The sequence below is a fragment of the Leptodactylus fuscus genome, chromosome 6, assembly GCF_031893055.1.
Source record: "Leptodactylus fuscus isolate aLepFus1 chromosome 6, aLepFus1.hap2, whole genome shotgun sequence".
NCBI classification, from domain to species: Eukaryota; Metazoa; Chordata; class Amphibia; order Anura; family Leptodactylidae; genus Leptodactylus; species Leptodactylus fuscus.
The window spans coordinates 134,785,476-134,857,564 of NC_134270.1; the positions used below are offsets into that span (position 1 = coordinate 134,785,476).

Below are 72,089 nucleotides of genomic sequence, written 5' to 3' on the forward strand. Positions count from 1 at the left end.
ACACAAACAACGCTACTTTTGTCCATACTGTACACGGTCCATGGGCGAAAGTGGCACTATTTCTAGAAAAAAAGCTGCCATGTTTTTTTTAAAGGGAGTCTAATAGAGATGAGCGAACACTGTTCGGATCAGCCGATCTGAACAGCACGCTCCCATAGAAATGAATGGAAGCACCTGTGATGCTGACATTGCCGGCGGCCGGCCGGTGTCACAGGTGCTTCCATTAATTTCTATGGGGGCGTGCTGTTCAGATCGGCTGATCCGAACAGTGTTCGCTCATCTCTAGAGTCTATCATTTGAAAATCACTATTTTAGGTAGTGCCATGTTAGATTAGCCTTAATAAAGACTATTCTACTGATAGCTTTCTTTCTCTTGTGCTCCCAGACGTTTCTGTGAATAAACATTTATTTTCATATGCAAATTATGCTCAGGGAGAACAGGGGGCATTCCTCCTCTGCTCCGAGCACAGCAGCGTCATTACCCTGATCGCCGCCCCTTGTTGCATCCTGTTCACTTCCTCCTGTATCTTCTCATCTTCTCAGTCTTGCGTAGCATCTGATACTGTTCTGTTCAGGATTGAAATCCTGCGTATGCTAAGTCAGCTTTGCCATTTCGAGTTTGAGTAGATCCGACTGTGCATGCTCCATCGGCTTATTCTGTGGTGGTCTCTTACACAAGCAAACTATGCATGCTTCGTCGGCTATTTTGTAGTGGTCTCTTACACGAGTTACTACGCATGCTCCGTCGACTATTTTTCGGTGCTCTCTTATAGAAACAAACTGCGCATGCGCAGTACGCTTAAGTAAGAGACCACAGCAAAATAGCGTTTTGGATGCTACGCAAGACTGAGAAGAGAAGATACAGGGGGAAGTGAACAGGATGCAACAAGGGACAGCGAACAGGGGGATGACACTGATGTGCTCAGAGCACAGGAGGAACACCGCCCTGTTCTACTTGAGCATAATTTGCATATGAAAATAAATGTTTTTTTCACAGAAATGGCGGGGAGTACAAGAGAAAGAAAGGTAGGAGTAGAATAGCCTTTGTAAAAGGTATTCCAATGTGACATTATTTAAAAACGTATTTTTCAAATGGTAGACTCTCTTTAATCTCATCCAATGCCTTAAGGACAAACATATTTTGACTGTAAGATCTCTTTTGTATATGATATTAGAATGCAGGAGGTGCGTATGCTTTTCATCAAGTGAACCTGAAATGTACAATATCTAAACACTGGGATAAAGAGATGAAGATCTAGGAGGAGACAGCCTACACCACATCCATAACACGCATTCCATATGGCGACTGCTGCATACAAAGAATCACCAAATCTAACAAACACTTCCCAAAGATACTGAAACATTTACACAACATTACAGGAAGTATTCTTGTAAATGTCTTTTCAAGTAAGCACATAAAACTGTTGTTTAAAAGACCTTCTTATCTTGTCCCCGTAATACATGCGATACACAATAAGGAACAATTCCTACAGCTGTTACAGGAACAACAATGCTCTTGCAGAACGAGAGGATATAGAAGACCATCTCCACATCAGATGGAAGCTCAATGGAGTCAAAGAGGTGAAGAACAACTAGAGAAGTTATGATACAGCCAAGACGGAATATGAATTCAGTTCCTTGCTTGTCCTTGCAACAGTTCTTATACATCTGGGTGTCTAAGGCTATTCCCAAGCCAAGGAACATGCCTAAGTTCCGGATCAGGCCAGCAAATGGTGTAGAGTCAATATGGATCCACTCTGGCTTGGCACACCAATGTGCTGCCTTGTCAAGGGTCCACAAAAGGTCCACGTGAACTGTTTTGAGTAGTAAGTAGAAACCCAAAGCAAATAAGAAGAAGAACAGCGTGGTATAGATGTATTTCTTCAGGCTGAGGTTGTATATAACTTGTAGATGGTTAAATGCTTTGGCCACAATGATTCCTGGAGGGAAAACAAAGATGTAATGTTACCAGGCAAACCTGATAACTGAAATGTCATACAAATGTCCCAGGAAAAGCAATCTCTAGGACTATAATCATATTAGTTGAATCTACAACATTAAGACATACTGCTATCTCGTGTAGGGTCTAACACCCAACTATGTACTTTTTTTTATTCCAATATAAAAGTATTTACTTACCAGAAATGACACCTGCAATGACCTGATGGGGAAAATGTGCTGCCACAAAGACTCTGGATAGGCAAACATTGACCTGTACTGCCCAGAAGAAAGCCCACAAGGCCCAACGTTGGCATCTGGTGTTGGGATGAAGCAAAAGGTCATCACATTCGCATTAGACCACACTCACTCTCATGTCTTCTGCTACTGGTCATATGTTGGACCCACCACAAAATCATACAGAAATTACATATACATTTATTGTCAAGTTGAACTTTGTTACCTCTGTACATGGTCACATAGACTTTTTAATGCAGGTATCTGACTTACAAGACCTGTCTCAAATACTATACAGTAGGAGAGGAGTGGACATCTACATTCAGGACTTCCATCTACTACTGTACTAGAGTGGACAAGAAATGTTTCTTGCTATGGAGACTCAGAATGTTCATGCGGTACATGCACAGCCAGGGCCATTTTAACACATTGGTGGGCCCTGTGCAAAGATTTCATTAATGGCTCCCCTCCCTCCCAATCACCACCACCTAGAAATACCGGACCTGCACAAATTATAATGCTCCTTCAATGGCCTCCACATTGTATAACGCCCCTTAGTGGCTCTCACACAGTATAACGGCCCCATACAATATTCCCCTTCAAATGTCCACCTCCAGGTTGCCCCCCAACAGATTCATTTCCCCATCCAGTTTGCCCCCACAAATTCACATCTTCCCAACTCCCTGGCTGCCGCTAACGTGTCATGCCCCCTCAGGTTGCCCCCACAGTATCATGTCCTCCACACTGACATACCCCCATCAGGTTGCCCCCATAGTATCATGTCCTCACCCCAGGTTGCACCCACAGTATCATGTGTCCCCACCCTCCAGGTTGCCCCATAGTGTCATGCTCAAACCCACCCCGTATCATGTCTTCACCCAAGGTTGCACTCACAGTATCATGTCCTCGTACACTGGCATGTCTCCCTCAGGTTGCTCCCACAATATGATGTCCTCACTCCAGGTTGCTCCCATAGTATCATGTAACTCCATCCCCCAGGTTGCCCCCATGGTGTCATGCCCAGACCCCCCTCCCATATCATGTTCTCACCCCAAGTTGCCCCCACAGTATCTTGCCCCCCACACACTGACATGCCTCTCTCAGGTTGCCCCCACAGTATCATGTCCTCACCCCAGTTTGCCCCCACAGTATCATGTTCGCCCACCTCCCATTGCTACTCACAATTTCATGTCCCATCCCCATCCCCCAGCTTGACCCCACAGTTTCATGTCCCCCACTGTATATATCAATGAAAAAAACAAACCTTATACTCACCTTTTCCTCTTCCCCTGCTCACTCCTCTCTCTGGTCCCGGAGTCTTTAAGGAGTAACAGGCAGTCTGAGTAACATCACTACATCGCGCCTCCTGCTCCCAGGACACTGGCAGCAAAGAAAGCGGCTAGATGGTGAAGCAGGGAGCTGACCCTACTTCATCACTGACTATAACTCTTCAGTGTCCAGAGGACAACGATGAGTTCGGGTATCTTGGACCCACTGTGCTAGACAGCGGTACAGAAAATGTAGGATTGTCCCGCTGTCTAAAGGGGGTTCCTGCTACCAAAGGGCCTGGTGCAAATGCCCCATTGACCATATGGTTAAAGTGACCCTGTGCACAGCCATTGATTTAATCCTATCCCACCGATGGCATTTTTTGATTTTCGTTTTTCGTTTTTGACTCCTCTCCTTCTAAACCCCATAACATTTTTATTTCTCCGCTCCCAGAGCCATATGAGGTCTTAATTTTTGCGGGACAATTTTTTCTTCATGATGCCACCATTAATTATTCTATATAATGTACTGGGAAGCAGGAAAAAAATTCAGAATGGGGTGGATTTGAAGAAAAAATGCATTTCTGTGACTTTCTTACGGGCTTTGGTTTTACGGCATTCACTGTGCAGCCAAAATGACATGTCCCCTGTATTCTGTGTTTCAGTACGATTCCAGGGATACCAAATTTATATGGTTTTATTTACATTTTGACCCCTTAAAAAAAAATCCAAAACTGTGTTAAAAAATTTTGTTTTCTAAAAGTCGCCATATTCTGACAGCCGTAACTTTTTTATACGTTGGTGTACGGGGATGCATAGAGCATCTTTTTTTGCAGGGCCGGGTGTACTTAGTTTTCGGGAAAATGTTATTGCTTTGATCACTTTTTATTCAAATTTTTATCAGAATCAAAACAGTGAAAAAACGGTGGTTTTGCACTTTTGACTATTTTTCCCGCTACGGCGTTTACCGAACAGGAAAAATATTTTTATAGATTTGTAGAGCGGGCGATTTCAGACACGGGGATACCTAACATGTATGTGTTTCACAGTTTTTAACTACTTTTATATGTGTTCTAGGGAAAGGGGGGGTGATTTGAATTTTTAATACTTTTTATATTTTTTTTTACTTTTTAAAAAAAAAAAAAAAAAATTCTATTTATTAGACCCCCTAGGGGTGTTGAACCCCTGCATAGCAGCCTGCAAAAGAAAGAATTTGCAGACAAGCCTGGGAGCCTTGTAAAGGCTCCCGGCTATCATGCCGTGACATCTGCCCTGGAGCATGCTCCAGGAGCCGGCGATCACTGGCAAAATGGCAGCGCCCATGCGTCGCTGGGAAAATGGCGCCTCCGGCGCCTTTGACCGTGGCACCAGAGGGGTTAATGCCTCCGATTGGTCCGGGGACCGATCGGAGGCATTAGAGCCGGTTGTCTACTGCTTAAAGCAGTAGACACCCGGCGGCTATGGCAGCCGCCCGGCTCCCGGGCGGTCGCCATAGTTACACACCCGACATGCTCTGTATTATTATGGCGCATGTTGGGAAGGGGTTAAAGTGGTATTCTTATATATGCCATAAATTTCCACTAGATGAAGGGACCCACATCTGTTTTTAGAACGGCATCCCCCAATCGCTATCTCACACCAGCTGAGAGTGGAAAAGCAGCCTGTGGATACCTGTCCATGATGAGAATACCTCTTTACATAAGAGACCCTATGTGATAACACAATACAACATTTAGCGATTGGTTTTGAACAACTACCCATCAGTTATAGTTGAAGGTATAGGGTCCACGATGCAGGATCTCTCATGATCTCAATTAATTGTGCTTATTTCTATGTGAGCGTGCTATTCGAAACGGCTGTTTCAGACAGGCCCGGGGAGCCTTCACAAGGCTCCCAGCTGTTGTACCAACGTGACGTCGGCCCCGAAGCTTGTTCCGGGTGCCCATAATCAATGGAAAAATGGCGGCACCCATGTGCTGCCAGGAAAATAGTGCTTCGGTTAGCTTTGACTGAGGCGCCAGAGGGGTTAATGCCCACGATTGGATGTCTGAAGGGGTTAAAAACACACCGGGGGCAGTGTGGTGCCCATGTGTCTCCAACATTAATAATGCATTATGTAAATATCATAAATGATTAATATTATTATATTATTTAATATAGATTGACTCAACTTATATTGGATCATTGATTATTGTGTGGGGCAATATTTGCTTACGGATTTTATTTATATGGTTTATAGCTTGAGGAATACTTTAAAAACAGCCTTTCTACGGCCATTCTTCACTATCATGTGAATAAGGTCTTCCACTTCCACTCTTTTTAGTGATGACACAGTCCAGGAGGGTTTACATGATCATCTCTGACACCTAATGATCATTCCTAGAAGTTCTCTCCCGCCAGGGGTTTAACTTATATTGTAAACTTGTAACGCACAGTAAATAAGACATTTATTAGGTGAGCGGAGGAACTGTTCATATCTCACATAGCAATAAGTTCAGCCAAAGTTTCCTCATCACTCACCGGCTCTTGAAGGAGGTGTGATTTTGCAGAAGAGAGAGCGCAGCACATGTCATCACATAATATACCGATGAGGAGCCCATAGCGTGCCCCGATGGACTTCCTGTGATTGGAAAGAAAGCAGGAAATCCTTACAAGAAATACTCCATGCAGGATGGGAGGGTTGATGCCAATCTAACTTAAAGAAAGGGCTTTTATCTCAGGATGTTTATGGGTTCTGATACAAACATACTTGTGAGAAAGTTTTGGATACGGGTCCTTATTGTTTTTCGAGTGGTCAGCGATATAGAAAAATTATTATGGACAAAGGCGAGGAGGGCAGACAGGAAGCAAAAATTTCAACAACAGAGTAAGAGGACTTGGACTCTGGTACCAAGTCAACTAAGGCCTAGTTTACATCTGTGTTCGGTATTCCATTTGGGGAGTCCGCTTTGGGAGCCCCCAAATGGAATACCGAACGCATTAAAAAGCAGTGAGCAATGAAAGCACACAGAGCCCATAGACGGTGTCCACATGAGTTATGTGGAGAGGAAAGTAGTTCTGGAAGTACTTTTCTCTCCGCATGATTAATGTGGACACCGCGTGTACAACACACGAACCCCGTTATAGTCTATGAGGTCTGTGTGCTTTCATTGCTCACCGCTTTTTAATGCGTTCAGTATTCCATTCGGGAGGTCCCCTAGTGGGCTCCCAGACCAGAATACTGAACGCAGATGTGAACCAGGCCTAAGCTGCAGTACTCAATGTCAAGCAGTTGCTGCCAAAGCAATAAAGATTTTAGGGAATGTAAAAAGAGAGATCCCAATGTATTATTGCCTTTCCTTTGTAAAACCACATCTAGTGCCCCACATTCTAAAAATATGATAGGAGAGCTAGAAAGAGCTCAAGGCGGGCAACTTGATTACTAAATGTCATGGATGCCAGGCTACAAAAAAATGGGTTGTTTAACTAGGAGAAAAGACGCCTTAGAGGTTATCCTGATTTACATGTACAAATATATGCACGGGCTGTACTAAAAACTGCCCCATAATTTATTCTGTCCTTGTGTACCAGATTACATTATAGGCGATTTAGACATCAATATAGGATAGGGTTCTTTACAGTTAGAGTAGTAAAACTATTGCATGCCAATCCAAGGGGGTAGTAATGGAAGATACCATATCAGCGTTTAAAAAGGACTATATGCTTATTTGTTAAGAAATAACCTGAGGTTTATAATTACCATATTCCCCAACTGTCCCAGATTTAACAGTACTGTCCAGGATTCCGGGTTCTGTCCCACTGTCCTGGTCATTGACAGATATGTCCTGGACTTAACTTATCTGTGTCTGGCAGATGGGGTTATTTATAGAGATGAGCAAACACTATTCGAAACAGCCATTTCAAATAGCACACTCCGATTGAAATGAATGGCCACTTCCATTCATTTCTATGGGAGCGTGCTATTCGAAACGGCTGTTTCGAATAGTGTTTGCTCATCTCTAATTATTTACAGTTACATACATTGGTGAAGCAGGTATCGTTCACTCCCTGCTTCACCACTGTGGCCCCTGTGTGCTCTGGAAGCTGTAGGCGCGATGTGATGATGTCACACATATCACGTCTACAGCTCCATGAACTAAACTTTGGGGGCAGATAGAGGGGAGACATTAAAATGGAGGCAGGTGGAGGGGGACATTAAACTGGTGGTAGATGGAGGAGGGGACATTAAACTGGGGTGGGGGCAGATGAATAGGGACATTAAACTGAAAGGGCAGATGGAGGGGGACATTAAAGTGGGGGCAGCTGGAGGGGGATATTAAACTGTGGGGGTCACTGGACAGGGACATTAAACTAGTGGCAAATGGAAAGGGACATTAAACTGAGGCAACTGGAGGAGGACATTAAACCTTGGGGGTAGCTGGAGGGGGACATTAAACTGATGGCAGCTGGAGGGGGACATTAAAATGGAGGGCCGCTGAAGGGGGACATTAATGTCCACCTTTAGTTTCCCCCAGTTTAATGTCCCCCTCCAGCAGTTAAAGGTAGTTTATTATCTCCTCCAAGCATATTCACCTGTCAATGCCATGTTAAAGAACACATTACATTGATAAACATCATACTACTTTAATGTAAGTCACTTTTGAAAACTTTGGTGCCCTGGGGGCGCGCCTTAAGGTTCCTGGAACACTGCTCTGACTACTCAAGCAGGAAGGGAGATGGGGAGGATCAGTCTTTACTGTACAGAGTGGTGCAACCAAGGATTATAGAGGTCTAGGTAGCAGCAGCGCCGACTTGCGCATGCGTTGAATTTTGACCCCCTGCGCGCCGGAAGAAGACGCGTGAAAAGGCTGTTGCTGAAGAAGATGGAGGCAGCGCTGGAGAGAGTTCTCTCGTAGCATTGGGGAAGCCCCCAGTGCTGTTTGAGCGCTGGGGCCCGCCCCCAGTGCTGCAAGAGAACTCATTTGCATACCAACAAAAAACGGGATTTCAAGCGAATGGCGGTGTGGAGAAGACATCGAAAGGTAGGAGAAGTATAGTGTTTCTTAAGGCTATTCCGATGTGTTAGTGAGAAAAAAATGAGTTTGAATGATAGCATCCCTTTAATAAAACTTCAAAGTAGTTTTTCTGTAAATCTGCAAAAGTGATATACCTGACAAAGGTGAATATGCTTAGTGGAGGTGGTAGCCTCCCTTTAAGACCCTCTGTGATATAAGCAGTCTCTAGTCTTAGGGTATTCTAGGCAGACCTGGCACACGCTGTGATCATGCCAATGCAGACTCTTCTTACCTGGTCCAGTCTCACAGGTTACAGGGAACTGCATTATTTCTGGAGATAAGGCATTGCCATAATAGGAGGTCTCGTGTACCCACCAGTAGGGCCTTTGTCCAAAAAGTATCCTGTAGTGAAAAACAGCAATTCAATTTTATCTTTCACTTTTATTTTATCAGAGACTTGTATAACTATATACAGCACTTGCTCTTTGTTGTTCTCTGCTGTCAGCCATTATCACAGGATTGCACTTGTTTGCTGTTGTTCTCTGCTGTCAGCCATTCCTAGAGGATTTTGATTGTATTTTATTTCCTACACTTTCGTGATGTGGGATTAATAAGTGTATTGCACCTTATATTTTTGGGGTGGGGGCCAGCTGTGACCTCCTCCTGTCTTTTAGTTTCTAGCTTTGTGATCATGCATTAATTAAGTTGTGTTATTAGTTATTCATTTTGTGACTTTGGTGTATTTTATTGTGTAAAATTTGTTGGATCATTTCTTCTAGCAGGAGCTTCATTGAAGTGAATGTTCCATGCTGTAGTACCATGCCTGGCCTGTGGACAAGAGTGGCGCTGTTTTCATGTTTTCTAATCCTGTAAACCCCCTTATGGTTGACACCACATGTTACAAAATGGCTACTTTTTTGTTGCAGATTTTGCTGCGTTTTTTGAGCCAAACCTAGTAGTGGCCACAGACGGAAAGTGAAATATATAGGAAGTTCTTATACTTCTCCCTCTGCTCAATCCATTTCTGAACCTGAGCCTAAATCAGGAACATTTTAATTTCTAAAGTTACATATTAGATCTCATATTTTGGCCTTTGAGTTACTTAAATCTCCTAGACCCCAGTACATGATCTGTCACCGAGCACCCACTTACCATGGAGTATTTATAGGTTTCTTATGTGACAGATTTTTAGGGCAACTTCAACTTTCGGATGGAAAAGTACACAAGCATGAAGAGATAACCAACACGGTAAGCAGAGGTTTATTGTTCCGATTCTGCAAGGCTACTGACATAGAGCACAGCCTTTAGCTATAGATAAATAGAACAGATGATAACAATGCCATAGATTCATGACCGAGTATCTTTTTATTCTGCTGTTTTTGCCTTGCACCAAGATTTTGATGATGATGTGGAAAATAAGGGCCATCCTGCAGAATCTTCATTTCTATTCTTGGAACTGAATAACAATATTGTGTTTGGCCCATTAATTCTGCTCAGCTGCTATTTATGGATCCACTTTATCAGCAGTCTCTGAGAGCGTGCTAAGTGTATGCCCTAAGTACATGAAGGTGGTATGTCACACATGTGCGCTGCCTGGGTCACCTGGACAGGCCAGATAGTAAGTCATGCATATTGTCACTGGCAAATGTTATATAAACTAAGCACACAATGATAACACACAGCAGATCAGTCCCATTCTAGTCAACAATAGGGTAATGTTGCGTGACAACTCCTTCATTGTGTTAATCCGTAAGAGCCCCAGCGTTCAGTCAGCTGCCAGTGTTAGCCATATTCCTACAGTAGCTACGTGTTTAGCCATCAGATGTTCCTCGGCTCCTATACATACATGCACACTTGGTTTGGTCAAGGGAAATATATCAATGCCTGACACTTTTGGCTGCAGTTAGCCTTCCTTGGAAAAAAGGATTGGGCATCCCTACTTTCCCTAAACATCAGTTGGCACCCCCCTTGCTTATATACAAAGTTGGCTGGTTGTGCCAAAATCAGTTGACTCCACACTTATGTGTATGGCACCTTAAGAACATGCTATCGCCTAGTACCAACCTCTCATTCCTTAGTCTTTTGGTAGGCACAACCCATATCATAGATGCACCCATTGGTCTAACCCATGGGCATCTGGAGTGGTTCATGATTTTTGACATTTTTTGATATATACTATCAGGTTAGTGACTTTTATCCTACAATGATGTGACAAAACATATTTTGAGTACATTGCACTAAAGGTTTTAAAAGTGTGCCAAATGTATAGTTGACCATCAACGTTAATTTTTTTGATGTTTCCCATGTTGGATTTTTCATTACATTGCAACCTCAACTGGACTCTACTCACTACTATACAGCACCAGAGAATATATTCTCCCATAACATATATGGTTCAATATATTGGGATACCCTATAATGGAAGTGTCACTGCAATAGAGTACTTACCATTTGAGGACAAGGTTGAGCCAGTCGCCAACCACAGCCACCCATATCAGTTTGATACCCACAGACTCACTCAGATGGAACCATATAGGAAAGAAGATGTGGAAGGTATTCCTAAGGTCAGCTGCATGTGACACAAATACAAACCAATCTTGGAAACTTATAAAGTTCTCCTGAAGATATCGAACTATAGAAATCCCTGTAGAATGAAGCAAGTCCATGCTCCCCTCCATCCTACAAACCTCTCTTGTGTTCTGTGGCAAACCAAAGTTCATGTATGCCCCCAGGCTTATATAGCCTGTCGTCCATGCCCCCCTCCATCTCTTCAAACAAGAGATATCAGACAAACATTTCACCACTCCATTTTCCAACATATCTTCCCATTTTGGCCGAAGGTTGTCCTCTTCCTAATCAATGATTACCATGCTGTTCCCCTCCACTTAGATACGGACTTGTTTTTGTAATCCTGCTTATGCGCTATGGTCTTTATCTGTTGAACCATTCAAAGGATGGGACTTTGAGATTATACATCAAATAATCCCAATGGAAACCACTTCCTGTAATCTTCCTACTTGTCTGCTGACATAGCAGAAGAGCCAAAGTAGGCATTATAAGGAGTGTGCTTAGGCTTCGAGGCATCCTCATTTTCGCTAACTCTGAATAATAAAGGGTATGTGTGTCTCTAATTAGAAAATCTCCTAAATCCTAAGATTAGAGAAACACAATAACTTGGAATTCATTCATTCTTTCTAATGGTTTGGTCCAACAAAAGTTACCACCCAGTAGAGGTGGTGGGTGACAGAAAGATACTGTCTGTGGTGAGCTCCATGCTGGAGAACAAATCCCACCCCATGTATGAGACCGTGATAGCACTGGGCAGTACTGTCAGTGACCGACTGCTTCACCCCAAGTGTAAGAGGGAGCGCTATCGGAGATCCTTCCTCCCAACCGCGGTCAGGCTGTATAACCAACATCAAGCTAAGCCAAGATCACTCCGCACAGAGAACTAAATGACACACACCGGACGGACCCCGTGATAGTCAATGGGGTCTGCCATGCTTCGTGTGTAACCGCTATTACAGCGCTCCAATCTACATGTTTTTCTAGTCCTTTGTCAGCTGGAACCTAGCGCCAGCTGTAATGTGTCAATGCGACTTACAGTATCATGCATAGGCAGAGATTACATGCTGCAATAATAGTGAATAACAGTATCATACCATACCACAAAGTTGGACATGCACGACTTTGAGTCTGTTCAAAAAAAGCGGATTCACAGCAGAGAGGCTGCAAATAGACACCTGCGGATTGCTCTAAAAACCCATTGAAGTGAATGAGTTTTTACATGCACCATTTGCAAACCGTTCCCAATCTGTTTTACTGCAATTCTGGTTGGATTCATGAAGGACAGCAGGAGCAAATGTGAACGCCCACTAAATTATATTATATTTTAATGATATTATAATAGATTTATATTGAGTGTTATCGCTATGTGTAAGTTATATAAATGACTTTAGAGGGTTGTTGTTTGCAGTGCATTGTGGTCCTGTAGAACACAGTGTCCCTTGTACTTCATGTCCTGGAATATGTTGTCTTTGTGTTTCTATAAATAAGAGGTTGTGTCCTTATTACAGATCATGATTTTTGGACAGGTGATATGAGTGGAAATATACTAGGTTATAGCTACTAACATGACACTGTCTTTGGTTTGTCCTGTGCTATAATGCTCTTGTCCTTCATGCCATGAGTGGCTTCCACCCTTCTAACCAATGGTAAAACCAAAGGGGGCAGACCATGCAGTGGCTATGGGTTTCAGGGGCAAATGACCCTGCCCTCTGTCCAGGTAGTACGCCAGTGCCAGGAGCCAAAAAACTTAAATTCTGCACTGAATGATAGGTTGGTGTCTGGGATTGGTGAGGAGAGTCCAGCTCTGACCCCATAAGGTCTATAATCTATTTTTCACTTCGCAGGCATGCAGACCTGCCCTGGCGCTTAGACAGATATATAAAACATGACGTTGATATTGACCTTATCAATATTAGAATCCCAGGCCATAGAAATTCCTAGGAAGAAGTAATTAATATGCAGAGAAATTATGCGTAAACAAATAGAAAGGTCATTAGGGAGGCAAAAAGTGGTGAAAATAAGTACAAGGTATCAATGAGATCTCCGCTTACGTGTAGCATTTGAGAAAGTGATAACATTGATCTATAAGTGATAGAAGGTAAGTTATTAATAGTGTTGCACCAACCTCGGCACATATGACTTAAACATTCACCTTGGCATCTCTTACACTGTGGAGCACCTTCCTCCTTTTTTTTCTATTCTTGTAGCCTATCATATACTAATATCATATGTCCATACATATTAGATTGAAGGGGTTTACCAGGACCTTCAGTTGCTGACCTATCGTAAGGCTAGGTCATCAATAATTCCTGGAAAACCCCTTTAATGTTGGCTGAACCCACTGATCTTGGTGGGAATGGCTGTTCATGTAAGGGGACGTTCACACTTTCACCCCGTGTCCACTCTCCGGGTCTCAGTCCTAATCCCTGGAGAAACTGGATAGGGAACGGCTTGCCGGCATTGATTTGAATTAGTTTTAATTGCAACCTGCCAGTGTCCGTATGCAGCCTCTCCATGTTCAAACCTTTTTTTTGCACAGACACATAGTCAGACATGAAGAACTTTGCATCGGGTCCAAAAAAAACTTTTCCAGGTGGAGAAGCTGCATACAGACCCTGGCGTTTTGCAATTAAAACCCATTCAAATGAGTGGGTTTTAAAACTGACCGCTGGCAAGCCATGCCCTATGCAGTTTCTCCGGGTATTAGGACAGAAACACGGCAGACGTTCAGGGGCGCAAGTGTGAATGCCCCCTAATGTGTATGAGGCCTCTAGTATCTTCTTGATGGCAAATGTCAGGGCAGATAGGAATAGGATTGCTATACTTTATCATGGCTGATCCTGTTTATTGTGCTGCAGCCAAATGTGTCCGTGGTTTCATCTCCTTTCCCTACTGAGAAGACATGCATGCTCGGTCACACTAAGCCAACATGTATGATATAAGAGTGCAGAGGGTTGGCAGAGATAGCCAGCTTTTGGCCAACATCTTCTTATCTGTATGACCAGCCTTAGAGATAATAGAGATCATTTGCTCAAAATCTCCTTGGTAGGAAGGGTTAATCTAAAAGATAAGGGGCTTAGCTGGTCCGGAAGGCTGTGGGACAAAGTTTGTGAAATGTGAGTGAGACAATACAAAATGTCTTGCTTCTTCTCTGCTGTATGCTTAGTGGAAATCTAGGTCTTGAGTTGGGGACATAATACATTGTCATGCAGAGCTACAGAGGCTCCATTTCTTCTAGGCCTAGCAAGTTGTCTAAAGCCTTTCCATGTGTTATTAACCTGAGCAACTGATCTATGTCATATGATTCAGCTGTCAATCTCATAAATGGATTAACATTAGGCCTACAACAGTAAAGGAACGATGACGTCACTCACTTACACCACCGCTTCCTTACCATTGACTGTTGAGGCCACTTATTGGTCTCATCAGCCATGTGAACCTTGCGGTTTTTGGCAATGCCAGTCCTAATATGCAAAGGAAAGTGGACCAAGAGCGCACGGAGCACCGAAGATAGATGATAGGTGCCTTTTTTTTGTTTTCCCCATTTATCCCCATGTATTTCCCATGAATTGAGCAAATAACCGAACAAAACCATTTGTGTATTTTCTTTTTTTTAATTCAAAAATATCTAATTTTTTCCAAAAAAATGTTCAGTGAAACTTTACACAATTAACAATTTCTGTCGTGGTCTCAATAACCAAATAACATCAGGTGCTAATGTGTGAATAAATATATATATTAATAAAGATGCTAAATATAAAAAATGCAATGCTAACATGCTACGACCTGGCAACAAGTTACATTTTAGGCTCTTTTCACACCGTGTCGCTATATTCTCCCGGAAAGCTTCGGGGCACATATGTTAGACGGATTCCCCACCAGACAGAAAGAGTGTCCTCAGTCTGGCCTGTATACATTTGGGTTTGGTACCATTAATATATGGAATAGTGCAATGGACTATGATATTCAGTATACAGTGGCTTCCAATAAAAAATGTATCCTGTGCAATATGGGAGCCTATAGAGTCTAAGTCTGACAGTAGTAACCATGAAGTACATATGATTGAGGTTACTAATCTGGAAATATTCCTGATGGAAACCTCAGAATGAAAGACCAACGCAATGTAAAAAGAGTCTTACCCATTCATACCATTACATCTCAGTATAGGGCTATACTATTAGATTGCTTACTAAAAGTCCCATTGATCCAGCTCCGTCTACTAGTTAGAAGCCCAAGATGGGAATTGTAGTTTCAGAACAGCTTGATGGTTACAGATAACAAACTCGCTCAATACCAAACTTCAAAACTTCTAGTCTTGTTATGTGTAGAGATGGGACGACAGTGCCATAGAATACGGTTTTCTTGAAAGGGATTGTGGGTTTATATGAAATGTCTTTGTTCGTAAGGAAAAAAGTAACCGAAGGGGATCACGCCTCTTCTGAAAATTGAAAAAAATCTATAACATGGTAGTCACTGAAAGCTTCAATGACTTCTATAGTCTCTACTATTAGAATTTGATGCTCCAAAGGTTCCTCAACAAGTCCATGCCACTTTTGGGCCACTTGAAACTCCACTGATGACACCAATGACACGGAGACGGTCACAGAACTTTCTATTAACAGTGACATTGCCAAGCAATAGATCTCTTCATAGAGTCATATTTGTTCCAAACAGTTGATGGAAGAGTCTTCTATGGGTACCAATGGCTCATACTTTGGTTATTCTTTAAAAAAAACTATGAAAATGCTACAGTCTACAAAAACATAAAAAACTAAAACAGCCTAGAGAATCTTTTTACTTTGTTGGTAAAGAACCTGAGAAACGCAATAAGGGATAATTCCTACAGCAGCCAGGGGCACAGCAGCGCTTTTGCAGAACGAAAGGGCATAAAAGAGCATCTCCACTTTGGTGGGTGGCTTGAAAGAGTCAAAGAGGTGTAGAACAAAAAGGGATGCAATGATACAGCAAATTCGGAAAGCGAACTGGCTTCCTTGCTTGCCACAGCAGCTGTCTTGGTAAAGTTTGGAGTTAAGAGCCAGTCCTAAGCCAAAGAAGATTCCCAGGTTTCTGAGAAGGCCAGCAAAAGGGGTGGTGTCGATATGGATCCATTCAGGTCTTTCACACCATTTCTTAGCTTTCTCCACTGTCCACAGGAGGTCCACACCCATGGCTTTAAGAACGATGTAGAATCCCAAAGCGAAGGAAAACAGGAAAAGGGTGGTAAGGATGTATTTCTTAAGACTGGCCTTGTAGATAGTTTGTGTGTGATGGAATGCCTCAGCCACGACCATGCCTGTTTGGAAGAAAGAACAAGAGTTATGATTAGATCTTGGTAGAAATTCTTACTCAAAAATAACAGGAAACATTTTACTAGAGCGGAATAAAGTTCATATAGGTCTTTCAGGGCCATGTGCTACCTACTCAAAGATTTACACAATGGTATACACCCGGCCTAAAAGATTCACTAGGTCGCATTATAGTAGATAAAAAAATTCAGGAACAAGGCAGACGGCGTTCCTTGAGACTATTTCATCTACTACGTAGGTAAATCCAAGACGTAATGGCCAATATACAAAGTTTGGACCCCCTTATTCAAGTTTAACTCTACAAATGTTAGATGAGGGGCATAGAACAAAATGAGTTTCCATATAGGAACAATATTCGGGTAGTTTTCTTTTTCTGCACCAACTGCGAATTTTCTAAATAAGTACAAGACATTGGATCTTGACCATAACTGGATCAAGTCACTTCCACCCCAAATGACAACAAGTAAGACTTTAAGACTTTAAAAAAACTCAAAGAAAGCTATGCTTACATACCTGAAATAACTCCGGCCACAACTTGATGGGGGAAATGTGCAGCCAAGAAAATTCTAGATAAGCAGACACAGACCTGGACGGCCCAAAACACAGTCCAAAGGGCTCCACGCAGGCACCTGAAATACAAAAAGTATTGAAATTTAGTAATAAGTTCACAACTATATTGGCTTAGTCCTATACTTTTATACAACTTATATTGTAGTATAAGGAAAAGAACAAGGTCACAAGTAGATCTGGACAAAAAATAAAGATATATAGTAGCTACTGACTGTACGACAATCACAGTAACTGTATTGGTGATCTAGCAGAGGGCTGAAGGCATGGGAAAACTTTTTGAAACTTCTTAAAGTTAATAGTTTTTTTTGGGGGGGCAGGTTACTAGTTAATATCGGATCAAAATAATTCTGAGCTGTTGAGCATTGCAGTATCATACATGTGCATACTATTATAAATGTATACAGGTACATCATAGAATGCCTCTGGAAAAGCAAACTGGCATACATTTATATTATGCTGATCACACTGGCACAGGTGGTGTTGGGTGATAGCTGGATATTCAGTGAGGTGTCTATAATTCCAGGCCATTTAACCCCTTAGAGATGTATCCCAAAATAGTTCAATAGTTCAAAAAAAATTGGTATTGGCATAATTTTACCAACCTGTACAATAAAGGCGACATGCTATTATGCCGCAGGTGAATGGCATACATTTAGAATGCAAAAAATAATGGTATAATTTTATTTTCTCCAAAGAGAACTTAATAATATCAGTTACATATGTATCCCTATAGGGTGTCATGTTATGTACCCTTAAAAGGCTGTCTGAATATGGCAAATCCAAAATTAAAAAATTCCTACTGACTTTAATGCAAAAATAACTTTGGCCATTTTGGGGTTGGAGGTCTTGTTAAACTCCAATACAGTTTTTTGGTTTTTTTTTACATTGTACATGGTACTTGAACTTACCAGCTAGTAAACATGGATTCCTTTTTCTTTAACATGATAGTAAGTATAGCTGTAACCATGACGTAATAAATTCCAGCAGAGCCCATAGCATGACCTGAAGGGCTTCCTACAAAGTGAAAAACAAAACACATAAGTAAATTGGGTAAGATGTAATTGTTTTTACTCTTTCTCTATCTATCTATCTATCTATCTATCTATCTATCTATCTATCTATCTATCTATCTATCCTAGATATAATATATGTATATATATATAATTCTAGGCTAAATGAAGAGGTTTTGAGAAGAAGTAGAAGTCTAACCGCCCAGATCTCCCAGTTCTAAGCCTAGTATGTCATGTATGCTCAATAATTACATGTTATCTACAGAGGCAAACAATGGACAATGGAAGAGATGGATCGATGTCTCACTTAAAGTGTCATATATATATATAGTTTGTTACCTGGGCCCGTCTCACATGTCACAGGAAACTGTTCAATGACTGGAGCTGTTGTATTTCCATAGTAATCTGTATCATGAACCCACCAATATGGTCTTTGTCCAAAGAGAATCCTAGAAAATAAAAAGTAATAAGTAAGCTTGAAGTAAACCTAATAAAAATTCTTATAGGTACAGATGTTTTTGTCTTTAGTTACATGTCAGTGCTTTACCAGTAGGAATATCCCAACATGTACTGGTGTCATTGGGTAAATATTCATATCGTGTGTGATAGATTTCCATCACTAGTAGAATATAATATATTATTATATTCTAAATATTATATTTTATATTATATTCTAAATTCTAATATTATACTCTAATTTATTGTATTCTAAATATTTATAGTAATTCATATACTACACATTTGGAGAATGTTCTTGAAAAAGTTTTAATTCAGATATTGGTAAGTTAAATATTTTGTCAAGATAATATTAATTCAATATGGTTGGGGTAAAAAGACACAAAAAGTTCAGGGGTGCTGAGGATATAAATACCCAAGGACCTTTGTATCCCATACTGTCATGTTCTCTTAGTTTGTACTACAAGTATAAGGAACAAGTTGTGGCATAAAAGGATCTTTAAAGTATTAAACCCAATATTCTACATAAAATACTTAAAATGGACTGACCCAGGAGGTCAATAACAATGGTATAGAATAACAGTGGTCAATGGTAGGGTCAACATAACCAAGCAGTGTTATCCACCTGGTCAAGGAATGACGTATACGACACAAACCCATTTGTTACTATTACTATAATATTACTGTATATTGTATGATGTACTCACCACTTGAAGACCAAGTTGAGCCAGTCCCCAATGACTGCCACCCAGATGAGCTTGATGCCCACTGACTCACAAAGATGGAACCAGATGGGAAAGAAAATGAAAAAAGTATTTCTTAGATCAGCAGCGAAGGAGATGAACATGAACCAGTCTTGAGAACTCTTGTAGTTCTCCTGTAAATATTGGACCATTTGGACTCCAGAGTCGTGAAGACCATCCATCCCGTTCTCCATCATTGAGTTCATTGTATCACTAGTCTAGAGCTATTTGAGGTTGTCTGTAGCTCTATGAGTACTGTGTGTCACTGTGTGCCTTCAGCAATATTTATACTGTCCCGGGCCTCCTGTTTACCACTGAAAAACCTGCTTTATGACCTTTGGACCCATAGAGTAAAAAATACTTTGGTCGAAAGAAAAAAAAAAAATCTCCTGTCGATCAAAGGTAATGTCACAAACATGTTTGGTACAATGCAACTGAAAAACAGCTCAATAAGCCAGTGCTGTGTTCCAGGGACGCATTACTCAACCCTGACCCTCTGGCACCTTTTAGGATATTGGGAGGGTTATTACGTTATCGCTCTGTCAATGCAAAATCAATGGTACAAGTGTCTACTGATAAGTATTACTATTCTGAGAATTTACTATTACACTGTAGAACATTTTATTATTTATTACTTTATCATTATATAAATTGTCAATTAGTTCAAGAATTTTATTTATGGAGATATGCCGCCATTTTATTATTTTATACTTTATTTTTTATATTTTTTTATTATTTTATACTTATTTCTTTTGATTTTTTTTCTTTTAGAGATGTTCGCTGTTCCCTTTCCCTTTCGATGGCAAGAAAAGTGTGGTGTTAAGCACAATTTTATGTTAAAATGGGTTCCATGAGGTCCAATGACGTCTATTAAACACCATTTGGACCCATTGTAGAACAAATCTGTCACATGTCTTCTAATGTCCCTTTTAAATGGAAGTCAAAACAACAGTGCGGACATAGCTTTAAGCAGCCGATACATATTAGATGTATGTTGAACAGACCCTCTAACTTGGGTGTGTTTGGCCAACCATGAAATTGTATGAAGTCCTCCAGATGTTTCCCCAAAATCTGCCATCGTTTGAGATTAGGATCGTCCAGTTGGGTTTCACCTGCCCGATCCTTTTGTTCATAGGGAGGTAAGCCACTGCCAGAGTAGTCTACTAGAAGTTTCTCCCTTCTCCTTGTCAGGCACCGCTCGGGTGAGATAGCTGTCAGCCAAATGAGTGTTTGGCCAAAAGCAACCTCATGCGTATGGATGGCTTTAGTTATATCTGTTACTGCCCAGGTTTGTCATCAGTACTGACACGGACTGTAGCACTGCATAGCTAGGCAGATTTTCAATGCAGGAGTATGGTGACACTGCTTGATGATACCAGTTGAAGCCATTATCATGGCCATATAAGTTACTCTTGGTTTTGTGTGTATCTAAAGGGGGAGACCATGGGAAGGAACTCACACAACCATGACTTACATGGGCAGCCTACAAATTGACTCTAGAATTTTTGCTACAAAATTGAGCAGTTTGGTGGTGGTGGTCTTCCAGCAGTGAGATAACCTGTGATATACCTAGTATAGGACCTGGGGGCAGTGCACTACTTAGGAGTTTAAAGAACCCCAAAGAGAGACTCCATGTGTCATGCACTGCACTATCAGTCAATGCACTAGGTATTTTAGTTTTGCACAGACTGTTCCTTTAAGTGAGTAGAGGTTTTATCTCAGTTGGCATGATCTTCTGTTTTTTGCAGCAGTTGCAGGGATTTAACTAGGGCTACATATTGATATTAAGACATCTTTTATGGCCTACAGTAAAACTATATTGTGTGATTAGAACACAATGTAATAGGTCTTTTCTGGCTCATGGTTTTATGTAACATGACAATAAGTCTGATTTACCTTCTGCAGGTGCAATGAAGCTTTCAGGGACCCTACAAGTGTCACTAAGTTTGGAAGCAGGAACGGAATCTATAATACATTAATGCTGCAATGGAACTTGATCTCCATGTACTGACTGCCTAGTTAACTACAATGAGGGACAGTCTGGCCAATGATGATGCATTAGGTATGTTTCAGACTACCTCAGACTCCCTGTAGTCACAGGTCACAGAAGAAGTCGAGGTAAAAAGCATTCAGGGGGCAAAATCTAAGAAAACTACGGAGTAGGTCATCATCCCTGTGACTACTGGCATATATATCAGTTTTGATCTTCTAGGGCACCTAAAATATTGCACAAGTTTTGATTTTCTGGCGGCATTTGAGTTATAGCTCAGTTATATATTCTATAGCACAAAACCATGGTTCTGGAGTCATATGAAAAATGAAATTCACATTTCTACATGTATTATTTCCAGAGATACCACCAATTGAAAATACATCCAGGATTGGAACATTTGTATGCAGCTGATCCCTGTTGTGTACCAGATAGATACCTAGAATATAAAGAGTGGAGGCCTATGGGAGGTTCAACAACATAATAAACAGTTATACAGCATCCAGTGGTCCCTTGGCATCCATATTCTGAATCCTGCATTATGATCTCGGCACATCCCAAGTGTCGACTATGACCCAACCGCTGGGCTCAGCAGTGTCCCCAGGGTCCATTAAATAAGCAGGATGTCAGAAGAAGTTGGCAAGGGACATAATGAAGGATCCTATGAGAGGAGAGGCAAGGTAAGTATTAATGTTTATTATGTTGGTGCACCTCTCCTGGGCCTCTACTTGTTATACTCTGGGAGTTTTAGCTCTTAAATGGTCACTAACTTTTCAGACAGTTAACTCTCAATAAATAAAACATGTGATTCTGGACTAACATGTAATTCACTGTAATTGCAAATGTGTTTGCTTTTTGCCTGAAAACCTCTCTAAAGTTCCTGCCACTATGTGACTCCCTTCTAGGTAATTTACAGTTTACTTTCTGTTGCTAGGTTAGTAGCATCCCATAGATGTGAGACAGATCACAATGAGGGGAAGGGAGGTGGGCTGATCTCTTCACAAAGTGAATTCAGGTGGGAGGGGCTGATTCTCCTCACAGCATGTCTGGAAACTGTTGCTCTACAAAGGATTGAAGATTCTGCCCAACTCACAGCTTACAAGTCTTCTATGTACTTTCTTCTTCTGACAAACTTTTTTCTTGTGTCATGCCTGCACGGTAGATACTAGTAGTGGAGTGTGTACCTTCATGTATCTGTCATATAGTTGCAGTTCAGTGTTCTTGGACCACCTATATGATGATCACTAGGTCTTTTCTCAGCTATTTGTTAGCTCTTGTACAGTTACTTCTGGCAGAATTACATGTAACTTAACCAGAAGTAGTAGTAATGGATAGAGAATGGGGGACTACTCCTTTTTGTACATGTCCCCATAATCTGATTATTAGCTGCAGAAAAACTGATAGGACATTAAATATTTAGGCTTATACAGTCATAGAACAGACTGTCCAGTACACATATTTCAACTTTTCATGAAAACTCTGATATCTTTTACCCGAATCTCAGAAATATCTATTGAAATGTATCTTCTAAGGTTCACCCATAGACAGTAGTTCAATGTCTTAGGAAATTTTTAAAGGGGTTGTCCAATTCTTAACATTTGTATCCAGTCAGAAAACTGATGAATTGGAATGTCTTCACTGGTCGTCTGGCAGGGAACCAGAACTAGATGGGAGCTACATTGTATGTATTGTTCTCATGTATAGTTCTCATGCTTCCCACATTATAAGGTCCAGTAAAGGAAATTTGTCAGTCACTCCTACCCTCTAGAAATACTTCAATCGAACCAAATCTACATCTTGTTGGGGGTAATATTTATTGCTGTCCTGTGTTTTGGTCTGCTTTATATCTGGGCTGGAGTCCAAGTTGTTCTGTTACTATATCGCCTCTTCTGTTGTAGTTACAGCTCTAATATTCTAGTACGTACCACATTAGATAATAGCCAGATGCCCATTTTACCTAGAAGAAAACGCTTCTTCCCACAAAGTCACAAATAACATATTATATCAATTATGTAATAAATCTGTAAAACATTCTGACTAAATCTTAATTGGTCTTGTAGATTAATGAATGATATTTTACTCATTTGTATTCCATTAGGACTTGAAGTGGGTTGAGCACTGGGATCAGCACATTTACACTGCAGGGCAGATATCAAAGCTTTCTATTGTCGATATTCATCAACCAGATTGGCCAAGAGTCTAATGGACGAAAGCCCAAAACCTGACACAGCATGAGTGATACACAACGTAAAACAGACGCTTATCTTCTCGGCACAGCATATTTTAATCTACTAGCTGTTCTGCCAATTGTAGTTATGACATCTGTAATCTGGAAGAAGTTCATTCAGACGACAGCTAGCACCAAATTTTTTTAAAAAGTTTGGAACGTTAAACTTTTATGTAACAACTTTTACTTTTATCTTTTCACAAATGTTGACTTTTTCGGTACCGATAAACTCTGGTGCTGAACTCTACAGAGACAGCAAATGGAACAAGTTATCAGTCACCAGAGACATGAGATCCTGGGGTTAAAAACAAGAGGACAGTGTCCCCCATGTTACCGGCACCAAATTGTTATAATCTTTAGGATACGGGCAAGCTAAATTTAGAAAACCATCTGGAGTACTGGATATTCTACGCAGAAGTTATGGCTGGTATGGATGGACCAAGAAACAAGTCATATTCAAGAAGTAGATGAAAGCTGAAGAATGTTCATGGTGGCACAAGCTCCATCTAAATAACCTAAATAACCAAAAAGAAGATACAGACAAGCATCTATTTATTAAGGGTAACAATTTACAGATCATTAAATCATCTGCAATAACTGCTTACTATGTTCAGGTTTCTGTTCGGGGAGTCTGCACTTTTCTCTCTGCATGATTCGTGCAAAACCGAGCGGAAACCCCATTATAGTCTATGGGGTCCGTGTGGTTTCCTTAGGTAACCGCTTTTTAATGCATATAGGGTTCCCTAAGCGGACTCCTCGAACGGAAACCCAAACACAGATGTGAACCAGGCTTTAATTGAGATTAAATTTCATAAACCATACAAAATAATACAAAAATAAAATAAATTTCTTAAACCACAACCAATTCTAGAATCTTGCTAGGACATATTGCCCTTCTGAAGAAACACTGTGACAGTCCATTAAAACCAAGGCATGAGGGCAGAAAGTAGAATCTTCTTAAAACTCTGCGACCCCGATGATAGTAACTTCTTAAATAGGTCCCATTTTTCCTCCGCAGACACATGGCTGCCAATCGGGACGCCCAAAGAAAGGAACTTCCAATAAGACATGATGCCACGATGAAGGAAATACCATACTGAAAATATAAGAAAGAAAAGATAGGGGGGCAGGTAGAATAACAAATAGTCCAGAGTTTTTCCAGAAAACTGAACTCAAATAAAAGAGGGCGGTGGTACATCCATGTGTCCCCCAAATGTGTGGGGCGATCTCCTAGCTACAAATGTACAAAGTAAGAACAAGAGGAATTTATTATTGTTTTAAGCCAGTTTTTTTGTACATGACATAATTGCACATCGACAATTTGAGACTTTTAAAAAATATAATAGTCACAAGCGGCATTTTTGTGCCAGCCCCATTACTTTTAAGAAAATGGGCAGAGCCATCACCCACGTCACATTCATCATCACTTATGCCAGTTTCGTGGCTCAAATGACGACAGAATCTATTTTCCCCTAGACACAAGGACACCAGGAGGATGTACCTAACTCATGATGAGGCAATGCTTCATGGAAAATTATTATGTAAACTAGCTGACCCAAGCTTCACTGGTAGGTGGCTACCCTGTAGGTCAATGCTTGACCCATGACATAACTAGTGCTATCGGCCACACCAGACCCATCTGTACGCAGCTGTTCCCAGGTACTGTCCCCTTATCAGTACAATACAGGATACTACATGGCTAGACTTTGCCTGTGACGCAGCTATGGGGGGTGCTAGCTTTCATGGAGGAGATCCAGCTGGTGTCTTACAGGCAATGTTACATGGGTCTCTCCCCATAAAAGAACCTTGAGCCTCAGTTCTAGATTAAAATAAATTTGTCATCATCATTGTACCATCCATCCTCCGCCATGTAGTGCTCTATGCACCATCTGCACTATACATAAATATCTATATCAATGACTGTTTCTATTTTCTGAGCTTTGGACCGGATGTGATATTTCCAATGTTACCAAATGGAAATAAATTGTATTATGTTTGTATCTATGTTTTTCAAGGACTAAAGTCACTCCGCCAGTAAACTTGTTTTGTCCACGTGTCATGAGCTGGAGTTCACATAAGTCGCTCGCTTTCCTTATAATTAATGATTACTCTCCCAAATAACGTCATGTCGTCTTCCATCACCCCCGCTTACTAAAATTCACAAGGCAAAGTTCAACCCACTGTTCCTGTTTATATTGTGCTACCATTTGTAACAGTGTTGCTTATCAACAGGACAAGGACCGTATTAGGGCAAATAATCAGAAAAGCCCCTGTGTAAGGGTCCAATAGGACTATTGTGGGTCCAACTATCTATCCTATATACATTGATAGTCATATATTTCTCTATTTATGCTATTATTAGCAGTAGTATTAACATAAGTTATCATATTATTGGTATAATTATACCTATTGCTTATGATACTTCTATATTATGGACAGCACAGTGGTTCAGTGGTTAGCAATGTTGCCCTATAGCAGGAGATCCTGGATTTGAAGAAAACCAAGTGTAATAATTCCACCCAGGGCCCAGAATTTAACAACTCCTAGTATCTTGTGCTGCGGGTTTTTAATACACAGTATGTCAGTTATTGCTGTGTACTGGGACATGGATTTCATCCTGGGCTAGTGCATGCAAAACCTGCATGGGATGCTTGCGGCAATGACTTTTGCGGCTTTTTCCATGATCGGGTCCGCCGTGGGATGTCTGGTACTTCTACACTAAGTTAAGAATTTTTGCTGAGTTGCAAATTTTCCAAAAAAATGAGTCGATTCACCTACATGCCTGTAACACGTGCATGTAATAGCCGCTGCTTACTCATTCCCTGTGAACCATCAATCATGTTGTTTTTTGCACTTGGAATGCTACCAGTTCTGTCTTGAGTTATCTCTGAAGGAAGTTAACCCTTCTTTGTTTTATTTAGAAGAGATACGGACTGTGTTTCCCTCCCCCTATCGTCAAACCTTTTACTAGACTGCTGAAAGAGAGCATAGTTTGACTGACACTTCCCAATGTAGGTGAATGGACAGAAAAACAGCCGGGTGGGTTAATAATTATCCATTACCGAAAACACCTTCATCCAAAGAAAAGTGGCTGGTTGAAGACCTTGAACAAGAGATCAGATGTGACGGAGTGTTTGTGTCCTTCAGAGAATAACAGGTTGTTGTGTAGATTCCTGGGTTTTCCAGGTACTATGTTGAGTGAACTCACGCTAAGGGAATTTTATTTATAAAAGCAGAAGACAAAGTTCTCCATGAATTCTTCAGTACACAGTGGTTATCTGCGTGGATGTCTATGTAATCCCAGTGTTTGCTCTGAGATCTCTCATTTCCTCCCAATACTGCTTAAATATACATAGAATAATTGTCATCCTGTTCCTTTGTCACGAGCGATCCCCATGACCTTCCCATAAACTTGGTCAGTCAGTTTATTCTATAGGGGAGAGAGACTCCATCTTTTCTTCTAGTAAGGAGAATGGCCATTGCTAAGGACACAGATAGAGGTTGACCACTATATTGGAGCACAAAGCTCCTTGCTCCATTATTAAGCCTTCGGCTGATAATGTCCACGTCAAGGAAGCGCAATGAGCTCCGAACAACAGACATTACAGTCGGAGTTTACAGGTCCACAGGAACAGTAAGTATTCGTTTTTTGGTTGAGGGGGGCAGGAGAAATTAAGTTATGGGGGTTATTGGGGACCCACTTTCAAAAAGTTTGCAGAGGGCCCCCAATACATTAAAACGGTTCTGTCTATTGCACCAAACGTGGCCTCGCTATCCAGGCAGAGCTTGCACCCATGATCTAACACTTGGTGGTGACAATACCAAGATCAAGGCCTTGTATGGGATACAGTCTCATTCCCTAGTTTATTGGTTGGTCAATGTTATGCAGGGTTATTTAGGCAAAAAATATTTTTATTCATTCCACTGTATAGTATGGAAATTTTTGGAATTAGTTGATTATTTTAAATATACATTATATAGAATTAGTATGGAGGAATCTTCCTATTTTTGCATAATGTAAGAGAACACCTAGACAGCGGCCATTACCCCATCCGTACACATTCCCAAAGGGCTCAGACTGGATTATAAAGTTACTGGCTGGATGTACAATGGTAAAGAAAATGGAAAAGCTGACTGCTGCTTTTCCAGATCCTACAATGTGTTAATATAACAGAGCACAGTATCTATAGCCATATGACCTAAGGCCTCGTTCACATCTGCGTTGGTAATCTGTTAGGGGGAATCCGCATGGGGACCCCCCAAACGGAGTGCTGAACGCATTTGCAAGCGCTGTGCAGTGAAAGCACACAGACCTCATAGACTATAATGGGGTTTGTGTGCTTGCTGTGAGATCTCCGCAGGGAACATGCAGACAGGAAAGTGCTTCACAATCTACTTTACTGTCCGCCTGACTCGTGCGGAGATCTCATGGCAAGCACATGGACCCCATTATAGTCTATCGGGTCCATATGCTTTCACTGCATACTGCTTGCAAATGCGTTCGGTAGTCCATTGGGGGAGTCCGTATACGGATTTCCCTAACAGATTATTAAATGCATATGTGAACGAGGGGTCAGCATGCTTTTGACCTGGATAGGAAGACAAGCTGACACTTGTTTCTTGTCATTCCAGTAGAGATGGAAGACCAGAACCCTGCAAGGAAATGAGAGCGATTTCCTCCATGGAATACTATTGTGTTACAAATTAAGGCTATGAATACTCTGATCAACCCCCCCCCCCCCCCCAAAGTAAAACCTAAAACTAAATTGTTGGTGTTTCCAGATCTGTATTTGTTTTGCCAGATATTTATCGGATGTTATATAGCTTTCACCTTTTACCACGCTTACATATATTATTGAAAATATTTTACAGCCACTTCTACCAGAACTGAACAAAACAAGTACAGGCGTCAAAGTACAATGTACATGTACAATAAGTTACAATGAAGAACATTACATAGCACTGTAAGATACTTCCAAGAAATGACACATGCTTTCACATAAAGCTTAAGGAACAAGGTAAACATCATAAGTTATAGCTGGGTTTAAGACACTGGCAACAAATTTAAATAAGACCAAAAAGCTGGTCATAGGACTGTACCAAAGTCTGTAGGAGCCCCCAGGAGGCCCTTGTGGGTGGAATTCTTTATAGTACAGTTTAGATAAGAGTGTTATATAGTGCAAAAATAATACCACCATATGGTGTATCATAATATTGCTACATGGTGCCTACATAATACTCCTATCCAGTGAACCTATACATTGGCAAAAATGAGAGTGGTACTGGTAAGATCTCAATGGCAATTGTCCTGTGCCCATGTACAATCCTAAAGGGGAAAAGGGAAAGTTCATGGGGATTTGTGTCAATGAAAGAAAATATTCTTTTGTTTACATGCAGAATCTGAAATTTAGTAATCATGTCCGGGTAAAGCTGACCCTACACATTAGACATTAGTCATCAGACCATTGGGACTTGAGGATGAGGGGATGGTACCAGTGGCATAACTAAAGTCTTGTGGGCCTGGTGCAATCCTTTGTCTGGGGCCCCCTACCTCGTCCATACAGTGAATTCTTGATAGTGATAGTTATGGGTGGTAAGGAGTTTATACAACCTTAGTGTGGTTAGGGTAATCTGTGGGTCTCCTTGGTTTATGGGCCAGATGGAAGCTGCAATCTCAATACTGATGCCAGTGCTTATGGGCCCCTTAAGGTTCCTGGGACTTGGTGCAACTGCACCCTCTGCACCCCCTCAAGTTACACCCCTGGATGGTGCCAATGACCCCACAAAAACATTACCAACTAAACTCTCCAACCAGAGTGCAGTTTAGTTGTTAAAGAAAAACAGCAAAAGTAGTCTGATTCTTGACTGAAAGTGGACAAGCATGCCAAATAACGGTATTTCACCTGACAACTGGCCAAAGATTTCCAAACTGTCTTCCATTGGTGAACCACAAATGGCCGCGCGCGGCATGTACACATCAGATTTCCGGCCATATTGCGGCTTGTGTTTTCAATGGAGAAAGAAAATATGCCAGGTTCAGGCATGACAAAAATTCAACATGCCCAATCTTTTTTCCCACTTACCTTATCTGTAAGAGGAGAGTAGGATGGCCCCCTTACATATAAGACAGTTGGCCTGTGCCACCAAAATCGCCAGGTTTAGCCAACTTTTCTCTTACGTGTATTATAGGCTTCAGTCTACATAATAAACTACAAAGGAATATTCTTTACAGACTTTGTCATAAGACCATAAATCATCCAAAATAAGGGTTAAAATGAATAGTGTAAATATGATATTAAGAAAAACAGATACATTTCTAGGGGCCTTCTTGAAGCTAAGGAATGGATTATGTCCAAGACGTGATAATAAGGTGAAATTACAAAATTCTCCATCTGGCTTAGTGATGTGTGTCTGGAAGGCTACAACCCTTATTTATAACTGTATTCTTTCTGGCCAAGTACAGGACGGGGTGAACATTTTTAACCTCTTCCTTGTCCTTTGGTCCCAGCACCATGACATCCGTCTGTATCATAATATTTTAGACTGGACCTTGGCTGGAATCCCAAGTCTTGTCTAACTGCAACTGCCTGGATCGGAGAAAATACAATCCCAGCGGTTAACCATTTCAATGCTGTCCATCAAACATGATTACATGAGATGGACTGACTAATTGATTGGTCGATATCATCATGAGGACAGCCCAGAAATTGGTTAAGGTCGCCTGGGTTGTCTCTAGCTGTTTTGCAAAAACAAATACCAAATTTTAAAAAGATACAAAACTTTTTTATATATTTTTTTAAAAAAATATGGAAGATAAATCAAATAAAATATATGTAATTATATAAGGTGCAGGGGGTGCGGATGTAGCAATCCTAGAAATAGAAAAGGGGACTAGAAAGCTGAGATTAAAAAATTCTTTTACAAGTAACCAAGCCTTGTTTGTTTGTATCATTACAACAAAAAAAATGACTGTTCTTAAAGGGGTATAAAATAAGAGAAGCTATACTTACCTGCTCTTGGCTTAACTGTTCTCTGTTCTGGAGATCTCCACCAGTCACTCATTTCAGGAACGCAGCAATGATGTTACCAACTACTTCAACAAACAGAGTATTTGGGGATTGTAGCAATGAGATCCCAAATACATGACCACTTGGATGGCTGTAACAGTCACTTAGAGTTGTCGGGGACATCATCGATGCAGAGCGGTAAATAAAGATCAGCAGGGAGCACTGGAATGGTGGGGCAAAGAACAGGTGAGTAGAACTTTTTTTTACCTGTTTTAGGCTAAGTTCCCACATTGTGGAAACTCAGCTTTTTTTTTTTTTGAAGATCTTGTTGCGTTTTTTTTAGCCAAAGCCAGGAAGAGCTACAAATGGAATCAGAAATATATAGGAAGCTCTTATACATCTCCCTTCTGCTCAATCCACTCCTGGCTTTGGTACAAAAAACTGCAGCAAAATCTACAACAAAAACTGTGTTTCTGCGACACAGGGCCCCAGCCTTATACTATTCTCTGGATGTAAGTGATATTCCGGGTATCTTTAAGGGTTAAATACTATAGCAGTAGCATGATACTATAAGACACTGATCTTTATGATTCCATGAGCCATACATAGGTACAGTACACTGTGTGTCATCTATTATCACGCCACCAATCACTGCTGTCCACACATGTCCCTTTAGCACTACACATAGTCCACTGTCAGCCCCGGTTGTGCAGTAACAAATCCCCGGGCTATGACATGAAAGTCCAGCCCATCAGCTGTTGCTTTCTGATAAAGATTCCATTGACCTTGCCTTATACAGCTTCCAGGTATTGCTGCAGAAAAACAGATCTATTATTGCCTTCACACAAACAACACCTGATAAAGGAAAGAAGTAGTAAACTTAGACTTCGCAACTAAATAAAACCATCATGCAAAAACATGTTGTTATAACAAAATCCACAAAACAAACATTTTATTTTTAATTCTGAGTTATAGAAACATATACAATGCAATGCAATGGTCAACATACTCAAGCATGTATACAAGTAAAAAGCATTGAGAAGGCCCCTGCAAGCTGCTATGGGGCCCTTGGATCCATTCCTCAGATGCATGTTATATTTATGCATGCACAGATATTGTGGTTGACTGGCTATATTGTTTTATAAAAGATGGCTGAAACATTGTACAAAACAAGTGTCACCCTGTGTCCTCATAGACTGTAAACCCTCCTGAGGGTTAAAGCCTAGTGCAGACAGTTGATTCCCCGCCATGTGAAGTATCCTTTCACTATGGGTTATGGTTGGGCTATTTATCATGCCATGTTGCCCATGTAATGTAGCACCAGTTTTCCCCTCTATATGCTAGTACATTCTGTGCCCTAACACAGAGCTCAACTGCTGAGGCTGGAGCCCACGTCATGGTTCCCTGTATGTAATGAATGTGCCAATCCAAGCCAGGTGCATGCATGGTACTCTCTCTTTTCTTGGACATGAGGTTAACAGCAGTGCCACACATGCCTTGGACTGATCAGCACATGCCAGCGAGTACAGACAAGATGATAATCTCTGTGTTAGAGGGCATTTGATGTGGTATATAAAGAAGAAAAATGATGTTTCAGCAATTGTGGTCATGCTTTGTCTGCACTGGGGAGATAATTTGCATAGAGTACAGACCAAAAGTTTGGACACACCTTCTCATTCAAAGAGTTTTCTGTATTTTCATGACTGTGCAAATTGTAGATTCACACTGAAGGCATCAAAACTATGAAATAACACATGTGGAATTATATACTTAACAAAAAAGTGTGAAACAACTGAAAATCTGTCTTATATTCTAGGTTCTTCAAAGTAGCCACCTTTTGCTTTGATTACTGCTTTGCACACTCTTGACATTCTCTTGATGAGCTTCAAGAGGTAGTCACCTGAAATGGTTTTCATTTCACATGCGTGCCCTATCAGGTTTAATAAGTGGGATTTCTTGCCTTATAAATGGGGTTGGGGCCATCAGTTGTGTTGTGCAGAAGTCAGGTGAATACACAGCTGATACTCCTACTGAATAGACTGTTAGAATTTGTATTATGGCAAGAAAAAAGCAGCTAAGTAAAGAAAAACGAGTGGCCATCATTACTTTAAGAAATGAAGGTCAGTCAGTCCGAAAAATTGGGAAAACTTTGAAAGTGTCTCCAAGTGCAGTTGCAGAAACCATCAAGCGCTACAAAGAAACTGGCTCACATGAAGACCGCCCCAGGAAAGGAAGACCAAGAGTCACCTCTGCTGCGGAGGATACGTTCATCCGAGTCACCAGCCTCAGAAATCGCAGGATAACAGCAGCTCAGATTAGAGACCAGGTCAATGCCACACAGCGTTCTAGCAGCAGACACATCTCTACAACAACTGGTAAGAGGAGACTTTGTGCAGCCACCGGCCTTCATGGTAAAATAGCTGCTAGAAAACCACTGCTAAAGACAGGCAACAAGCAGAAGAGACTTGTCTGGGCTAAAGAACACAAGGAATGGACATTAGACCAGTGGAAATCTGTGCTTTGGTCTGATGAGTCCAAATTTGGTTCCAACCACCGTGTCTTTGTGCAATGCAGAAAAGGTGAAGGGATGGACACTACATGCCTGGTTCCCACCGTGAAGCATGGTGTGGGGGGGCTTTACTGGTGACACTGTTGGGGATTTATTCAAAATTGAAGGCATACTGAACCAGCAAGGCTACCACAGCATCTTGCAGCGGCATGCTATTCCATCTGGTTTGCGTTTAGTTGGACCAACATTTATTTTTCAACAGGACAATGACCCCAAACACCTCCAGGCTGTGTAAGGGCTATTTGACCAAGAAGGAGAGCTATGGGGTGCTACGCCAGATGACTTGGCCTCCACAGTCACCAGACCTGAACCCAATCGAGATGGTTTGGGGTGAGCTGGACCGCAGATTGAAGGCAAAAGGGCCAACAAGTGCTAAGCATCTCTGGGAACTTCTTCAAGACTGTTGGAAGACCATTTCAGGTGACTACCTCTTGAAGCTCATAAAGAGAATGCCAAGAGTGTGCAAAGCAGGAATCAAAGCAAAAGATGGCTACTTGGAAGAACTGAGAATATAAGACATATTTTCAGTTGTTTCACACTTTTTTGTTAAGTATATAATTCCGCATGTGTTACTTCATAGTTTTGATGCCTTCAGTGTGAATCTACAATTTTCATAGTCATGAAAATACAGAAAACTTTTTGAATGAGAAGGTGTCTCCAAACTTTTGGTCTGTACTGTATGTCTAAAAATTTATTTTTCTAAATTTGAAAACTTGAAGGCCAAGTTTAGAAAGCCTGAAAATTGTTCCATGTAACACTGGTATTACTTGTCTGGTGATTTGTGACTTATGGGCTTCCTTGAAGACCTCCACTTTCTTGTTAATGCTCTTTATACCACTGATTATCAGAGGGTTGTTATCTTAAACAAATTTAAGGCTGAGGGTCCACGTTGTGGAAACATAGCTTTTTTTGTTGCAGATTTTGCTGCGTTTTTTGAGCCAAATCCAGCAGTGGATTGAGCAGAAGGAAGAATTATAAGAGCTTCCTATATATCCCATTCCTTATATAGGTACACTTGGCTTTGGCTCAAAAAACTGTAGCAAAATCTGCAACAAAAAAGCTGCGTTTCTGCAATGTGGGGCCTTAGCCTAAAGGGGTTGTATTGTGTGAAAAATTATATAATTTTCCAATATACCATGTATACCAACATATTCATGATCACTGACAGTCTCTAAAACTTTTTTTCAAGGGGTTACAGTGTAACATACCCATGTGTCTTCCGGGAAGTTGGGAAGAAATTGCACCAAAGTGGTCCAGAAATGCATGCATCAAGATGCTCCTAAGATGGGCACATTTCCCACAATCTATGTGTAGCCACAATAGTAAGTGTGGGTCACTGTGCGCATCAGAGGAAGAGCTTCTTCAATCACAAAGTGTATATTTGATCAGCTTTCAACTTACAGAAACTGAAGCTTTTAGGTCCCAATTCAAATCTGTACCTTTTATGACACTGTTGTCTTATTGTGCATCAAGGAGCCTGGCAAAGAAACTGCTCAAAGAGCAACGCCCAAGTGCAAATACATCCTATAGCCCTGGCCCAAAGGAAACATATCATTATGTTTATTAAAGCAAATAATAATTAATAACATTTGTATCAAAGTCAGCATTTAATCTATGTTATGAGGCTATGTGACTGAACGTCCTGCTTCATACCTGTGATATCAGTGTCAGACAGCGCCACCTTCTGACTACAAGCTATAAAGCAGTCAGGTGGTGAAGCGTCCATATGTTCTGCACCAGGTTCCTATAATAATCTTTGAGTCAGGACCAAAGCTTCCAGAACTGTTACATTTCTTCTTTTGTCCTATTTTTTTTCAATGAGTTCCTTTAAACATGTAACTATTAGTAGATTTTAGGGCAGTTACTTATGTTCAATATGAGGCTGTGTTCAGTGGCGGATCCAGGGTTTGCGGGGCCCTGGGCAATTGACTTTGGCGGGGCCCTACGCGCAGCGCGCCACAGCAAATTAGGCCCCGCCCACTTTTATGTTGACTCCGCCCATTCTCATTCATTTTTCATGTGATTCCACACAGTATAATCCTCCTACAGTCACCCGTAAATTATATGTACCCCCTCCATCTCTCCCCATTTTCATATACACCCTTCATCTACCCCTAGTTTCATGTCCCCCCCTCTATCTCTGTCCCCAGTTTCATGCCATTCTCCCCCTTTATCTGCCCACAGTTTCATGTCCCCCCCCCGTCTCTGCCCCAGTGTCATGCCGTTCTCCCCCCTTCATCTGCCCCAATGTCATGCCATTCTCCCCACCTTCATCTGCCCCAGTGTCATGCCATCCCCCCCTTCATCTGCCCCAGTGTCATGCCATTCTCCCCCCTTCATCTGCCTCAGTGTCATGCCGTTCCCCCCCTTCATTTGCCCCAGTGTCATGCCGTTCTCTCCCCCTTCATTTGCCCCAGTGACATGCCGTTCTCGCCCCTTCATCTGCCCCAGTGTCATGCCGTTCTCCCCCTTCATCTGCCTCAGTGTCATGCCATTCTCCCCCCCTTCATTTGCCTCAGTGTCATGCCGTTCTCCCCCTCCATCTGCCCCAGTGTCATGCCGTTCTCCCCCCTCCATCTGCCCCAGTGTCATGCTGTCCCCCCCTCCATCTGCCCCAGTGTCATGCCGTTCTCCCCCTCCATCTGCCCCAGTGTCATGCCGTTCTCCCGCCTCCATCTGCCCCAGTGTCATGCCGTTCTCCCCCCTCCATCTGCCCCAGTGTCATGCCGTTCTCCCCCCTCCATCTGCCCCAGTGTCATGCTGTCCCCCCCCTCCATCTGCCCCAGTGTCATGCCGTTCTCCCCCCTTCATCTGCCCCAGTGTCATGCCGTTCTCCCCCCTCCATCTGCCCCAGTGTCATGCCGTTCTCCCCCCTCCATCTGCCCCAGTGTCATGCTGTCCCCCCCTCCATCTGCCCCAGTGTCATGCCGTTCTCCCCCCTTCATCTGCCCCAGTGTCATGCTGTTCTCCCCCCCTTCATCTGCCCCAATGTCGTGCTGTTCTCCCCCCCTCCATCTGCCCCAGTGTCATGCCGTTCTCCCCCCCTCCATTTGCCCCATTGTCATGCTGTCCCTCCCCTCCATCTGCCCCAGTGTCATGCCGTTCTCCCCCCTCCATCTGCCCCAGTGTCATGCTGTCCCCCCCTCCATCTGCCCCAGTCTCATGCCGTTCTCCCCCCTCCATCTGCCCCAGTGTCATGCCGTTCTCCCCCCATCCATCTGCCCCAGTGTCATGCCGTTCTCCCCCCCTCCATCTGCCCCAGTGTCATGCCGTTCTCCCCCCCTCCATCTGCCCCAGTGTCATGCCGTTCTCCCCCCTCCATCTGCCCCAGTGTCATGCCGTTCTCCCCCCCTCCATCCGCCCCAGTGTCATGCCGTTCTCCCCCCCTCCATCTGCCCCAGTGTCATGCTGTTCTCCCCCCCTCCATCTGCCCCAGTGTCATGCTGTTCCCCCCTCCATCTGCCCCAGTGTCATGCCGTTCTCCCCCCTCCATCTGCCCCAGTGTCATGCCGTTCTCCCCCCTCCATCTGCCTCAGTGTCATGCCGTTCTCCCCCCTCCATCTGCCCCAGTGTCATGCCGTTCTCCCCCCCTCCATCTGCCCCAGTGTCATGCTGTTCCCCCCTCCATCTGCCCCAGTGTAATGCCGTTCTCCCCCCCTCCATCTGCCCCAGTGTCATGCTGTTCTCCCCCTCTCCATCTGCCCCAGTGTCATGCCGTTCTCCCCCCCTCCATCTGCCCCATTGTCATGCTGTTCTCCCCCCCTCCATCTGCCCCAGTGCCATGCTGTTCTCCCCCCCCCTCCATCTGCCCCAGTGTCATGCTGTTCTCCCCCCAGTTTCTTTGGGCCCCCTCCATCTCTGTCCCCAGTTTCATGCCGTTCTCTCCCCACCCCCTTCATCTTCCCCAGTGTCATGCCGTTCCCCCCCTCCCCTTCATTTGCCCCCCAGTTTCATGGGCCCCCTTCATTATGTTCCACCTTAATATTTAATACAAAACAAACACTTACACTCACCTTCTATCACTCACCTTCCATCGTTCCCCCGACGCTCCTCTCTCCAGTCACATATGCGATGCAGGAGCTGTGACCTCAGCTGCGGCCCGGCTTGCGTGTGTAAGCGTGATGTGATGACGTCATTGCGCCTACACACGCAAGCCGGGCCGGAGCTTTAAAGCAGGAGCTGAGCTCACAGCTCCTGCTTTACTCGCGTATGTATTCAGCTCATCGGCGGACGGACGCCGATGAGCTGAAATCGTGACAGGCAAGTGCCGGGGGGTCCCCAGAGGCTCTGTGGGCCCCGGCACTTGCCCGACTATGCCGAGGCTCGCCCGGCCCTGGATCCGCCCCTGGCTGTGTTCACACCTCATTGGGAGAATCTGTCACAATATGTACCTGAAATCGGTGGATGAAAACAAAGGACATCCAACGGACCCCATGATAGTCAATCAGGTACGCCAAGCATTGTATGTAACTGCTATTTTAGAGATCCTTATGTCCATTGTTCTGATCCTTCAACCGACCAGAAGAATGGACATCCAATGCTAGTGTGAACCTAGCATCAGGAATGAATCACTGCAAGAAAGGTCCAGTACTGCAATATATAGGGGGTGTAGAGTTACTGTATACTGTATATTGGGAAGGAGTTTTAATATTGCTGTGGTTGAGTATATGTCCTACCGATCCTTTCAATAGCTACGACACTCTTCATAGGCCTACCCTGGGGAAATAATTGTCTGGTCCATAATAATTTTAGTCCATATTGGTCATTGCCTTTAATAGTTGTCAGCAGTGGCGTAACTAGGAATGGCGGGGCCCCGTGGCGAACTTTTGACATGGGGCCCCCCCTCCCCAAACCGATGCCGAAGACCTCGACTGACCCCCTCCTCCGCACTCTATTATGTCCCTTAGTAAGCCCTGCACACAGTATTATCCCCAATAGTGTCCCCTGCACACACAGTATTAACCCCTATAGTGTCCAATGCACACACAGTATTAACCCCTATAGTGTCCAATGCACACACAGTATTAACCCCTATAGTGTCCAATGCACACACAGTATTATCCCCCATAGTGTCCCCTGCACACACAGTATTTACCCCTATAGTGTCCCCTGCACACACAGTATTATTAACCCCTATAGTGTCCAATGCACACACAGTATTAACCCCTATAGTGTCCAATGCACACAGTATTATTAACCCCTATAGTGTCCAATGCACACAGTATTATTAACCCCTATAGTGTCCAATGTACACACAGTATTAACCCCTATAGTGCCCCTGCACACAGTATTATCCCCCATATTGTCCCCTACACACAGTATTAACCCCTATAGTGTCCCCTGCACACACAGTATTAACCCCTATAGTGTCCCCTGCACACACAGTATTAACCCCTATAGTGTCCAATGCACACACAGTATTAACCCCTATAGTGTCCAATGTACACACAGTATTAACCCCTATAGTGTCCAATGCACACACAGTATTAACCCCTATAGTGTCCAATGCACACACAGTATTAACCCCTATAGTGTCCCCTGCACACACAGTATTTACCCCTATAGTGTCCCCTGCACACACAGTATTATTAACCCCTATAGTGTCCAATGTACACACAGTATTAACCCCTATAGTGCCCCTGCACACAGTATTATCCCCCATATTGTCCCCTACACACAGTATTAACCCCTATAGTGCCCCTGCACACACAGTATTATCCCCCATAGTGTCCCCATATGTCCCACTGTGGACACCTATAAACATTTATTATACTCTGGGGTCTGAAAAGACCCCAGAGTATAATAATCGGAGACCCGGGGGATTAAAACCATTAAAAGAACAGAGACAGTTGCTTACCTGTTCCTGTCGGCTGTCCTGTCCGCTCTTGTCCAGCTTTAATGACGTCAGACGTCACATGACCCGGGAAGCTGGCCTGGGTCATGTGACGTCAGAGACGTCAGACACAAATGACGGAGGCCTGGCAGGATCGCGGAGAGGTAAGTAACAGTGTTTTTTATGTTTATTACCTCTCCCGATCCGCCGATCATTATACTCGAGGGTCTGCAAAGACCCCCGAGTATAATGATAGCCTCTGTGGGCCCCGCGGTGTCACTTGCCGATCCCGGCCTAGCCAGGATCGGCAAGTGAATGGGGCCCGTAACGGACTTTTAAAAAAAAAAAAAAAACCGCAGCGGTAGCGGCTGTCACCGGGCCCCCTAATGGCCCGGGCCCTGTGGCAGCTGCTACTGCTGCTACCACGGTAGTTACGCCCCTGGTTGTCAGCCAAATGCTGGTTCAGCTATTCCTCTGGACTCTTCCATACACATGCATGCTTGGCTAAGTGTGCAGAAAAGTGAGCCACCGTCAGATACATTGTGATTGATCCTTCTTTCTCCCAACATCATCTTTCCAGAAGAGTTGAGAGACGCCCAATCATAAATCATACATTATAATATTTATAGGTATATTTAATTGGAATACCATCCCTTCAACCAGTGGCGGATCCAGGGTTTGCGGGGCCCTGGGCAATTGACTTTGGCGGGGCCCTACGTGCAGTGCAGCGCAGCAAATTAGGCCCCGCTCACTTTTATGTTGACTCCGCCCATTCTCATTCATTTTTCATGTGATTCCACACAGTATAATCCTCCTACAGTCACCCGTAAATTATATGTCCCCCCTCCATCTCTCCCCATTTTCATATACACCCTTCATCTACCCCTAGTTTCATGTCCCCCCTCTATCTCTGTCCCCAGTTTCATGCCATTCTCCCCCTTTATCTGCCCACAGTTTCATGTCCCCCCCCGTCTCTGCCCCAGTGTCATGCCGTTCTCCCCCCTTCATCTGCCCCAATGTCATGCCATTCTCCCCCCCTTCATCTGCCCCAGTGTCATGCCATTCTCCCCCCCTTCATCTGCCCCAGTGTCATGCCATTCTCCCCCCTTCATCTGCCCCAGTGTCATGCGATCCCCCCCTTCATCTGCCCCAGTGTCATGCCATTCTCCCCCCTTCATCTGCCTCAGTGTCATGCCGTTCTCCCCCCTTCATTTGCCCCAGTGTCATGCCGTTCTCTCCCCCTTCATTTGCCCCAGTGTCATGCCATTCTCCCCCCCTTCATCTGCCCCAGTGTCATGCCATTCTCCCCCCCCTTCATCTGCCCCAGTGTCATGCCATTCTCCCCCCCTTCATCTGCCCCAGTGTCATGCGATCCCCCCCTTCATCTGCCCCAGTGTCATGCCATTCTCCCCCCTTCATCTGCCTAAGTGTCATGCCGTTCTCCCCCCTTCATTTGCCCCAGTGTCATGCCGTTCTCTCCCCCTTCATTTGCCCCAGTGTCATGCCATTCTCCCCCCCTTCATCTGCCCCAGTGTCATGCCATTCTCCCCCCCTTCATCTGCCCCAGTGTCATGCCATTCTCCCCCCCTTCATCTGCCCCAGTGTCATGCCATTCTCCCCCCTTCATCTGCCCCAGTGTCATGCCATTCTCCCCCCCTTCATCTGCCCCAGTGTCATGCCGTTCTCCCCCCTTCATTTGCCTCAGTGTCATGCCATTCTCTCCCCCTTCATTTGCCCCAGTGTCATGCCGTTCTCGCCCCTCCATCCACCCCAGTGTCATGCCGTTCTCCCCCCTCCATCTGCCCCAGTGTCATGCTGTTCTCCCCCTCCATTTGCCTCAGTGTCATGCCATTCTCCCCCCTCCATCTGCCCCAGTGTCATGCTGTCCCTCCCTCCATCTGCCCCAGTGTCATGCCATTCTCCCCCCTTCATCTGCCCCAGTGTCATGCTGTTCTCCCCCCTCCATCTGCCCCAGTGTTGTGCTGTTCTCCCCCTCCATCTGCCCCAGTGTCATGCCATTCTCCCCCCCTCCATCTGCCCCAGTGTCATGCCGTTCTCCCCCTCTCCATCTGCCCCAGTGTCATGCCGTTCTCCCCCCCTCCATCTGCCCCAGTGTCATGCCGTTCTCCCCCCTCCATCTGCCCCAGTGTCATGCTGTTCTCCCCCCTCCATCTGCCCCAGTGTCATGCCATTCTCCCCCCCTCCATCTGCCCCAGTGTCATGCTGTCCTCCCCCTCCATCTGCCCCAGTGTCATGCCGTTCTCCCCCCTCCATCTGCCCCAGTGTCATGCCGTTCTCCCCCCCTCCATCTGTCCCAGTGTCATGCCGTTCTCCCCCCCTCCATCTGCCCCAGTGTCATGCTGTCCTCCCCCTCCATCTGCCCCAGTGTCATGCCGTTCTCCCCCCTCCATCTGCCCCAGTGTCATGCCATTCTCCCCCCTTCATCTGCCCCAGTGTCATGCTGTTCTCCCCCCTCCATCTGCCCCAGTGTTGTGCTGTTCTCCCCCCTCCATCTGCCCCAGTGTCATGCCATTCTCCCCCCCTCCATCTGCCCCAGTGTCATGCCGTTCTCCCCCTCTCCATCTGCCCCAGTGTCATGCCGTTCTCCCCCCCTCCATCTGCCCCAGTGTCATGCTGTTCTCCCCCCTCCATCTGCCCCAGTGTTGTGCTGTTCTCCCCCCTCCATCTGCCCCAGTGTCATGCCATTCTCCCCCCCTCCATCTGCCCCAGTGTCATGCTGTCCTCCCCCTCCATCTGCCCCAGTGTCATGCCGTTCTCCCCCCTCCATCTGCCCCAGTGTCATGCCGTTCTCCCCCCCTCCATCTGTCCCAGTGTCATGCCGTTCTCCCCCCCTCCATCTGCCCCAGTGTCATGCCGTTCTCCCCCCTCCATCTGCCCCAGTGTCATGCTGTTCTCCCCCCCTCCATCTGCCCCAGTGTCATGCCGTTCTCCCCCCCTCCATCTGCCCCAGTGTCATGCTGTTCTCCCCCTCTCCATCTGCCCCAGTGTCATGCCGTTCTCCCCCCCTCCATCTGCCCCATTGTCATGCTGTTCTCCCCCCCTCCATCTGCCCCAGTGCCATGCTGTTCTCCCCCCCCCCTCCATCTGCCCCAGTGTCATGCTGTTCTCCCCCCAGTTTCTTTGGGCCCCCTCCATCTCTGTCCCCAGTTTCATGCCGTTCTCTCCCCACCCCCTTCATCTTCCCCAGTGTCATGCCGTTCCCCCCCTCCCCTTCATTTGCCCCCCAGTTTCATGGGCCCCCTTCATTATGTTCCACCTTAATATTTAATACAAAAAAAACACTTACACTCACCTTCCATCACTCACCTTCCATCGTTCCCCCGACGCTCCTCTCTCTCACTCCAGTCACATACTAGATGCAGGAGCTGTGGATGCAGGAGCTGTGACCTCAGCTCCTGCTTAGCTCCGGCCCGGCTTGCGTGTGTAAGCGTGATGACGTCATGGCGCCTACACACGCAAGCCGGGCCGGAGCTTTAAAGCAGGAGCTGATCTCACAGCTCCTGCTTTAATCGCGTATGTATTCAGCTCATCGGCGGACAGACGCCGATGAGCTGAAATCGTGACAAGCAAGTGCCGGGGGGTCCCCAGAGGCTCTGTGGGCCCCGGCACTTGCCCGACTATGCCGAGGCTGACCGGGACCATTTTATTAGGGCCGGGCCGCGGGGTCCCGCTAAGCGCGGGGCCCCGGGCGGTTGCCCGGCTCGCCCGGCCCTGGATCCGCCCCTTCAACACACCTAATTCCTGCAGCCCGCAGGGGCCAATGACTGTACCAATTGCCTTCACACTTGAGCTACCATTGCTGACCAAAGATTTGGCCACACACTGCTGTTGTAAGGATCCCCAACCACCGGTCCGCGGACCAGGATCGAGCCATTGTTTTTTTGGGGGTTTTTTTGCCAGTCCGGAGTGTGATGGGCTGGCCTCAGTCTTAGTTGGATACTTTGCACTGAGCCATGTTGCTATGGTAATGTGCAAAATATCAGGTAGCGCAGCCTCCTGTAGCAGCTACAGGACACCATGTTACCCGATAGTTTACACGTTACCATAGCAACATGGCCTAGCACGAAGTATCCATCCCCGTTGTCTAGCCAGGGGTGAACCTACCCCTTTCGCCGCCCGAGGCGAACTACAGAAAGCCGCCCCCCCCCCCGGAGGAGGGGGCGGAGCGAAGGGGCGTGGTAGAGCGAGGGGGCGGGGCTTAGCGCCGTTCGCAGGCAGAGAGCAGGCGCGGAGAAGACCTGCTCTCTGCCTGAGCGTGAGGGGAGGCTACTGGATCAGCGCTGCTCCAGTGACCGCCCCAATCCACCGCTCGGTGCTAAGCCAGTCCAGGACAGCTTGTCCTGGACTGGCTTAGATAATCAAAAATGCCGCCCTCCCTGGGGCCCTGACATATTCTCCATGTCCGCTCAGATGCCCCCCAGAGCATCCCACAGAGAGCCTTCCTGTCTACATGGTGGAGCCTGTCTATAACTTCACCCCCCATATGACCAAAGCCCTGCATCTGCCCCACCCCCACAACGCCCTGCCCAGCCATGGAAAAATGGTCTTGCTTGAAGCAAACAAAGTTAGGGACCACTGGTCTAATAAATCTGTTACTAAAGTATAGAACAAAGTAACCTTATGGAAGGACTGCATAGATAGTATGTGTTCCGGAGTTCTATGGAATTCTAAACATTTGATGTAAATTCCCAGATTATTTTAGAACTATTCATCCATGAAGTCAGGATAGCTAAATCACCAGCGTCCAACAAATTCCCACATTATCAGTAATGATGGGAAAGGAACCAAAGCCATTAGCTGAGGTTTACAAGCTCTCCAGCTGGGGCTAAGCGCTTGGTCAAACAATTAAGTACTGGCCTCTTTAGAACAGTCCGTCTGCGGAAATCCTGCTTATATAAAATGACCTCTAGCAATGATTTTCCTCCAGACTTTCTTCTCTTCATACATAACTATTTATTCTGGGTCATGGAGACCACATCAGCTGCAATGAATAATCTCAGCTATGTTATTTCTGCTCCTCCACTGTTATTCTTGGGATGATCTATGAATAATATATCCCTTCAGGCTTCAGCTTTTTCTCTTTCACAGTTTATACTTCCCTTTGTTTTATTGCGGAATGTTTTAGTTCCTTAAGAATATATTAAGAGGGGCACTTGGTATAAGGTTGTCTACTTGAATTGGATGAATAGCCTTAGAATTGTCGAGGCTTCTGGCTTCCTGCTTATCTCCCCATTCCACATTGACAAGCTGGCTCCATTGAGGCCAAATGTCCTAAGTTGTTTTATTTATGCATTTTCTTCAGCCCCCCAGAATGTAAAATAATGTTATGGTCCATGGGATTAATGACTATATATCATTGGGATGATTATATTTGGTGGGGGCCCCATTCTACATATGGGACATAGACCAAATGACGCCTTATGGCAGTCAGATACGACACATGGTCAATCCTTGTTTTCCTGAAAGTAGTAGAGGTTCCCTGTGATGCATTCTCAGATACAAGTGATTCTACAATAAATATACAGTACAAAAAGCAGTTATCTGCAAAGTATGTAGTAGCCCCCCAGGCATGTCAAATCACCCCGTGAACAGTCATCGGTTTATTAATATTCACTGAACAGTGATGTCACCTCAGTGCAGAGAATAGTAATGATGGGGTTGCCTGGAGATCTCTCCAATAACTTAAAAAGGACCTTTCAAGTCTATGGACAAGTACTGTCAGAAGGGGCATTCCTTAATGCCCAGCAATTATGCTTGGCTATGAGGAACACCCTTCTGACAGTGGGGAGATTTTGGAGCCGAAACTAATGTCACCTATATCTCCACCTTCGGGGCACATACCAGAAAAACAGGCGATGAATTCAGCGCACTGTTGTCTTTCTAGCAGTATATAAAACCTCACATTCATGAGAACATGAAAGGTCCTCTTTAAAGACAATCATATCCAGGGCATGAACCCAGCATATGGTGTTTACAAAGCTGTCAGCTACTTGCTGAGCCACAGGCACCATTACCTGTAAAAGGAGTTTTTTCTTGTCACCTCTTTCACTTTTCTCTTTCTCAATAGTATACTTTCACCAGAAATATTTGGATTTGCCTATTACATATATATTTTTAAGCATACAATGTACTGGAAAGTAGAGAAATTTTTCAATATGTCAATACATTATGTAGGGAAAGACATACTATTGAGAAGGAGAAAAGTGAAGAAGGTAAGAGAGAAAAATCTCACTATGCAACTAATGGCACCTGTGGCTCAAAAAGTAGGACAACAGCTTTGTATATATATCATGTCCTATCCTAATTTGAATAATAAATAAAATAAAGCTCTAAAGGGAATGTGTCACTAAAATGGCTTTCCTTTTAAGTTATTTTTTTAAAGAATTTCTAATGATTTTATTTTTAAAGTGTACCTGGGTTTACATTAAAAGTTGAAATATGTATTGAGTTTAATATGTGATGTTCTATTGGATTTTTCTGTTGCTAATAAGGAAATTATGCCTAAAACACATTTAAAATTTGTTGCTGAGGCTGTGTGGGTGTACAATAAGGAGCAGTCTGCCCCTCTCCTCTATTCATTACTGATACTGTTCTGCCATTCTGCCAGGAGTAACTGTACAATAGCAAAGAAGTAGCTTAGAAAAGCCCAAGTAACCATAATATAAGAGATCCAGGAACACGGGACTGTAAATACAGGCAAGCAGCTAAAACATAGGTAGAAAAAAACACAATCTATGAGCACAGTCAGTAAAACTGCTGCTATCTGTGAATAATATCCCATCTGTAATCATACATAGAAAATTTTTCTTATTTTTAAATTTTTGCAAATCTCATAGTCTTTTGCACACAGCAACAGTTTGCAGACATGTCTGTGCAAAATATGAGGAACATCAACCTATCCCCTCTTCCTTGTAACCAATAGGAATTACACAATAAAATTAATACAATATTTAACATAATCACTAAATGGTGTAAATAACAAAAATGTTACATGAGGCCTACTAATATGGAGTCTGAAAATATGTAGCTATCACCCGTTCTAAAGGCCACACCCTGTGATCTGCCATTCACGAATCACCATGTGAAGGCCTATACAAGGTTAACATCTCTGCATATACAGTCCTATGAAAAAGTTTGGGCACCCCTATTAATCTTAATCATTTTTAGTTCTAAATATTTTGGTGTTTGTAACAGCCATTTCAGTTTGATATATCTAATAACTGATGGACACAGTAATATTTCAGGATTGAAATGAGGTTTATTGTACTAACAGAAAATGTGCAATATGCATTAAACCAAAATTTGACCAGTGCAAAAGTATGGGCACCTCAACAGAAAAGTGACATTAATATTTAGTACATCCTCCTTTTGCAAAGATAACAGCCTCTAGTCGCTTCCTGTAGCTTTTAATCAGTTCCTGGATCCTGGATGAAGGGATTTTGGACCATTTCTTTCTACAAAACAATTCAAGTTCAGTTAAGTTTGATGGTCGCCGAACATGGACAGCCCGCTCTCAAATGATCTGAAAACAAAGATTGTTCAACATAGTTGTTCAGGGGAAGGATACAAAACGTTGTCTCAGAGATTTAACCTGTCAGTTTCCACTGTGAGGAACATAGTAAGGAAATGGAAGACCACAGGGACAGTTCTTGTTAAGCCCAGAAGTGGCAGGCCAAGAAAAATATCAGAACGGCAGAGAAGAAGAATGGTGAGAACAGTCAAGGACAATCCACAGACCACCTCCAAAGAGCTGCAGCATCATCTTGCTGCAGATGGTGTCACTGTGCATCGGTCAACTATACAGCGCACTTTGCACAAATAGAAGCTGTATGGGAGAGTGATGAGAAAGAAGCCGTTTCTGCACGTACGCCACAAATAGAGTTGCCTGAGGTATGAAAAAGCACATTTGGACAAGGCAGCTTCATTTTGGAAATAAAGATTGAGCTGTTTGGTTATAAAAAAAAGGCGTTATGCATGGCGTCCAAAAAGAAACAGCATTCCAAGAAAAACACATGCTACCCACTGTAAAATTTGGTGGAGGTTCCATCATGCTTTGGGGCTGTGTGGCCAATGCCGGCACCGGGAATCTTGTTAAAGTTGAGGGTCGCATGGATTCCACTCAGTATCAGCAGATTCTTGAGAATAATGTTCAAGAATCAGTGACGAAGTTGAAGTTACGCCAGGGATGGATATTTCAGCAAGACAATGATCCAAAACACCGCTCCAAATCCTCAGGCATTCATGCAGAGGAACAATTACAATGTTCTGGAATGGCCATCCCAGTCCCCAGACCTGAATATCATTGAACATCTGTGGGATGATTTGAAGCGGGCTGTCCATGCTCGGCGACCATCTAACTTAACTAAACTTGAATTGTTTGTCCAAAATACCTTTATCCAGGATCCAGGAACTGATTAAAAGCTACGGGAAGCGACTAGAGGCTGTTATCTTTGCAAAAGGAGGATCTACTAAATATTAATGTCACTTTTCTGTTGAGGTGCCCATACTTTTGCACCGGTCAAATTTTGGTTTAATGCATATTGCACATTTTCTGTTAGTACAATAAACCTCATTTCAATCCTGAAATATTACTGTGTCCATCAGTTATTAGATATATCAAACTGAAATGACTGTTGCAAATACCAAAATATTTAGAACTAAAAATGATTAAGATTAATAGGGGTGCCCAAACTTTTTCATAGGACTGTATGCAATATCCTCCATATATGCAACAATCTCTCAGATACAAGCAAGTCTCCTCCTACCAAATATGTGTATCTGAGGGGTTATTGCAAACTTGGTGATGGAGAATTACTCATGTATAAGGGATTTCTCATATTTGGTGGAGAACTGCTTGTATATGAGGGGTTATTGCATATGTGAAGCATAATTGCTTGTGCCTAAGGAGTTGTTGCATACTTGGTGTGTAATTGCTCATGTCTGAGGAGTTATGCATTCTTAGAAGAAAATGTTTTGTGTCTAAGCGGCTTATTGCTTCCCTAGAAAATTGCTTAGTCTCAGGGGTTATTGCATTGGAGGATAATTGCTTTTTCCTGAGGGATAATAACATATTTGGTGGAGGATTTCTAGTATCTGAGACCATATCCTCTAACTGGATGATAATTGCTTGCAACTCAGGGGTTATTACATACTTGGAGGAAAATCACTTGTCTGAGGAGTTATTGCACACTTGGCAGATTATTACTTGTGACTGAGAGTCTATTGCAATGTTGGAGGAGAATTGCTTGTCGAGCGGTTATCACATACTTTGTGGAGAATTATGTTATGTTCTAGGGGTTGAATACATACTTGGATGAAAATTGGTGGTGTCTAATCTAAGTATTATATAAGTGGAGAATTGTTCTTATCTAAGGGGTTATTGTTGAGCTGGAGGAAAATCGATAATGTCTGAGGGGTATTTTCAGAGTTGGAGAAGAAGTGAAGAAGTGTTCATGTCTGAAGGGTTATTGCAAAGTTGGAAGAAAATTGCTCATGTTCGAAGGGTTATTGTTGGGGGAGAATTGTTCCTGTCTGAGGGGTTATTGGAGAGTTGGAGAAGAATTGTTTATGTCTGACTGGTTATTGCAGAGTTGGAGGAGAATTATTATTATTATTATTATTATTATTATTTATTTATATAGCACCATTAGTTCCATGGTGCTTTACATTTGGGGGTTACATACAATACACAGAATATACAGGTAGATATAATACTAACAATGACCAACTGGCACAGTGGGGTAGAGGGCCCTGCCCGCGAGGGCTTACAATCTATGAGGGAAGGGGGGAGAGACAGAAGGAGAGGGGGAGACTGTACAGATGGGGGTGCGGTGATAGTGTTATTGGAGGTTGTAGGCCTTCCTGAATAGGTGAGTCTTCAGGGCCTTCTTGAATCCTGTGATTGTGGGGATCAGTCTTATGTGTCGTGGTAAGGAGTTCCAGAATATGGGGGATGTACAGGAGAAATCTTGGAGACTGTTGTGTGAGGAGCTGATGAGAGCAGAGCGGAGTAGGAGGTCATTGGAGGATCTGAGGTTACGTGTGGGCAGGTAGCGGGAGATTAGGTCAGAGATATATGGAGGGGACAGGTTGTGGATGGCTTTGTATGCTTAAACGGGTTTTATTAAAGATTTTTCAATAAAATACAGAACGAACAGAAAAAAATACAGTCGAGCAACTATGCAGGAGCATACAAATCAGCGGGCAGGGAAACCTGGATGGCTTTGTATGTTAGCGTTAGTAGCTTGAACTCAATTCGCTGGGCTATAGGTAACCAGTGGAGGGACTGGCAGAGGGGAGCATCTGATGAAGATCTGGGGGATGAGGTGGATTAAGCAGTTTAAGGTGGACTGGAGGTGGACTGTTCAGTTTGAGAAAGCGGGAGGAGAGGAAGGAGGCTACGGCCGCTAAGCAATCTGGAACTCTGGCCAGCAGGGAGGTAATGTCTGGTCCAGAGATGTATATTTGGGTGTCATTGGCATAGCAATGGTATTCAAAACCATGAGATTCTATGAGTTGGCCCAGGCCAAGGGTGTAGATGGAGAACAGGAGGGGTCCTAGGATGGAGCCTTGGGGGACACCTACGGAGAGAGGGCATGGAGAGGAGGTGGTGTGCGAGTGGGAGACGCTGAATGTGCGGTCGGTGAGGTATGAGGAGATCCAGGAATGGGCCAGGAATTGTTCCTGTCTGAGGGGTTATTGCAGAGTTGGAGAATTACTAATGTCTGGAGTCCACATTACCTTTACCCCTTGTTCCCTTGTAGCCATGTTTCTTTTTGGCATTAGTTCCTTTGGTCTACTGCTATTCTGGCCACTATTTTATGCTACTGCGACTTTTGATATACCCCTTTTTATGGTGACAGACCCTTAAAGTCTGATTGTGAGAGCCAACTCCTGGGACTGTAAGGTGATGGGGACCACCACAAAAGGCAGTTTCACTCAAGGACTAGTAGGGCTCTTCAGCTTTTGCCTAAAACAGTCCCTTTTTACATGGATGGGACTTTGCTTCAAGACCTAACACAGAAAGTGATCAGAAAAGGCCTTGTTTTGGAAAACAGAAAAAAGTCTGCATTGGAATCATGGCAGGGCATATGCTGAAATACTCGTGTGATATAATATTATCTATATTTAACAATCTTGGAACATTTCTGATCTTAAACAATTGCTGACAAAAAGTACACAAAAGCTGTAATAGTTCACATCGCTCCCATTCTAAAAAGGAAGGAACACAAGAAAGCAACTCTGATAATGTACAGTTATTTACCCATGGTCCAGCGCTCCGAAGGTCAAAGGAAGTCTCTGGGCAAAAAGTTTGGTGAGGAACTCACTGTGAAAAATAGTATCATATTAATGTGGGGTTAACTGAGGGGATCTCATAAGATTATATTACAGAGCTACAAAATCTGAAAATAAAAACGTTTCCAATATACAGTACTTGGAAACAGTAAACAATACTGCTCCGCCAGCCAGTGGCGTAAATAGGAATGGCTGGGCCTCAAAGTGAACACTTGACATGGGGCCCCTGCCCCTCCCCCCATGCACAAACCACATTCCTGCACACACTATTATGCCCCATAGTGGACCCTGCAAACAGTATTATGCCCCATTGTGGACCACCCATGAACAATTATTATACTCTGGGGTCTGAAAAGACCCCAGAGTATAATGATCAGAGAGCCAGGGAGGATACACTTAGTTACCTTTTCTGGGCTTGGTGCACTCCCCGCTACTTTCGTCCCTCTTCAATGTTGATAGAGATGTCACGTGAGCCAGTCCGGTGTCATTATGCGTAGGGATGTGGCCCACGTGACATCTGGGACATCACCAAATAGGCCCAATATGCCACATAGTGGCACCTGCATACACTATTAAGCCCCATAGTGGACCCTGCACACAGTATTATGCCCCATTGTGAACCAGGCATGAACAATTATTTTCAGACCCCAGAGCATAATTATCGGAGACCCAGGGGAGGATACAAACAATGTTACTTATCTCTCCCTTGCTTTGGCACACTCCATGTTACTTCCGGCCATCTTCAATGTTGGACCAGATGTCACCTGAGCCAGGCCTGCATCGCAAAGAATGATGCCGGCCTGGCCTAAACAGGGCTGAATACTGCCAGAGCACAGGAGAGGTAAGTAACAGTGTTTGTTATGTTCCCTCAGCTCCCTTGGTCTCTGATCATTATACTCTGGGGTCTGGCCCCCTAATGTCCTAGGCCTGTGGCAGTGGCTACAGTTGTTACCCCTTTAGTTACGCCCCTGTTGGATAGGTTCTCAACATATAAGTCCCATAAAACCCCTTTGAAACATATCAAATCTGATCAGAGAAGACAACATGGCAAACAGTGATCAACCAGACGGCATCATAAAATTTGTGCTATTATGAAATGCTGAAAAAATGAAAAATATAAGAGTGTTTGTCTCATGGAGGGTTAATCTGTGTGTCTGTGACTGATGTAACAGTTTCTCATTCTGTCAGATATGTTATCAGACCAGGGTGAGTAAAGGAAGCCTGTGCTCTATGGAGGTTGGAGTCTTGCTGACGAAGCCATAGCTTTCCCTCTAACTCCTGGAATCCCTCTGTAAAAAATAAACCTTTCACCTTTCTACTGAACTGCACTAAATGTCATTATACTAGGAGATAAGATATAGCAGTAACTATATCCATGGTATTGGACATGGAGGTAACTAGCGGTTAAAAAAACACTATAGTATTTTTCATGTGCAGAAATTGATCAAATTGTACCAGAGATACCCCAAATATACAGTAATGTAAAATACATAAAAACATACATAATATAATCAGAATTAATGACAAAGGGAATATAATGTCCCATGTACTTGACCTAGCGTGCTTCCATTATAGGGCCAAGTTTGTAGCGGAATGTATTCAGGTGACACTTGGAGCCACATCTGAGTATCATCTGATTGTATTCCGTGATGCATTCACATCTATGGGGTCTTCAGATCCATTCAGTTCCGATGACATAGAAGATTAGACCCCATGCGCAAGACCGAATGTCGGTCCAAGTTTGTAGTGGAATGGATTTGGATCAGACTCGGAGTGACATCTGAATGACAACTGAGTACATCAAGGTCTACGGGAAGTGCTTAAATTGGGCCGGAATGCACCAGAACTCAGTTCAGGCATAAAGACAAACTATCTTTCAGCGTTGCGGTATAAAGAACCCCACAAACACCACTATAATTATACCTGGGGGGTCTTTTCAGACCCCCGAGTATAATGATTGGAGGGCTAGGAAAGGTGAGGGAGCATAAAAAACACTGTTACTTACCTCTCCTGGCTCCAGAAGGCTTTGGGCATACTCTGTGGTGTCCCAGATGTCACGTTGGCCAAGCTTGCATCCATATGCGTTGCGATGCAAACCCAGCTCAAGTAATGTGTCTTCCATCATTGAAGATGGCTGACATCACCCAGGAATGCTCCGGAGCCAGGGATAGGTAAGTAACAGTGTTTTTTATGTTTGTATCCTCCCTAGGTCTCTGATTATTATACTCTGGGATCTGAACATGGATGTCCACACTGGGGCGTAATACTGTGTTCAAGGGCCACTATTGGGCATAATATTTTGTGCAGGGGCCACTATGGGGCATAATATTATGTGAAGGGGCCACTATGGGGCATCATACTATGTGAAGGGGCCACTATGGGGGATAATACTGTCTGTAGGGGCCACTATAAGGCATAATACTGTGTGCAGGGGTCACTATGGGGCATAATACTATGTGCAGGGGCCACTATGGGGTATAATACTTTGTGCAGGGGCCACTATGGGGTATAATACTGTGAGCAGGGGCCACTATGGGTCATAATACTCAGTGCAGGGGTCACTATGGGGCATAATACTGTGAGTAGGGGCCATTATGTGGCATAATACTCTGTGCATGGGTCACTATGGGGCATAATAATGTGTGTAGAGGCCACTATAAGGCATAATACTGTGTGCAGGGGCCACTATGGGGGATAATACTGTGTGCAGGGGCCACTATGGTGGATAATACTGTGTGCAGGGGCCACTATGGGGCATAATACTGTGTAGGGGCCAGTATAAGGCATAATACTGTGTGCAAGAGCCACTATGGGACATAATACTGTATGCAGGGGTCACTATGGGACATAATACTGTGTGCAGGGGTCACTATGGGGGATAATACTGTGTGAAGGGGCCACTATGGGGCATAATACTGTGTATATCGATTTTAGGTTAAAGATGGATCTGCGACACTCCTCTTCATTGATAAAACTTTTACTTTATTCCATTATTCAAGACAATACAAAAACTCCATGTAAAAGGTAGAAAAAACAAAAAATACAAAAAGACGCAATAAAAACCGCTGTCAGTAAAGCATAGCTGACGCGTTTCAAGACCGTCTAGGTCTCTTATTCATAGCTGTTTGAGGTCTGGTCAGACCTCAAACAACTATGAATAAGAGACCTAGACGGTCTTGAAACGCGTCAGCTATGCTTTACTGACAGCGGTTTTTATTGCGTCTTTTTGTATTTTTTGTTTTTTCTACCTTTTACATGGAGTTTTTGTATTGTCTTGAATAATGGAATAAAGTAAAAGTTTTATCAATGAAGAGGAGTGTCGCAGATCCATCTTTAACCTAAAATCGATATATACACTATCCTGGTCTTGGAGTCCCAAAGGCAGCGGATCGTGCACCTCCCTAAGAAATTTGTGCAGGTGAGCTTTTTTATGACCAAAGTTTTTTGCATATTGGACATAATACTGTGTGTAGGGACCACTATAAGGCATAATACTGTGTGCAGGAGCCACTACGGGGCATAATACTATGTGCAGGGGTCACTATGGGGCATAATAATGTGTGTAGGGGCCAGGGGCGGATCCAGGGCCGGGTGAGTCGGGCAACCACGCGGGGCCCCACACCGAGCGGGGCCCCGCGCCATATGAGGCACGACACAGGCCGGACAGGCCTCAGCCAAGCACACGCTGGAGCCGGCCTTCATGAGATCCGGGCCCGAGCCAGCCCTGAAGCACCCTGCACCCTTCCTCCTCTACCTCCGAGCAGCCCGAGGCCCCGCGGCATCAGACACTGACAGTGACAGACAGTCAGCTCATCAGCGCTGCCTGCAGATGCCCACCGTCCACCCGCTCCAAGTATCTGATGCGCAGCGATACCTAGAGAGGGGGGAGGTGGTACAGGGGGAGTACAATGATCGGGGCCCCCTGTTGGTGGAATACTTTCCACCAACAGGGGGCCCCGAAGCTGCAGCAATGGCTGAGACACAGGAGCTGCAGCTCTGGCTCCTGTCAGCGCTTCTGGACGCTCCCTCTCTCCCCCCTCCCTTTCTTTGCCTGTCCTCTGCCCACCAATGAGAGGGCTGAGGAGAGCCCAGGAGGCGGGGCTTATCCCTGCCGAGCTCCTGCCGTCCTGCAAGAGAAGAAGAGGAAGAAGGAAAATGAAACTGAAGAAAGAAAACAAGTCCACAGGTACATACTGGGGTTACTTATTAATGTCAGGCATATGGGGTGATTACTTTTGTTTTAGTAACGCCATGTGCCTCATATTAGTAGCAATTAACCCTATCATGTCCCTCACATTAACCCCTGTGTGCCTCACCATAAGAGTTACTAATATGTGAGACATATGGGGGTAATAATAATGAAGATACTTTATTATTACCTCCATGTCTCTCACATATCAGTAACTCTTATGGTGAGGCACACAGGGGTTAATGTCAGGGACATGATGGGGTTAACTGCTATTAATATGAGGCACATGGAGTTACTAAATTGTAATGCACATGACCAGATTTTTTTATCCACAATTGTCCTGGTATAGAGGTCAGTGGGTGACGTGACAGTATTTAGTCCTGCAGGGGCCACTATGGGACATAATACTGTGTGCAGGGGCCACTATGGGACATAATACTGTGTGCAGGGGCCACTAATGGACATAATACTGTGTGCAGGGGCCACTAATGGACATAATACTGTGTGCAGGGGCCACTATGGGACATAATACTGTGTGCAGGGGCCACTATGGGACATAATACTGTGTGCAGGAGCCACTATGGGACATAATACTGTGTGCAGGGGCCACTATGGGGGATAATACTGTGTACAGGGGCCACTATGGGACATAATAGAGCGCGCAGGAATGTGTAGGAGGGACTCGGTCGAGATCTTCGGTGTCGGGGGGGCTCCATGTCAAAAGTTCGCCACAGGGCCCCGCCATTCCTAGTTACGCCACTGTGTGGATCGCTCACTAAATAACAGGGAATCCAATTCGATTCCCTGATAGTGAGCGGATCGCTGCTGTGCTTTCAGTTCTATGCACAGACATAGAACTGAAAGCTGTCAGTGTAGTCAGGCCGACGCAGGCGCAATGACGTCATCGCTCCAGTCCTGCAGTGCAGTCTGAAGGAGGAGGATTCTCGGCTGTGGCCTGTGGCTCTTCACATGGGTAAGTCAGTGTATTACAGTATGATGTGTTTGTTGTACTGAGGACTGGAGTATATAATACAGTGGGGGGTACTGAGGAGTATATAATACAGTAAAGGGGTACTGAGGCGTATATAATACAGTGGGGGGGGGGGTACTGAGGTGCATATAATACAGTGGGGTGGGGGTACCGTACTGAGGAGTATATAATACAGTGGGGGGTACTGAGGAGCATATAATACAGTAAAGGGGTACTGAGGAGTATATAATACAGTGGGGGGGGGGGGGTAAAAAAAAGCCTCAAAAACGCATTTTTAGGGCTAATTTTTTCAAAAAATTACCCCCCAGACCCCCCGGTAACTAGGGCCCCGCAAAAGTCAATTGCCCAGGGCCCCGCAAAGCCTAGATCCGCCACTATAAGGCATAATACTGTGTGCAGGAGCCACTATGGGGCATAATACTGTGTGCAGGGGCCACTATGGGGGATAATACTGTGTGCAGGGGCCACTATGGGGTATAATACTGTGTGCAGGGGCCACTATGGGGTATAATACTGTGTGCAGGGGCCACTATGGGGTATAATACTGTGAGCAGGGGCCACTATGGGGCATAATACTGTGTGCAGGGGCCACTATGGGGGATAATACTCTGTGCATGGGTCACTATGGGGCATAGTAATATGTGTAGGGGCCACTATAAGGCATAATACTGTGTGCATGGGCCACTATGGGGCATAATACTGTGTTGGACGTGGGGTTAATTATTCCATAGTTCGCCCTAAAATTTTGGTACGGATGATTATAGAGCAGGTCAAATTCTGCTCTGTGTCACTGGAACAGAACATATCAGAAGCCCCCATAAATATGAATGCCTCATGGGATGCACTTGGACATCACTCTGAGTGTCAGCTAAATGCATTCCACTGCAAACTTGGAAAGCACACTTGGTCATGTATTGTATAGGCAGAAGATGGGCCTTCTGAATCAATATTACCTCTGGTAGATCCTCTGTATTTTAGTCTGACACTAGTCTGACACTAGTCTGACACTAGTCTGATACTAGTCTGATACTAGTGAGGTGCTACTGCTCAGGGACTTTTTTTATTTTTTTTTTTTTGCACATTTATTATATAGTTTTCAGCATTTAGGTGTTTTGTATGTGTTTTTCTGTGGTTAATGAATCCTTTTAATCCACAGTCTTAACACAAGGACACGTATCTTGTTCCTGGAAAGCTTCGCTTACATTTTGAAATCAACAACCTCTAAGCCCTCATGATCCCTGTCCCCTATCACTCCACTTCAAAGAACCTTGTCTGGACGGAAATCACTTGGTTGTAAAGCAATAACTTCTGCAGATTTCTTGCTTGTTTAAATCACAGAAAAAATACAGATAAGTAGGCTCCCTGTAATTTCCCCTTACTCTACACAAACACCAACTATACAACAACACAACTTGTAGGGGCCGTGCTGTAAGGACTGTGTGCATTAGTGTAGGCTGTGACATGAACACCAGTCACAGCAGACATACTAGTAATCTATGTATTATATTTTAATGACTGTATATAAGTGTATGGGTAGTCCACATGTTATAGTCACTAGAGATGAGCGAACAGTGTTCTATCGAACTCATGTTCGATCGGATATTAGGCTGTTCAGCATGTTCGAATCGAATCGAACACCGCGTGGTAAAGTGCGCCATTACTCGATTCCCCTCCCACCTTCCCTGGCGCCTTTTTTGCTCCAATAACAGCGCAGGGTAGGTGGGACAGGAACTACGACACCGGTGACATTGAAAAAAGTAGGAGAAACCCATTGGCTGCCGAAAACATGTGACCTCTAATTTAAAAGAACAGCGCCGCCCAGGTTCGCGTCATTCTGAGCTTGCAATTCACCGGGGACGGAGGTTTCCGTCCAGCTAGCTGGGGCTTAGATTCTGGGTAGGCAGGGACAGGCTAGGATAGGAAGGAGAAGACAACCAACAGTTCTTATAAGAGCTAAATTCCAGGGAGAAGCTTGTCAGTGTAACGTGGCACTGACGGGCTCAATCGCCGCAACCCAGCTTTCCCAGGATCCTGAATGGAATATACTGACAGTGTATTCCCGTATACCCTATATATACCCCCAATCCCCGTTCCAACGGTGTGCCCCCCCACCTTCACCCCAGAAATACACTGCAAGTCCCCTAGCAATAGAATTGGGGCTATATACACCCACTATGTTTGCTACTGCCATATAGTGCCAGTTTCTGACTGGGCATTCAAAGAATATATTGGGGTTACAAATACACTCAAGTCCTGCCACTGCCATATAGTGCCATTGTCTGACTGGGAATGCAAAGAATATATTGGGGTTACAAATACCCTCATTTCTTGCTACTGCCATATAGTGCCAGTTTCTGACTGGGAATTCAAAGAATATATTGGGGTTACAAATACCTTCAAGTCCTGCCACTGCCATATAGTGCCAGTTTCTGACAGGGAATGCAAAGAATATATTGGGGTTACAAATACCTTCAAGTCCTGCCACTGCCATATAGTGCCAGTTTCTGACTGGGAATGTAAAGAATATATTGGGGTTACAAATACCTTCAAGTCCTGCCACTGCCATATAGTGCCATTGTCTGACTGGGAATGCAAAGAATATATTGGGGTTACAAATACCCTCATTTCTTGCTACTGCCATATAGTGCCAGTTTCTGACTGGGAATTCAAAGAATATATTGGGGTTACAAATACACTCAAGTCCTGCCACTGCCATATAGTGCCAGTTTCTGACTGGGAATTCAAAGAATATGTTGTGGTTACAAATACCCTCATTTGTTGCTACTGCCATATAGTGCCAGTTTCTGACTGGGAATTCAAAGAATATATTGGTGTTACAAATACACTCAAGTCCTGCCACTGCCATATAGTGCCATTGTCTGACTGGGAATTCCAAGAATATATTGGGGTTACAAATACCTTCAAGTCCTGCCACTGCCATATAGTGCCAGTTTCTGACTGGGAATTCAAAGAATATATTGGGGTTACATATACCTTCAAGTCCTGCCACTGCCATATAGTGCCAGTTTCTGAGTGGAAATTCCCCAAATAATTTGGGGATTCATTCACCCTACATCTCAGGCTCTTGCCATATTCACCCAGGTTGTCAGTGCTGCACCAGCTCGTTCCCAGACAGCTCGGCCTGAAAAACACACTACCTATATAGAGGATTTGGACAATGAAGACAACATGTTCTAAATCTAATGTCTGCACCTTCTCCAGAATTAAAATGAAGGCAGCGTTTAACTTTCAAATAGCACTGCACAAAGGAAGATCTTATCAGCTTGTCTCATGACATGCTACTAAAAAGTGTCATTTGTGTATCTTAATGTAAATATAGTTGTATAAGCTTTTTGGGTTTTAGGCACTGCCAAGTTATTTATTACCACCAGCTCCCTTATAATGATGATGACGCCAAAGTCACTGTGGGTGTTCAGAGCTCACACCTTTGGTTGACATTTGTCTTGCTCTCTGTCGGTACAGCTGTCTTTTTGGATACCGTAAAGTTATGTTGACTTTATTAACAGCTATAGAAGCTTTAGCCAGGTTGTGACGGTGTGTAACCCTAACAACACTAAGTGGGATACACATTAATAGTCAGTCTATGTACGCTAAACGTATCACTGAAGTAATTTTTTTTCCCTCTCCCCTAATATAAGAAAGGAAAAGACATTAGACCTAGACCGGGGTTCGAGGCTTGTAAAAATCCAGTATTATTTGTTCTCCATGATGTGAAATATGTGTTAGACTCTTGAAAAGCAACCCAAGATGAAGTCAGCCATGTGTGCCAGTGTGTTATTTGGCATGCCTTTGCTGGCCCCAACTGTAAGGGTCACTCTCCATTTCCTCCATTTTCCACTCCCCTTCACACCATTTGTGGTGAAGCAATGGGATGCACTGAAGTGCACCCTCTAGCCTCGTGTGGGACAGGGACATCAGATGCCACTCCAACCCCCTCGTCTTCCTCCGCCAGCCAACGGTGCGAAGATGAGAGGAGTGTGCTCTGAATGTTTTCTGCCTAGCAGAGGCTAGTTCTCACTTATGAAAATGGCCCCACTTTGACCTGTATATCAGGCACCATGGTGTAGGTTTCAAAGAAACATGGCACCAACAAGTTGAAAACGTGTGCCATGCGTGGACCGTGTTTGAGTCTGGCAAGCTCCAGATCTGCTACCAGGTTCCAGCCATTATCACAGGCGCAAAAATGCCAGGCCCCAGGTGTAGCAGGGAAAAAAAAATGCCATCTCAGCCAGGATGTCATCCCTGACCTCGGAGGCACTGTGCTGTCTGTCCCTGGGGTGGAGGTTGCAGCGTCGTAGGATTTCAGTCTACTCCTGCCATGAATTTTGGCCTGGGAGAGGAGATAGGCCACCCCAGTTTGCACCCGGGGACCAGACTCCACCACATTCACCTTGCCTGTCATTAAAGATAAGCACTGCAGCATCCCTGACCACAGGCGCTTGTCCATGTGTCGGTGGTCAAGTGGACCTTGCAGCAAAGCGCAGAGCTCTGGGCCCGACTGATGTTATGGGACACATGTAGGCGCAAGGCAGGAACAGCACACCAAGAGAAGTAGTAACGGCTAGGCCCAGCATAGGGAGGTGCCCCAGCTGCCATCTGCTGACGGAAGGCCTGGGTATCCAGAAGCACAAACAAACACCAACATCTCCAGGGCCAGCAGTTTATCGATGAGGCTGTTAAAGGCTTGGGCATGGGGGTGGGTTGTGTTGTACTTCTGCCTGCAATGAAAAGCTTGGGAGATGTGGAGTGGCTGGGAAGAGGCGCATGATGGTGCAGGCCAAAAGGGCGCATGAGGGTGAACTCCACAATGTGTCAGAGATAGGTGTGTAGGTGTCCTTGCATCATATACTTGCACCATACTTGGCTTTGGAAGTTAATTTTGTGCCAAAAAGTGGTTAAGACAGCGATACCTCAGCTACTCCCGTTACACTGTCTATTGACAACACCAGCACTAAAATTACCACCTTTGGAAGTGGACCACCACTTCTAAGATCCCAAAGGAAGTAGGCAAGAGATGTGCAGTGCAGAAAAAAAGATGAGAAAATAAGTGTAGGCTGTAGAGCACAGAGGGATCGGAGAGGACAGAGCTGGTGTCGGCCAGATATTCCCACAACATGTGCCTATACTTGTCCCTCCTGGTGACACTAGGCCCCTGAGTGGCAGTAATTTATCCAGGGGGGGCCATTAACGTGTTCCAGACCTAGGAATAAGTCTTCCAACAGGGTAGAGTTTTGCATGCCTTTGCTTCTACCCACTGTTTTTGCTGCTTAGCTTCCCTCCACGTCTACACTGCTTTCGCCCCTAAACATCACCCCAGTTTATGCATCTGCCTGTTTTTTTGTTGAATTAGCTTCCCTCCACATCTACACTGCTTTCGCCCCTAAACATCACCCCAGTTTATGCCTTTGCTTCTACCCTGTTTTTTTGTTGAATTAGCTTCCCTCCACATCTACACTGCTTTAGCCCCTAAACATCACCCCAGTTTCTGCCTGTGCTTTTCCCCAGCTTTTTTTGTTGATTTAGCTTCCCTCCACATGCACACTGCTTTTGCCCCTAAACATCACCCCAGTCCATGCCTCTGCTTTTACCCCCAGTTTTTTATGCTTAGCTTGCCTCCACATCCACACTGCTTTTGCCCCTACACATTACCCCTATCCATGCCTGTGCCTCTAGCCATAACTCTGCCACCCATGGAACTTCATGGTGCAGAAAGTGAGGGAGCTGACTCTGAGGAACCCTTGGGTTTTGTAGCTGGTACTCCATCAAAGGTCTCTGCTGCTCAACACCCTGCTCAACATACGGTATCTAGGGTTTGAGCGTGTGGTGACCTCGCACAACAGTAGGTGCTTCAGGCAGATGTAGGCCTTGCTGGAGTGTATTGCGGCTAGCTCCAGGTACTGTAGACTTGGGAAAGTGGGTGTCCAAGTGCCCCACTTTCACCCTTATCTCTGCTAATTTGGGGTATGTTTTTAAAAATCATTGCACGTGTTGGAGGCTGGCAAGCTCCAGAGCCCTCCAACAAGACAAAAAAGCCTGGCCCCAGGGGCAGCGGGGATAAATAAATTGCCATCTCATCCAGGATGGCATCCCTGACCTCAGAGGCAGTGTGCTGTCCATCCCCCAAGCTGATGAGCTTCAGCCCGGGCTGCTGACGTCTCCCCACACCAGTGTTGCAGCGTTTCCAGCTCGTAGCTGGGGTCAATCTAACAGCGGAGGAGGAGGGTGGTGTTTCAGCCCTCCTCCCAGGAATGTTGTGTGGGGAGACAAGTCAGTCTACCACATTTTGCGACCCGGTCCATGCCTCAAGTACATTCAACCACTGTGCCAAGATTAAAAGTTAGCGTCCCTGTCCGCATGCACTTGTCCATTCATAGCTGGTCACGTGGAACTTTTGGGCAAAGCGCTGAACTTAGGGACCGCCTCATGTTTGGGGAAAAGTGCTGGTGTGGACGGCACAGTGAGGTGGCGCAGTAGCTAGCAGGCCCAAAAAGGGCAGTGTCCACAAGCCGGGACCCCGACATCTCCTGGGCCAGAATTTTTGAGATGAGGCCATTGAAGCCTTGGGCATGTGGGTGGGTTGTGCTGTACTTTAGCCTGGAATGAAAGGCCTGGGAGATGGGGAGTCGCATTGCAAAGCATGTAAACCACTCTCAGTTTGTCCTCGACCTATACATTTAGAAATTATCTCCCCCAGCGAGGAACGTGGCCTCGATGGGGGAATTTTTCTAAGGAAGCTAGAAAAGAGGGCATCTTGGGCCTTGCTGGCTCAGGTCTAGCTTCTGTCATGCAGCTGTCTTCTGCCTCTGGACATCCCTTTGCCTCTAGCCACCTTTTTCCCTGCTTAGCTTGCCTCCACATCCACACTGCTTTTGCCCCTAGACATCACCCCAGTCCATGCCTTAGCTTGTACCCCCAGTTTTTGCTGCTTAGCTTGCCTCCACATCCACACTGCTTTTGCCCCTAGACATCACCCCAGTCCATGCCTTAGCTTGTACCCCCAGTTTTTGCTGCTTAGCTTGCCTCCACATCCACACTGCTTTTGCCCCTAGACATCATCCCTATCCATGCCTCTGCCCCTAGCCATAACTCTGCCACCCCTGGAAACTCATGGTGCAGAAACTTTGGGAGCTGACTTTGAGGAACCCTTGGGTTTTGTAGATGGAACTCCATCAAAGGTCTGTGCAGCTCACACACCCTGCTCAAGATATGGTATTGTAGGGTTTCAGCGTGTGTGAATGACAGACAACAGCCTGTGTTTGGACAGATGTAGGCCTTGCTAGAGTGTTTTTAGGCTAGCAGCGACTCCTGTACACTTGCAAAAGTGGGCGCACAAGCGCCGCATTTTCAACAGTAGCTTCGGTACATTTGGGTATGTTTTCAAAAAACGTTGCACCACTAAGTTAGACGTGGGCCAAACATGGAACGTGTTGGAGGCTGGCAAGCTCCAGAGCCGCTACCGGGTTCAAGCCATTATCACAGGCGTAAAAATGCCAGGCCCCAGGTGTAGCAGGGAAAAAAAAATGCCATCTCAGCCAGGATGGCATCCCTGACCTCGGAGGCACTGTGCTGTCTGTCCCCCAAGCTGATGAGCTTCAGCACCGCCTGCTGACGTCTCCCCACACCAGTGTTTTAGCATTTGCCGCTAGTAGCTGGGGTGGAGGTTGCAGCGTCGTAGGGTTTCAGTCTCCTCCTGCCATGAATTTTGGCCTGGGAGAGGAGATAGGGTACCTCAGTTTGCACCCCGGGACCAGACTCCACCACATTCACCCTGCCTGTCCTTAAAGATACACTTTCTTGAAGTCACCATCCAGCACACATTTCTCAAGTTTGAATAAAACTCAGCCTTTATTTTTCCATTTTAAAGTAGGGAAATATCCATTACAAAATTTAAAAAGCGCTCAGCATGGCCAGCATAAGAAGGAAAAACGCAGCGTCCGGCTGACGCGTTTCGGAGCTCTTATACTAGCTCCTTACTCATAGCCTGATACAATGTGAATGAGTGTCTCAATATATAACAGAAATCGACGCCCTCACACACCTGCGCTAATTAAAATTAACCCCATGAGTACAAACTCAAAACGGGTTCAAAATACAAAAAGACATATGCACATAATAAACACACACAAAATACAATTACAATTTGCAAATACAGATAAAACCTAAATCCTGAGAAACTGAAGGAAATAATCATATGTCATATAATATTCTTTTGATCCATAAAAGACTCATATCATATATAATTCCATGGAAATCCGGCAACAAGATATGGTTGGGTGATGCCCTCAACAAAGATGGACGGTAGGATGTCTGTTACGCATGCGTGTCACATGACCTGATGAAACCTATCAAGGACTTGTTGCGATCCTGAAAGGAGAGAACAAATACATCAAAGAGAAAGCTCTTGCAAGGTAGCAAATTGAAGCATACCCTACAACTGAACTTACACTAAATAGAACGCCAATATAATTTCAAGCATAAACCACATCTTGCATTAACAGATAGGTTATATAAAAATCTTATGTGTTCATTGGAAATATATAAGCATGATATTTTTAATTGTTATCTTTCTAAACTGAATGAAACAATAAAATATAAACTATTGATGTAAATCTCCAGCTGATTACTGCTGTGATGTTAATATTTGTAAATATAAGATAGATCACTTCTGTGGTTCATGCCTGTGGGTATCCTCGTCCCAAGTGTGAGGATCCAGAAAGCCTCTCTTTCACGGACCAACTGATCCCAATTGCCACCTCTCTTGGGTTTCGTCACCTTTTCTATAGCCTTAAAAGTGAAAGATGTCAAATCCCCTTTATGTAATTCCCTAAAATGTTTGGTTACCCCTGTGATCTTAGTTGAATTTTCATTAGTGACCGATTGTACATGTTCTGAGATCCTTAATTTTAAAGATCTTATAGTACTTCCTATGTATTGTAAATTGCACATGGTGCATGAGATCATATATATAACGTGATCTGTAGCGCAATTCATATGTCTATCGATTTTAAAATTTTTTGTGCCTGTACAATTCATAAAAAATGAACTTTTGTCGGCAAATCTACAAACTTGACATCTAATTGCGCCACATCTGTAAAATCCTTTGATGTGTAACCAAGTTTCAGAACTAGATTTATTATTGGTTGAGAGCAAGCTGGGGGAAAGATGGTTACCCAAGGTTTTGCCTTTTTTAGATATAAAGTTCACACCCTCAGAAACAATACTTTTCAAAGTTTCATCCTGATTAAGTATTCCCATATTGTTTTTAATAATATGTACAATACTCTTAAAATTACCACTGTATCTGGTGGAAAAATATAATTTCCCTTTATTTTGGTTCTTATTCTTATGTTTATTGCTATTGGTTATTAACAAGGACTCTCTATCCATCTGATCTACTATTTGTTTGGCCCTATTAATGGACCACTGTGGGTAATTCCTTTTTTTGAAACGTTCACACATACCTTCTCTCTGTGACACAAACATCTTGTTATCACTACAAGCCCTCTTAAGTCGTATTAACTCACCAACTGGTAAGGAACGCTTGGTATGTTCCGGGTGAGAACTTCCATAATGTAACAGGGTATTCCCTGAGGATTCCTTACGAAAAAGAGAGGTATTAACACTTTTTGTTAGGACATCTCCCACCAAAGTAATGTCCAGAAAATGAATAGTATTCAAATTAACACTGTGTGTAAATTTTAAATTAAGATGATTACTGTTGATATATTCAATAAATTTCTGGATTCTCTCTGTGTCCCCCTCCCACACAATTAACAAATCATCTATATATCTTCCATACCAGTGGATGTTATTTCTAAAAGGATTACTGGCATGGAAGATATGATTACTTTCCCACCACGACATTACAAGGTTAGCCAATGAGGGCGAGAACCTCGCCCCCATTGGCACACCCTGCACCTGTAAGTAACAGACGTCATCAAACATGAAGTAGTTATGGTGAAGAAGATATTCCACCACATCCAGAATAAACTGACATACTTCATCTGTAAAATCCGAAAATTTTTTCAAATGATATTCCAATGACAAAAGAGCCACATCATGTGGTATGGAGGGGTACAGCGCCGAGACATCACACGTCAACCATTGGAAATCCTCCCTCCACTCAAACCCATCAAAGACTCTAAGTATCTCCTTTGAGTCCCGTATGTAACCTGGTGCACGCACCACCAAAGGTTGTAATATTTGGTCCACCCAGTCACAGAGTCTCTCATTCAGAGACCCTATGCCAGATACTATGGGTCTGAGTGGAGGGGGGATAATCCCCTTATGAATCTTGGGCAACCCGTGCATGATTGACATTACAGGATGTTCATTAATGAGGTATTTAGCCTCCTTAATTGAAAAAACTCCCAAATCCATACCATGAGTGACGAGTTTTCTAAGGGATATGGCAAATTGATCTGTTGGGTCCTTTGGCAGTTTTCGATATGTAGATGTATCCCCTAAAATATCAAGGACCGATTTGACATAGTCATCCTTATTCAGGACGACTATTTTACCTCCCTTGTCCGCCATGCGAATAATTAGATTACTATTCTTTTCCAATCGGTTGAGTGCTGCTCTTTCCCTCTTGTTAAGATTGTCTTTAAAAAACATAGGTGTCTCATACAATTTAGTTAAATCCCTCTCCACCACTGAACGAAACTGTTCTAAAATGGGGATTTTAGAAGACAAGGGATAGAATTGTGGGTTTTTTTACCTGCATCTTTAAATCCGCTAAATCACAGGTTTTTGGTAAATCTCCCTCCAAGTCTTGCAATTCAAGAAGACAACATTGTTCTTTAAACTGTAAATTCTCATATTCATTAGTGATAAACCTGCTTTCGGAAACAAAGTCATCATCAGGCATATCAATGAAATGCTTTCTTATTGCTATAAGTCTAATGAATTTATTAAGATCCATTAAGGTATCAAAAAGGTTAAACTTGCTGTTAGGAACAAAATTTAAACCACGTGACAATAGACTTATATCATCTACTGAAAGCACCTCATTGGATAAATTCAACACATTCAATTTATCATTACATTCTACTGTCTCAAATGTTGAAGATATAACTTGCTTGTTATCCTCTATACAGGGGGAAAACAGACCCAAATTGTATTCCATAGGAGAGTCATTTAATCTCGATGTTTCCGTGTGAAATAACGAGGCTTTGCGTTTGTGCTTGCGACCTCCTCTGTGTGTCCTGCCTTTCCTCTTTTCTTTTGTGTGTCCATTGACCTGTTCGATGGTTTTTCCAGAGTGTTGTCTCTGTATCTGTGTTTGTTGATGTCCTCCGAGTTTAAAAAACTACGAGAGTCACATGAAATATCATCATTGTCCGAAAAATCCGTCTCTCTATCCGTTGAGCTGAAGGATACCTTCCTCTTAAATTGATGAAATTTACGTTTTTTATTTCTGTTTTTGTCATTAGATTTTAAAATGGATTTCGGTGTAGAAGTAGTCTGTTTATTCCACCTGTAAATTTCCCCTGTTTCAAAGTCGTCTTTGTCTCTTTGAAACTTGCTTTTTTTGATTGTAATGATATCATCTTCCAAGTTTTTTATTTTATCTTGTATTTTTTTGTAATCCTTTTCAAAGTCAGGTTTATCTTTATATTTAGTAAGATCCTGTTTGATGTTATTAATTTCCTCCTTCAACATGAGTAATTTTTCCTCCTCATATTTTATTATAATTTTCATCAAATTCAGGGAACAATCTGTGAGGGCATTTTCCCATTCATTTTTAAACTCATCATTATAAATTATTGTGGGAAATTTATTAAGCCGTAGGCCTCTCGGTACCATATTTTTTTCCAAATACGATTTTAAAGACTCACAATCCCACCATACTTTGGTTTCCTGTTGCCAGGATTTAAAAAGCTTAGAAAATAAATTCCGACAGTCCTGTACATTTTCTCCAGGTGCTTTGGTTAAAGGATCATTAAAAACTTCCTTCAGTCTCTCATTTCGTGCATTGTCTGAATTCACTTCTAGCAAAGCCATGCTGCAGCTTATATCTCCCCCAGCGAGGAACGTGGCCTCGATGGGGGAATTTTTCTAAGGAAGCTAGAAAAGAGGGCATCTTGGGCCTTGCTGGCTCAGGTCTAGCTTCTGTCATGCAGCTGTCTTCTGCCTCTGGACATCCCTTTGCCTCTAGCCACCTTTTTCCCTGCTTAGCTTGCCTCCACATCCACACTGCTTTTGCCCCTAGACATCACCCCAGTCCATGCCTTAGCTTGTACCCCCAGTTTTTGCTGCTTAGCTTGCCTCCACATCCACACTGCTTTTGCCCCTAGACATCACCCCAGTCCATGCCTTAGCTTGTACCCCCAGTTTTTGCTGCTTAGCTTGCCTCCACATCCACACTGCTTTTGCCCCTAGACATCATCCCTATCCATGCCTCTGCCCCTAGCCATAACTCTGCCACCCCTGGAAACTCATGGTGCAGAAACTTTGGGAGCTGACTTTGAGGAACCCTTGGGTTTTGTAGATGGAACTCCATCAAAGGTCTGTGCAGCTCACACACCCTGCTCAAGATATGGTATTGTAGGGTTTCAGCGTGTGTGAATGACAGACAACAGCCTGTGTTTGGACAGATGTAGGCCTTGCTAGAGTGTTTTTAGGCTAGCAGCGACTCCTGTACAGTTGCAAAAGTGGGCGCACAAGCGCCGCATTTTCAACAGTAGCTTCGGTACATTTGGGTATGTTTTCAAAAAACGTTGCACCACTAAGTTAGACGTGGGCCAAACATGGAACGTGTTGGAGGCTGGCAAGCTCCAGAGCCGCTACCGGGTTCAAGCCATTATCACAGGCGTAAAAATGCCAGGCCCCAGGTGTAGCAGGGAAAAAAAAATGCCATCTCAGCCAGGATGGCATCCCTGACCTCGGAGGCACTGTGCTGTCTGTCCCCCAAGCTGATGAGCTTCAGCACCGCCTGCTGACGTCTCCCCACACCAGTGTTTTAGCATTTGCCGCTAGTAGCTGGGGTGGAGGTTGCAGCGTCGTAGGGTTTCAGTCTCCTCCTGCCATGAATTTTGGCCTGGGAGAGGAGATAGGGTACCTCAGTTTGCACCCCGGGACCAGACTCCACCACATTCACCCTGCCTGTCCTTAAAGATAAGCAGCATCCCTGACCACAGGCGCTTGTCCAAGTGTCGGTGGTCAAGTGGACCTTGCAGCAAAGCGCGGAACTAAGGGCCCACCTGATGTTGAGTGACACGTGCTGGTGCAAGGCGGGGACGCCACACCGGGAGAAGTTGTGACGGCTAGGGATGGCATAGTGAGGTGCCACAGTTGCCATCAGGTCCGGGAAGGCGGGAGTTTCAACAAGCCGGAACGCCAACATCTCCTGGGCCAGCAGTTTAGCGATGTTGGCGTTCTAGGCTTGCGTGGGTGGGTGGTTAGCGGTGTATTTCTGCCGGTGCTCCAATGTCTGAGAGATGGTGGGTTGTTGTAAAGAAGCACCTGATGGTGCCTTTGATGGTGCAGGAGAAGGAGATAAGACAGAAACAGGGGAGGATGAGGGAGAAGTCAACAAAGTGGCGGAGGCAGATGAAGTGATGTCCTGGCTCGTCCTCTGGAGTGCATCGCCAGCACTGTGAGCAGAGGCAGTGGCATGAACGGCGGGCGACGTTTGTCCTGCCGTTGCTGCCTGCCACTGATTCCAGTGCTTGGATTCCAAATGACGGTGCATTGAAGTGGTGAACAGGTTGCTCTTCTCAGGGCCCCTACTCGATTTCGAGAGGCAAATTGTGTAGACGACACTATATCTGTCCTCGGCGCATTCCTTGAAAAAACTCTACACCTTCGAGAAACGTGCCCTCGATGGGGGAGTTTTTCTGGGCTGGGTACAAAAGGGAACATCTTCGGACATTCCGGGTCTGGCCTGGCTTCGGCAAAGCAGCTGACCTCTGCCTCTGGACATGTCTCTGCCTCTAGCTACCCTTTTTGGTGCTGCACCTGCCTCAACATCCACACTACTTTCCCAGCTTGACATCTGCCTTGTCCAGGTGGGGTCGGTGTCCTCGTCGTCCACCACCTCCTCTTCCAACTCCTGTCTCGCCTCCTCCTCCTGCACAATGCGCATGTCAACTGGCTGCCCTGACAGCAACTGCGTCTCATCGTCGTCGATGAGGGTGGGTTGCTGGTCATCCACCACCACTCGTCTGTTAGGTCAGTGGAATCGCGAAATGGAGGGTCAGGTTGTGGTACAGTCAAAGGAAGGGAGAACAGCTCTGGGGAGCAGGGACAGTTGGGGTTATTGTTCTGGGAAGATTGGGAATTTTGGGTGGAAGGAGACCAAGACTGTTGGGTAAGAGGAGGTAGAGGCTGACTGGCTGGTGGACAATGTGCTTTAAGCATTATCCGACAGCCATTGCAAGACCTGTTCCTGGTTCTCGGGCCTACTAATCTTTGTACCATTCAGCCTAGTTAATGTGGAACTTTTGTGCAAAGCGCAGAACTTAGGGCCCGCCTGATGTTAAGGGACACACGCTGGTACAAGGCTCAACTCACCCTAAGTGCCAAAAACACTGCTGGTGCAAGGCTCTACTCATGCCAAGGGCCTCAATCTCTGCTGGTAGCTCAGCTTAAGGTCCTGTAACTTTGTTTGGAAGGGCTCATGTCAAGGGCTAGAAAAGTGAATTTTGGAAGGTCTTACCACATCACACACACACACACACACACACACACACACTCAAAATGACAGTTAAGGGTGAGGGCTTTTGGATTTCCCATTGTCTATTCCATCCGTGGTTGTCATGGAGAACGTGATTTAAAGGGGTGGTTGTTACTGTTTGTTGAGCTTAAATTGGGGTTTGTGTCCATCCATTTGGGGAGTAAAGAAGGTTTCCAGGTATTTTCCCACTTTGATAGAGGTTTTTTTGAATGTGGAAAGTGTGTAGTTGTTAGGCTATGATGTTGGGGTAATAGAGGGTCTTTGGTGTGTTAGATGCCCCCAGACATGCTTCCCCTGCTGTCCCAGTGTCATTCCAGAGGTGTTGGCATCATTTCCTGGGGTGTCATAGTGGACTTGGTGACCCTCCAGACACGGATTTGGGTTTCCCCCTTAACGAGTATATGTTCCCCATAGACTATAATGGGGTTCGAAACCCGTTCGAACACACGAACAGTGAGCGGCTGTTCGAATCGAATTTGGAACCTCGAACATTTTAGTGTTCGCTCATCTCTAATAGTCACCACTAGGGGTGCTCTTGGTCCTTCTGCTGCCTGAGGCGAAAAGCAAGTGGTGACCCCTCTCCTAAGGCACTCATTCCACAGAAGAGAATAATACACACAAAATTACGCGAGTTATACGCCCGTAATGACCCAGGATCTGTTTTGAGCACTCACATTCTGACACGTGTATACATGCCAGAATGCGAGCCCGTTAACTCCGTGTGAACTGGCCCTTAGGTTTCAGTGCTGTCTGGTGCTCCATCTCTGTAAGGAGCTGAGTTCATAAATACTGCCATACAGATGGCCAGGATCAGGTGTGTGGGCACCTATAGGAGCAGTCAGGGACAGACGTGGTCAATAAGACTCAAGCAGACAATAAATTAACACTAATGAAGACAAGGCCATGGACTCACTGTATATATATAAAGAATAAAAACAGGTAGGACATACAATACAGGACAAGAGAAGAGGTACTGTGCACTGTTTAGCCTCTCATGCTAACCTACATATAGAACAGGAGGGGGTAAATGGAATAGTTACATGCGACTGCAGGACAAACTGCACATAGTCTGTAGTCTGTATCCACAGATACACATAAGTCTTCATATGAGCTGTATACACAAAACGGTAAGGCATTTATGACAAACTATATTTGCATGGATGAATCATTTTTATCAAATCTTTTGCAGCAAAACAGAAATGAGCACAAAAGTGCATACGATGGCATACAGGAGGCTCTTACTATAACTTATGGCCTCAGACGGATAACAAAAACCACAACCCAAATAAACATATCAATAAAAACTCGGACTCAGGGTTGGGATGACGCTGGGGGTCAGGCACAGCATTTATTCAGAAGAAAACCCAACAATTGTAGGACCCATCCTTGTGTCACTCACATTAACAGAGCAACATTATATAACAAGCATTATATGGGGATATTATACTGGAGTGATGGGGATGGGCCCACGTGTTATACCTTTTCACTGGGCCCTCCAATGTGTTTAAACACCCTGGCTACCTCTTCCCCCTTAGTGCTATACCCCTGGTTATACGTACTAGCTCTGTACGCAGGTGTCCTTCTAGTTATACTGTAAGCCATAAACATGTTTGTTTCATACATTTGGAGACTGATTGTAAAGTAATAAATGATGAATGATCAATGTATGATTTCTATTGTGTAACCCTGCAAATGCAGCAATATGCACATAGTACAGAGATCACCTCTCTCCTCTACTTCCCCAAAGTCCCTGTTTGGAAGTTATAAGTAATTTGGGTGCCTGTTTATCCTTCATTAAAGTTCATTGCTTTTCACATTAAAGCACTGTCCTTATTTTACAGAAGGTGGAGGAGTAGGAATTCACTGGAAAACAAATATACTATTACCAGAAATGCCGTCGACGCTGCCAACGCACAACACTGAAGAGCTTGGCACAACTCATGGTCATAGAATGATGTGTTATTATACATTTATATAGAAGAAAACAGTTGAATCCCATCTCAGACCTGCTTTGGACCTATTTGGACTAGAGATGAGCGAACACTAAAATGTTCGAGGTTCGAAATTCGATTCGAACAGCCGCTCACTGTTCGAGTGTTCGAATGGGTTTCGAACCCCATTATAGTCTATGGGGAACATAAACTCGTTAAGGGGGAAACCCAAATTCGTGTCTGGA

The 72,089-nt window shown here is 44.2% G+C and overlaps 2 protein-coding genes across 2 annotated transcripts; both read right to left on the reverse strand.

The window, feature by feature from the left end:
* Positions 1 to 1,428: 1,428 nt before the first annotated feature.
* Positions 1,429 to 11,115, reverse strand: LOC142210060 (glucose-6-phosphatase catalytic subunit 1-like). Its single transcript, XM_075279091.1, has 5 exons — positions 10,886 to 11,115; positions 8,730 to 8,839; positions 5,964 to 6,063; positions 2,140 to 2,255; positions 1,429 to 1,940 (listed from the first exon to the last, which is right to left on the reverse strand). Exons 1-5 carry the CDS (start codon positions 11,113 to 11,115, stop codon positions 1,429 to 1,431), a joined length of 1,068 nt encoding a protein of 355 aa, XP_075135192.1.
* Positions 11,116 to 14,658: 3,543 nt separating this feature from the next.
* LOC142209710 (glucose-6-phosphatase catalytic subunit 1-like) lies at positions 14,659 to 19,332 on the reverse strand. The gene is made up of 5 exons (XM_075278752.1): positions 19,055 to 19,332; positions 18,231 to 18,340; positions 17,790 to 17,895; positions 16,825 to 16,940; positions 14,659 to 16,298 (listed from the first exon to the last, which is right to left on the reverse strand). Exons 1-5 carry the CDS (start codon positions 19,294 to 19,296, stop codon positions 15,787 to 15,789), a joined length of 1,086 nt encoding a protein of 361 aa, XP_075134853.1. The 5' UTR covers positions 19,297 to 19,332; the 3' UTR covers positions 14,659 to 15,786.
* Between the last annotated feature and the right edge of the window lie 52,757 nt (positions 19,333 to 72,089).

Excerpts from the sequence above, each read along its gene's own strand:
- LOC142210060 (XM_075279091.1), bottom strand. The coding sequence starts at position 11,115 with ATGGAGGGGAGCATGGACTTGCTTCATTCTACAGGGATTTCTATAGTT. Across the intron at positions 8,840-10,885 it reads CTCAACCTTGTCCTCAAATG|GATACTTTTTGGACAAAGGC; the intron begins GTAAGTACTCTA and ends TTTTCACTACAG. Across the intron at positions 6,064-8,729 it reads AACCTGTGAGACTGGACCAG|GAAGTCCATCGGGGCACGCT; the intron begins GTAAGAAGAGTC and ends TTCCAATCACAG.
- LOC142209710 (XM_075278752.1), bottom strand. The coding sequence starts at position 19,296 with ATGAACTCAATGATGGAGAACGGGATGGATGGTCTTCACGACTCTGGA. Across the intron at positions 18,341-19,054 it reads CTCAACTTGGTCTTCAAGTG|GATTCTCTTTGGACAAAGAC; the intron begins GTGAGTACATCA and ends TTTATTTTCTAG. Across the intron at positions 17,896-18,230 it reads GACATGTGAGACGGGCCCAG|GAAGCCCTTCAGGTCATGCT; the intron begins GTAACAAACTAT and ends TTCACTTTGTAG.